Raw genomic sequence first — 72,089 nt, 5'->3', positions numbered from 1 at the left:
CTCCCTCTTGCGTCTCCCTCCCACCCTCCCTATCCCACCCCTCTAGGTGGTCACAAAGCACCAAGCTGACCTCCCTGTGCTATGCAGCTGCTTCCCACTAGCTATCTATTTTATATTTGGTAGTGTATATATGTCCACGCCACTCTCTCACTTTGTCACAGCTTACCATTCCCCCTCCCCGTGTCCTCAAGTCCATTCTCTACGTCTGCGTCTTTATTCCTGTCCTGTGCCTAAGTTCTTCAGAACCTTTTTTTTTTAGATTCCATATATATATATGTGTTAGCATATGGTATTTATTTTTCTCTTTCTGACTTACTTCACTCTGTATGACAGACTCTAGGTCCATCCACCTCACAACAAATAACTCAGTTTCGTTTCTTTTTATGGCTGAGTAATATTCCATTGTATATATGTGCCACATCTTCTTTATCCATTCATCTGTCGATAGACACTTAGGTTGCTTCCATGTCCTGGCTATTGTAAACAGAGCTGCAATGAACATTGTGGTACATGACTCTTTTTGAATTATGGTTTTCTCAGGGTATATGCCCAGTAGTGGGATTGCTGGGTCGTATGGTAGTTCTCTTTTTAGTTTTTTAAGGAACCTCCATACTGTTCTCCATAGTGGCTGTATCAATTTACATTCCCACAAACAGTGTATGGGGGTTCCCTTTTCTCTGCACCCTCTCCAGCATTTACTGTTTGTAGATTTTTTGATGATGGCCATTCTGACTGGTGTGAGATGATATCGCATTGTAGTTTTGATTTGCATTTCTCTAATGATTAATGATGTAGAGCATCCTTTCATGTGTTTGTTGGCAATCTGTATATCTTCTTTGGAGAAATGTCTATTTAGACCTTCTGCCCATTTTTGGATTGGGTTGTTTGTTTCTTTGATATTGAGCTGCATGAGCTGCTTGTATATTCTGGAGGTTAGTCCTTTGTCTGTTGCTTCATTTGCAAATATTTTCTCCCATTCTGAGGGTTGTATTTTCATCTTGTTTATGGTTTCCTTTGCTGTGCAAAAGCTTTTAAATTTCATTAGGTCCCATTTGTTTCTTTTTGTTTTTATTTCCATTTCTCTAGGAGGTGAGTCAAAAAGGATCTTCCTGTGATTTATGTCATAGAGTGGTCTGCCTATGTTTTCCTCTAAGAGTTTTATAGTATCTGGTCTTACATTTAGGTCTTTAATCCATTTTGAGTTTATTTTTGTATACAGTGTTAGGGAGTGTTCTAATTTCATTCTTTTACATGTAGCTGTCCAGTTTTCCCAGCACCACTTATTGAAGAGGCTGTCTTTTCTCCATTGTATATTCTTGCCTCCTTTATCAAAGATAAGGTGACCATATGTGTGTGGGTTTATCTCTGGGCTTTCTCTCCTGTTCCATTGATCTATATTTCTGTTTTTGTGTCAGTACCATACTGTCTTGATTACTTTAGCTTTGTAGTAGAGTCTGAAGTCAGGGAGCCTGATTCCTCCAGCTCCATTTTTCTTTCTCAAGATTGCTTTGGCTATTCGGGGTCTTTTTCTTTTTCTCACTTCTTACTGTGAAAATATTCAAACACATAATAGAATATATGCCGATCCATGTATCCCTCACTAAATTCAATACTGGTTAACATTTTGTCAAATATCATTTTGTGCGTGTGTGTGTGTAGGAACCATTTCAAAGTTACCTTTAAATATTTCAGGATGCACTTCTAAAAATAAATGAGAAATAAAAAGACATTCTTTTACACAGCCACCATGCCATTATCATATCTAACAATAATTTCCTATATCATCTAATATATAATCAGTCCATATTCATGATTCTTAGACTACCACCAGATTGTCTTACAATGATTTTCTTCACCAACCGAAATTCATACATTGAAAATGGTTCTGTCTCTTCAGTATCTTGCCTCTTTTCATCTTAAACATTCCCCCCCCACCTTTTCTTTTCATCATATTGACTTTTTGAAAACACTAAGCCACATTGGAATGTCCCACATCCTGGTGTTGTCTGATCATCTCCCTTGAGGTAGTGTTTTATCTCAGGTCACTAGAATAAATAGCTACATGAAAACTGTTTATTTACTGTAAAACAGTTGTGGGGACAGTACCTGGCATGACTCCAGCTCTTGATGTATGTTCCACTGTATGAGAAATTCTCACCAGGTTTTAGTACCAGGAAAGAGCTGTATCTCCCCCTACAAATGGCATTTATTTTCTTCTGATTAGAGCTATGAAACCTACTGTCTCTCTTTTTGTTTGGGAAGTGCAGAGTGAAATTTACAACTGAGGTATACTTTAGGGTTATGGCATCTGCTTCTCCTTTTTTCCCTCAATCCTGGGTTCTATTTTGTTAAGTCTTTAAGGCTATTGTGTGTCTTTCATTGTAAATTCAAATTCTTTTTTGTTTGTTTGCTTTAAAGATGTAGGATGTAAATAAATCCAGCTGATTTCCCCAAGGTCTTTCCTTAAGTCCAAGCTAAGAGAGGAAGAGCTTGCCCAAAGGTGCTTTGGAGACAACTCCCTTCAGGGAACCAGAGGATTGCAGAAAACTTCTGAAGACCGAGCCTCTCCCGCACACAGTGTGCTCGTCAAGGAAGTTACGATTTAACAGTGACCTTGTCTTCTGACCGTGAACAGGATGTCCGCTCCACTTGCTAATTTCTTAAGGTGATCCTGGCTCTCCCAGAGTAACTTCTGGCCCACATGTACCTGCCACCATTCAGTTGTTCACCAAGCTCTGTGCCAGGAATGAAGAGAAAGCTGAGAAAGCAGTTAGAGCTTCTGAACTATTGGGTTTAGGATGTATGGCTCTTTTATACTTCCTTGAGATCACAATAGCTCTTGATATTCAAGGACTACACACAGATTAACAGGGTTATTAATCTCAGTGGAAACTTGATAGCCAGAAATATAAATACCATGAGGTCTGGTATTAGTAGCTGCTTATTAAGTACTTATTATGTGCCAGGAATATAAGTGTTTTGCCTTACTTAATCCTCACAACAATTCTGTAATATAAACATTCGTGTCAACATTTTCTAAAACAGCAACCAGAGGTTCAGGGACTTCCCTGGTGGTCCAGTGGCTAAGACTCTGCTCTCCCAGTGCAGGGGGCCTGGGTTCTATCCCTGGTCAGGGAACTAGATCCCGCATGCTGCAACTAAAGATCCCGCATGGCCACAACTAAAGATCCCCCATGCCACAACGAAGATCCCCCATGCCAAGACTAAGACCCAGTGCAGCCAAATAAATATTAAAAAAAAAAAAAAAAAGGAAATCAGAGGTTCAGAGATGCTGAGTAACTTGTCTGAGTAAGTGGTGAAGCTAGGCTTTAAATCTACATCTGTCTCCTAAACATTATATATTTATAAACAGTATAAATATTTTTTAACATTATACCATATTGTCTGTGTTTTGTTCCTTGCATAGAAGAAAATTAGAGAGGAGAAAAACGCAGCTGCTAGACTCAAGAGTGAGAGGAAAGGGAACTATTTATTATGCCTTTGATCTTCTCCAATACACATGGGGCAGGACTGTTCCAGGATGGCAGTTAGGTTAATTCTGTTTGCTTTTTTTTCTTGGCCCCTAGGCTGGAAATGGCTTCTGACCACCCCAGCGGCCAGTGGCACCTGACAGTACGTGGGGCAGCAGCAACAGTATCTGGTCACACAGCCTTCCTCCAGAAGGCCTACCCACAGCCTGCTCCGCTTCACACAGGCAGAACGAAAGCATCAGCATTCCCAGACCATGACGCTTGCCAAGAACTCAAACGCTTATTCAACAGAACAAATATGGTTGAAGAGAGTTTATGACCTGATTATGTGTGTAGGCAGAGCAGCTGCCCCAGCACCCTTGATCTCTGCTAATGGGAAGAGTTGGGACCCGGTGTGACGCCCACACCACTTGCACTTGGAGGGGTTTTATTTGGCTCTGGAAGCGTGAGGTCAAGAAATGTTAACTTAGGGCTCCTCCTGGGCTTCAGGGAGTCCCTGAAATTCTGTGCAAACTTTATGTGTATATGGATGAGGGGCTTTAATTGTTGTCAGATTTTCAAAGGGGACCCTGACCCCCAAAGATTAAGAATCATTACTTTGAGACTCATTCAGATAATGCTTTGTTGATTTAATATTAACTGGAGCTAATTTAAAATTAGTTTACCTTTCTGTTTGGTTATCTAGGTGGTGGGAAAATGTTAAGTAGAGTGAAAAATGGGTCATTCATTAACCAGTGGTAGTTTAACCCAGCAGTGAAGAGCCCAGGGTCTGGAGCTTTGCTGTTTTCTAGCACACGGTCTTGGGCAAGGAATTTAAACTCTCTGAGCTTCAGTTTCGTCCTCTGTAGAATGGGTTGATAACTACAGTTCTACCTCATGATGCTATTATGAGGGTTAAGCAAGGTAATAAACACAAAATCTTTAGCCTAAGGTTAGCCATTATTATTATTTGTTCTATTATTTCTTATTTAACCAACTGGAGTCATGATTGGTGGCAGAGTCTTTGTGGCAAGAAGACGTGAAGGTTGTCCTTCCAATTCCCCCACATGCTCAGAACAGGCTGGGTCCTCCCACGTGATCCCTCCTTTCTCCTCCCAGATCATTTAAAGCTGGCATAGTCTTAAGGCCAGTTCAAGAAACACCTTCTCAATATCTCCCAGCACATTGCCTATTCCAGCCTGGTTTATCTCTTTCTTCTTTTTTTTTAAATTTTTAAAATTGAAGTGTAGTTGATGTACAGTATCATATACGTTACAGGTGTACGAAATAGTGATTCACAATTTTTAAAGATTATACTCCACTTATAGTTATTATAAACTATTGGCTATATTCCCTCTGTTGTACAAAATATACTTGTAGCTTATTTTATACATAATTGTTTTTACCTCTTACTCCTATACTGCCCGTCCCTCCTCTCTCTCCCCACTGGTAACCACTATATATCTCTCTATCTCCGAGTCTGCTTCCTTTTTTGTATATTCACTAGTTTGTTGTATTTTTTTAGATTCCACGTATAAGTGATATCATACAGTATGTCTTTCTCTGACTTATTTCATTAAGCATAATGCCCTCCAAGTCCATCCATGTTGCTGCAAATGGCAAAAATGCATCCTTTTTTATGGCCGAGTAGTATTCCATTGTATACATATACCACATCTTCTTTATCCATCCATCTGTTGACAGACACATAGGGTGTTTCCATGTCTTGGCAATTATAAATAATGCTGTTCTGAACACTGGGGTGCATGTATCTTTTTGAATTAGTGTTTTTGCTTTTTTTGGATATATACCCAGGAGTGGAATTGCTGGGTCATATGGTAGGTCTATTTTTAGTTTTTTGAGAAAACTCCATACTGTTTTCCACAGTCCATTTTAACCATTTTAAGTGTACGATTCAGTGGCATCAGGTACATTCTCATTGTTGTGCAACCATCATCACTATTTCATATCCAGAGCTTTTTCATCATTCCAGACTGATACTCTGTAACCATTAAACAATAACTCCCCTTTGCCCCCTTCCTCCAGCCCCTGGTAACCACCATTCTACTTTCTGTCTCTGTGAATTTGACTATTCCAGGTAACTCACATATTGCGGAATCAGACAACATTTATCCTTTTGTGTCTGAATTATTCCACTTAGCATAATGTTTCCAAGGTCATCCACATTGCAGCATGTATAAGAATTTCATTCCTTTTTAAGGCTGAATAGTGTTCCGTTAATGTATATATCTCATTTTGTTTATCCATGCATTTGCTGATGAATATTTGGGTTGTTTCCACCTTTTGGCTATTGTGAATAGTACAAAATCTGTTTGAGTCTCTGTTTTCAATTCTTTTAGGTATTTACCTAGAATTGCTGGATCATATAATAGTTCTAGTATCCAGAGACCTGACCTTGGGTCTTCATTGTGTCCAAAGATCTATTTGCTAATGGTATGGGACAGGGAGCTGTTCTTCTATCTCTGCATCCTCAGTGGCTATGCAAATTAGGCTGCCTGTGATCCACCAATATAATGGTACCTTGTATTTCCACTGAGCATTTACTTCGTGCTAACTTCTGTGCTGAGTATAGTGTCTTTTGCATGACTCTGCGAGGTAGATTTGATTATTTTCCCTCTTTTATAGATTAGGAAACTGAGGCATGGGGGTGTTTTAATTAATTTATTTATATTTTTGGCTGTGTTGGGTCTTCGTTGCTGCGTGCGGGCTTTTCTCTTGTTGTGGCGAGCGGGGGCTACTCTTTGTTGCGGTGCACGGGGCTTCTCATTGCGGTGGTTTCTCTTGTTGCCGAGCATAGGCTCCAGGCGTGCGGGCTTCAGTAGTTGTGGCACACAGGCTCAGTAGCTGTGGCTCGCGGGCTCTAGAGCGCAGGCTCAGTAGTTGTGGCGCACGGGCTTAGTTGCTCCGCGGCATGTGGGATCTTCCTGGACCAGGGATTGAACCCGTGTCCCCTGCATTGGCAGGCGGATTTCTAACCACTGTGCCACCAGGGAAGCCCATGGGGTGTTTTATAACTCTCCAAGGGCACACAGATTGCAGATTCTGAGCTAGGATTTGAACCTGGACAACATCATGGTAGCTCCCATATGTTTAACCTGTATGCAATTCTACTTTTTCAAATGGAGTGACCATTAAATTAGTCAGCCAGGACTGAATTTATTTGCCTAGAAGAAATAAACAGTTTATGTGGGATAATCACAATAAAAATCAAAGATATAAGTGAAAAAGCTAATGTAAGAAGCCTCTGTGGTTTCAAGGACCTCTGTTGGGAGCTCCCTTCTGTATCTGTGTTAAAATTTTTTTCTTAGCCTTTGTATATGAGAGGGGCCTTGTACACTGTGTAGAGGGGCTAGTTTGCTTTCTATTTGGAAGCATAAGTCCTCGATTCTACGAAGTTTTTTTTTTTTTTTTTTTTTTTGCGGTAGGCGGGCCTCTCACTGTTGTGGCCTCTCCCCTTGCGGAGCACAGGCTCCGGAGCACAGGCTCAGCGGCCATGGCTCACGGGCCTAGCCACTCTGCGGCATGTGGGATCTTCCCAGACCGGGGCACGAACCCGCGTCCCCTGCATCGGCAGGCGGACCCTCAACCACTGCGCCACCAGGGAAGCCCTCTACGAAGTTTTTAAGGGTAACCTAGCAGACCACCAAAACATACTCTAGGGTGTTGAAATTTGCAATGAAATGTATCACTAGATGGCAGTATAAATCAATTTTTAAAAATCCAACTGCTTTCTAACTCTGTAGAGTAAATTAAGCTCTAGGAAAGCACCATCATTTTTGACAAGATCAGGGCAACTGTATTTAATTCAAAATGGGTTTTAATCACCTAGAAGAGAATTCACAAGCTTTTTAAAGTTAAAAGACCTGAAAAGTGTAAAGGCTTTTATAAGGAAAGCTGCTTCTAAAGTTTTAGAAATTCCTGCTTTGGAGGAAGACAAAGTTTTAAGTAAATGTTTTGACTTGAGAAAGTGCATCAGCAAGGTAACATCACATCCACATACTTCTGGGATTCTTTTAGTCGGCCATCTTGGTTTGGATAAGAAGCAGCCTTTAGTCCATAATTGAAAATACAGCTGTCAATTTAGTCCTTGGGGAAGTTCCTTTCCGTTAATGCCAGAGAAAAAGCCAGTATTTAAGTAATTCAGGAAGCTAGAATTGACCCACAGGTTGGTTTGACATCTGAGCCCCTGGGCCTAGCGACTTGTGGTTGAGATAATGAAATAGATCTCACCCATTAGAAGGGAATGCCCAGCTTTTTACTTGAGAGAGTGCGTGGCAGGCAGTGAGAAGAGAGGTAAATGCATTTTCTCATCTCAGTTCACCAAGGTTTGGCTCTCACAGGATGAGAATTTAAGGATCTAACTGTTACCCTGCCTAGAAGAGAGAATTAATGTTTCATTTCAGAGAAGGCCTGGAGTCAAAATGGAAAACTAACTTAGAAATGGATTCTTTCTTTTTTTCTCTCCAGCTGTCCTATGTAAATTATAGTCTCTTTTAGAAAGTTCACAGGGAACCAGCATCAAAGAAGTGGAATCCAGCCAATCCCTCCAAGAAACTGAAATTTCAGGACATGCCTTTCGAAAGGCAAACACAGGCTGACTCCTGCCCACAGACCATCAATAGCCAGAGTGTATCTGAAAGCCATTGTCAAAACACGGAGTGAGGACACCCATGGTCAAGAACATCTTGTGACCTTACGGGCAAATCATTTAACCTCTCTGAGCCTCAGATTCCACATTTGTTAAATGGGCATAATAATAGCTCACAAGGGTGTGGTGAGGGCAAATGAGATAATGGATGTGAAAGCACTTGTAGGCTATATGGTGCCATCCATATATTGGCTATTATTGCTTTTGATATGTCAGCCCACCCAACCCCATTGTCACCCTTCCTCCCTTCCCCCGACACACACACACACACACACACACACACACACACACACACACACACACACACAATGTAGACTGAGCACTGTCTTTGTTTTCTAATGCCCCACACCCATCAATCTTCACCTCTTTCTCTCCATTTCCACAACCAGAAAAATCTGCTACATGGACTTTCTGCTTCTAACCTAGCCTTGCTTGACTCCATCCTGCTCACTGCTGAAGAAATAATCCTGTTAAAAACTCACTTTGATTATATATCTTTCCCCTATTCAAAAACTTTCAATGGTTTCCTATTGTCTGCAGAATAAAGTCCAAACTTCAAAGTAGCTGAAATGAAAAGCCATTGACAATCTGGCTCTCAGACCTAAATAACATCAATGAGAGGGCCACACGGAAATCAGGATGTAAGTGTCAGTGCTGATAAATGCTACATCGGAGGATAGGTGATTTGGCCACAAGCGTTTGCCAGCAATTTTTTCTTCTTCCCCCTTCAATCTTTTTTTTTTTTTTTTTTTTTTGCGGTACGCGGGCCTCTCACTGCTGTGGCCTCTCCCGTTGCGGAGCACAGGCTCCGGACGTGCAGGCTCAGCGGCCATGGCTCATGGGCCCAGCTGCTCCGCGGCATGTGGGATCTTCCCGGACCGGGGCACGAACCCGTGTCCCCTGCATCGGCAGGCGGACTCTCAACCACTGCGCCACCAGGGAAGCCCCTAGATGTATTTTTGATTCTCACAATGTCGGTCTGCACTGTGTTGAACAATGTACCAACTCACAGGACAATTGATATTATAAAAAATTCCATCTTATCTTGAGAAACTCAAAAAGCTAGCAACCAGTCCTAGTCTCTCAGATTCAAATGGCTATGACTGACTTCTTGTAAAAGTTGTCTATATTGCTGCCTCCACCTCCTCAATTTCAACTCTTTTCCCTAATTCACTGCTCATATTTTTATTTCTATTATTTCACAAAAAATGTTCTTGTCAATGACACGTTACCCCCATAATTTCCAAATCCAGTGGTCTCCTCTCTGCTTTGTCTTACCTGACCTTTCAGCAGCATTTGACACTTAATTACTCTTTGCTTCTTGAAATACTTTTTCCCCGGTACTTGGCTTCCATTATACCCTATGTCATGGGTTCCTCTTAGTCTTCTTTGCTGGCTCCTGTCCTCTGCCCCACTTCTTTTTTTTTTTTTTAAAGATGAGTTCAGTTTTGGGGCTTCCCTGATGGTGCAGTGGTTAAGAACCTACCTGCCAATTCAGGGGACATGGGTTCGAGCCCTGGTCCAGGAAGATCCCACGTGCCACGGAGCAACTAAGCCCGTGCGCCACAACTACTGAGCCTGTGCTCTACAGCCCGCGAGCCACAACTACTGAAGCCCACGCACCTAGAGCCCGTGCTCCACAACAAAAGAAGCCACTGCAATGAGAAGCCCATGCACCACGATAAAGAGTAGCCCCCGCTTGCCGCAACTAGAGAAAGCCTGTGCACAGCAACAAAGACCCAATGCAGCCAAAAATAAATATAAATAAATAAATAAAGTTAAAATGATACTTCAAAAAAATAAATTGACTTACAAAAACTAGTCTTTAAAAAAAAATGAGTTCAATTTTTTTAAAAAATAGTTATTTATTTATTTATTTTTGGCTGCATCAGGTCTTAGTTGTGGCATGCAGGATCTTTCACTGTGGCACACAGGCTCTTCGTTGCAGCATGCAGGCTTCTCTCTAGCTGTGGCACATGGGCTCCAGAGTGTGTGGTCTCTCTAGTTGTAGCATGTGGGCTCTCTAGTTGCGGTGTGCAGGCTCAGTAGTTGCGGCACGCGGGCTTGGTTGCCCCGCAGCATGTGGGATCTTAGTCCCCCACCCAGGGATCAAACCCACGTCCCCTGCATTGGAAGGTGGATTCTTAACCACTGGACCACCAGGGAAGTCCCTTTGCCCCACTTCTAAAGTCAGCGTGGTCTGGGCTTGGTCAGGGTCCTCTTCTCTATTTGTATATTCTTCCTAAATGATCATATCCAGTCTCAGAGCCTTAAAGGTCATCTATTTGCCATGTCTACTAAATTTTTTTTTTTTTCTACCCTGGACTTTTCCTTAGGAGTCCACATGTCTACATCTAACTGCCTATCCAACTTACCATCTCCTCTTGAATTTTTATAAGCATCTTGAACTTAAACATCACAGAAAAGAGTTTTTGGATTTCCATCTCCCAAACCTCTTCTTCCTCCTCTTCTTCCTGTGTCAGTGAATGGCACCACCATCTGCTCTCAGAGCAAAAAATCAGTAGCTCTCTTTCCTCAGCTTCCACATTCAATCCATCAGCAAGTCTCCTATTCCCCCAACACATATCTGTACCAGATGCTGGGACATGCCCCTCAGAAGGGACTAGGGGACTTATGCCCACAGCTGCTGGATGTGTTGCCAACTCACAGCTACTCTGCCCTCTCTGGAAATTGCCCTCACCTGAAGAGAGCCACCACACTCAAGGTCACACCCCTTTCCTGGGGGTAAGCAAACCATGTACAGTGACTGATGCATGAGGCCCGACTCCTAACACAGGACGACTCTGCTGAGGCCTTCACTGAGACTGCATCACAGCCCAGCTTCTCCTTCTGCCCAGCCTGCTCCCTTCCTTTTCCTTTATCTCCCTGTCAAGGGTGTTGATGCTAAGAGCCCTGATTAATACACTTATTTCACCCTGATCTTTCTCAGAGTCAGCTTCTCAGGAAACCCAATCTGCAACATCATCCCAAATTTATCCACCTCTTTCCATCTTCACTGCCTCTTCTAGTTGAAGCCACCACCTTCTCTTACCTTGACTACTGCAGTCACCTTCCCCCAATGCCCCCGCTTCTACAGTCTGTTTTCCTCACAACTGTCACGTTATCTTTTTAAATATTCAATTTGTTTTATCTTATTTCATTAGATAATATTTGATACAAAAATGTGATATATATGTATGTTTTGAACCTTTAATAAAAGTGAAAAATGAATGCAAAAAGAACACAATGCAGAAAACTTAGTATGAATGTTATTCTCACTAGATGTTCAAATCTGGTATAGCACAAGTTTTGTTTATACTATTTTGCATTTTTACAAACTTAAATCACTTCGGCTCATATACTTGCTATAAAGGGTTGGCAACAAAATTCTTCAGATTCATATTGTTTGGCTGCATTATTTCTAACAGATATAGATTTACTTCCAGTTTAAGAGAAAATAATATTTACTGTTGGTGCATGGTCAAGTATATTTTAAAGATTCAGTTAGCGCTTTCATCTAAAAACTTGTTTTTTCTTAAAATGCTGACATCTTCATTGAAATATATCTATATATATGCATGCATTCCCCTCAATTAAGATCTGGAACTATTGAAATTGCCTGTATACCTTTCCTTGATTATAATCCCTCCCAACTCTCCAGAAGTAATCACAATCATGAGATTCGTTTTTATCATTTCTGTACTTACAACTTTATAGTTTTACCATATAGATATTTATCACTAAACAAACAGTTTAGTTTTTCTTTGTTTTTGAGATTTATAAAAATAGAGCCATAGTGTATCTGCTGTTTTTTTCACACTCAAAAGTATATATCTAATATAATATAATCATTTATGTTGATATTTGTAACTTATGTTTATTCATTTCCATACTTATAGTAGTATTAATTAATCAATTTAATAAGTTAATTATCCACGTAAATAAATCCACAATTTATTTATCTATTCTCTGTTGATAAATATTTGTATTTTCCATTTTTGTACATGTTTTTTGGTGCTTATGGGCAAGAATTTCTCAAGCGTATATACTTAGAAATAGAATTGATGAATTTAGTATATGCAAATGCTCAATTTTACAAGATAATGTCAAATTATTTTTCAAAGTGATTATACCAAATTTTACTTTTACTAACAGTATAAGAAACCCTATTGCTGTAAATCATACTAGTGCTTTAAATTTATGCCAATAGAATGGACATTATCATTGTACAATTAATTTACATTTTTAAATTACTAATGAAGTTGAGTATCTTTTCATATGTCTGTCATTCGTTTCCTTTTCTATTAAATTCCTGTACATATCTTTTGTTTGTTTTTTCCTGTTTTTTTTGTGGGGGGGTGCTTTTAGGAAATTGATTTTCAAGAGTTCTTATATATTCTGTATTGTTATCCTTTACCACTAATAAAGTTAACAAATATTTTCTCCCAGTTTGTGGCTTTTAGCTTTCTTTATGGAATATTTTCATGAACAGAAGTCTTATATTTTAATCTAGTTGACTTTATTATTTCCTTTATGATTTCTGTGTTTTGTTCAATAAATCTTTCCCTTTTCTTAGGTTATATTTTCTTCTAAAAGTTAAATTTTTGCTTTTCACAGTTAAGTCCTTAATTCATATGGAGTAGATTTTTGTGTACAATGTAAGTAGGTATCTAATTTCTCTTTTTTTCCCAAGTGGTAAACTATGAGGAACTGTGAAGGGTCTGAGATTTATCCTACTTGCAAATGAATAAGCTAGCCTGCCACAGTCTCATTTATGCTGGCAGAACACACGAGACTCCTGGGTCACAGACGAAGGACGGGATCTATTACTCACAGCACAGCAAGCAGCGTGTTGATGTTGGTTCCCCTTGCCGTGTTTCCAGACAGAGGGCTATGAGAAGAGGGCTGGGTGGTAACTGCAGTCCAGTGGGTTATATTACAGGAGAGGACACTGAGCTTAGGGAACCTACATCTTTTATAATGGGCAATGAGTCAGCCTGATCTTTGCCCCAGAGGGAGACATTATCTTTTTAGAGAACAATGAAAAATCTACTCTCTTGCTCTGGAGGGAGACCCTGTCTCTATCCTCCCAGGCTGTTAGCTCTACAAAGTGTCTTGAAAAGATAGCTTGGAATAAAAGCAGTCAGTGTCTCTGCACACAAGACCTTCAGAAACACAAGAGGCTCATGTAGAATTGTCTCCCAACAACAACCAATTTGGGGAGAATCAGATCTTAATGCTAATGAGTTTTCCTATCAGTGAATATAGTATATCTCTATATTTAAAAATATTTTCTTTCAAGTCTTTCACTGAAGTTTTATTATTTTTTCCATAAAGGTTCTATACATATTTTGCTAGATGTATTTCTGGGTATCATGAGTTAATAATATATTTTTTTGAAATTATGTTTTCTAATTGCTTGCTGTGTGATAGAGAAATACAGCTTCTTAAAAGACTTTTAAAAACTTCCAAATTGTAAAGTAAAGCCTAGAAACAGAACACTAAATGAAACAAATGTAGAGCTTAGTGGATAACTATGAGATGGATACACTGTAGCCACTATCCAGGTCAAGAAACAACTTTTCCTGTCATCTCAGAAGTCCATCTATATGCCCCATACAGTTCACAGTCCCCTCTCTTCCCCCTAGATAACCACTACCCTGTCTTTCATAGCCATCTCTCCCTTGAATTTTTTTACGCTATAATTCAGTCTTGCCTGCTTTTTTTTTCTAAAAAACACCTTGTTATGTCTTTTAAGTCTCTTTTAATCTACAGATTCTCCCTCCATCCCTTCTTTCCCCTACACTTCATCTGTTGCAAACTCAGTCTGTTTGACACAGAGTTCTACAGTGTGGATTTTGCTGGTTGCACACACATGTTATAGTCCATCATGTTCCTGTGCCCTCTGTATTTCTTAGAAATTGGCAGCTTGATCCAGATGCTTCATCAGGCTCAGGTTTTATCCATTTATGTTCTTTTTTCAGGAAGTCTGGTTTTCACTCTTTTAAAAAAATATTAGCAGCCATTGATACGCAATGTTTAGACTCATTAATTCATTGTCAGTTGCAAAAAGATGATATTCTATTTCTACCATTTTGCTTTCATGTATTACTTTGAATAATTGTATGAGATGCTTCCCTTTGCCTACTAGTTCGTTATCCATGGAACAGTTTATACAGAAAAGGCAGAAAAAAATGCTTGAGTTTTTCCCTTTTACTTCCCCACTTTTTTTTTTTTTTTTTTAGAAATGTGATGTTTATATTTTGATCTTAAATCTAGTCATTTAATGAATTTCTTATAGATTCTAATAATTTTTACCTGTATCTTTTATGAGAGTAATTATAATCATAAAATGATGACAGTTTCATTTTTCTTTTCATATTCTATCCCTTTTACTTCTATTTCTTGTTTTACTCTGCTGGCAAAGATTATGTGGTATCAACAAAGGTACTGATGGTGGGCTTATCTGTCTTGTTCTTTATTTTAAGGGACTACTTTTTACCTGTCATAATTCCAAGTAAAAGTATATTGTTTGATAGAAATTGTTTCTTAGGTAAAGGAAATTGTCCTCATTTCTACTTTTGTAAAAATTCTTATTATCATAGACGGGTTTTAAGTTTTATCAAATGATTTTTTTTTGCATTTATCAGGCAATCATATGGTTTTTATCTTTTAGCCACTTAATGTGGTGATTTAAATAGATATATATTAGAATGCTGTTCCTATTAGGATACAGAGGGGCCTGTAGTTTTCCTTTTTCAAACTGTCCTCAGAATGAGCTGTAGGACCATTGCTTCTTTCTGTTCTCTGGATAATTGTGTACTAGATTTAAATAATCTGTTCATTGAAAGTTTGATAGTTATTTTCTTTGTGGGATATTAACATTTTAAAAAATTGAGGTGTAGCAAATAAGGAACTTTTTATTTTTAATTTTTCTGTGTCCTTATGCTTTATATGTCTCTTGTAAACAGCATATTGATGGGCTTTTAAAAATCCAATCTCAAAATCTCTCTTTTAACTAATTTTAATCTACTGCTGTTTATTATGTTATCTAATTTGGTTTTTTTTTTTCTATCTTACATTGTGCATTTTATTGGTTCTGCTTTTTCTACTTTTTTGTTGTTTTGTTTTTTGGGGAGGGCCTTCTTTTGTACTTATTTAGTGTTTTTTCCTTCTTATTCCACTTCCCCTCATTGTTTTGAAACTATATCTTTTACTGTTTACTTAAAATTTTTATCACTTATTTTTAACTTTCTAAAAACAGCGCAGAGAATACTATATAGTGTATCCATTTTAGAGTTATATTACCTGGGTTTGAACCCAGCTCTTTGCTTTCTAGCTGTGTGACCTTGGGTAAATTATTTAAACTCTGTGCCACTTCTTTTATCTGTAAACTGAGGATAACTATAGTATCTAACTCAGAAGGTTAGGTTGTTATGAGGGATAAGTGAGTTATTACATATGTCTGGTGCATTATAAACAATCAGTTGTGAGCTATTATTCATCTATATCTCAACTCTCTTCCCAATTAATACACAATTCTTAAACTCTGATTATCTCATCCTAATTTACGTGTTATTGTTACCCAGTATTTTAGTTGTCTTTTTTTATTCCACAAATTAATGTTTTATTATTAATTTGTACATTTGTTTAGATTTATTCACATGTCCCAAATTCTTTGCTCTCTATTCCTTTTTGAATCTCAAACCTTACTTCTTTTTTAAAAAATTAATTAATTAATTAATTTTATTTATTTATTTTTGGCTGCATTGGGTCTTTGCTGCTGCATGCAGTCTTTCTCTAGTTGCGGCGAGCGGGGGCTACTCTTCATTGCAGTGCGCAGGCTTCTCATTGCAGTGGCTTCTCTTGTTGTGGAGCACAGGCTCTAGGCACGTGGGCTTCAGTAGTTGTGGCTCATGGGCTCAGTCGTTGTGGCTCGCAGGCTCTAGAGCGCAGGCTCAACAGTTGTGGAGCACGGGCTTAGTTGCTCCGCGGCATATGGGATCTTCCCAGACCAGGGCTCGAGCCCATGTCCCCCGCATTGGCAGGCATATTCTTAACTACTGCGCCACCATACTTCTTGACTCATTTTCAGGAATTTTATTTGTGTTGGTCTATTGCTAGTAAATCCCCTTAGGTTTCGTTTATCTGAAAATGATTGTATTCCGTCTTTGGTCTTAAAAAAGAGTTTTACTATATAATATTGTATATCAACTATAATTTTTTAAAAAACAGTTAATTAGAAAAATGAGTTTTGCTGAAACACAGTTTCAGACTGACAATTATTTTACTTCAGCACTTTGAATATATTATGCTAATGTCTCTGGTATTTATTATCAGTCTAGAAATTGTTCTTTTGTAGGTGGTATACATTTCTCTTTGGTTACTTTTATGGTAGTTCCTCTAACTTTGGACTACACTTTTACTGTCATGCTTGAATTTATTTTTCATTTATCTTGCTTGATATCTATCATGCTTCCTATATGTGTGGATTCATATCTTTCATCATTTATGGAAATTTTTCAAACAACTTCTATTCAAATATTGTCTTTCCATTATTTTATTTCTCCTAGTGGAACTCTGATTAGACACATATATCTTCCCTGATTCTTAGCCTCTTTTCATTTTCCAACCCCTTGGCTTTCTGTATTTCATTCTGGGAAATTTCTTTAGATTTGTCTTCTAGTTTACAACTTTCCTCTTCAATTACACCTATTTTATATTTAATTTACAAATCATATTTTAAATTTCAGGGATCATACTTTTCAATTCTAAGCATTTTGCTTCAAATCTATCTGTTGTATCTAATGGATTCTTTATATTTTTATTTTTTAGGAATCACCTTTATTTCTTTTACATATAAAACATGATTATATATATTCTCTATCTAGTAATTCCAACATCTAAAATCTCTGGGACAATAAATCTGTTAATTATTTCTGATGATTCTGTCTCATGGTTTATTTGTGTGTTTAGTAATTTTAATATTGTGAGCACTTACTTTGTTGAACATAATTGGTGAGATCTGTGTGCCTGAGATCTGCCAACTACCAGTGCTCTAGCAAGTTCTTTGATTTCTTGGTTTGGAGTTTCTTAGATCATAAGGAGAGTGTAAGATTGAATTCCAGACTAGAGGGGGCCAGTTTCATGGGTTAAAAATTTCAGAGGTTGACTATTCCTCTTTTTCATTTTCACCCTATCTAGAATCAGTGTGGAGACAGACTTCTTGATAAGCTTCTTTGGTTTGCTAGCATGAATATTCTTCCTAGGCCACCCCTGTCTAAGGTTATGGCCATCTTCAAATGTCCTGGTCTAGGGTGAGATTCTCAAATTTAGCCCATCTACTTCAGTGGCCCAAGGCTTAGCCTCCTCCCATTCCCTACTCTGATATATGGATTTTGCATTTGCTTACACTGCATGCTACTTTTTACTTTTTCTTTTTTATGACTTTGGGATTTCTCTTACTTCCTTGCAAGCCAAGCTATGTATTAAAAATAAGCTCATTGTAACAAAAATAAACAAATGGGACGTAATTAAAGTTTAAAGTTTTTGTACAACAAAGGAAACCATAAACAAAACAGAAAGACAACCTAAGGAATGGGAGAAAATACTTGCAAATGAAGCAACCCACAGGGATTAATCTCCCAAACATACAAATAGCTCATGCAGCTCAATAGCCAAACAAGAACCAACCTGATCAAAAAATGGGTGGAAGGACTAAATAGACATTTCTCCAAAGAAGACATACAGATGGCCAACAGGCACATGAAAAGATGCTCAACATTGCTAAGTATTAGCGAAATGCAAATCAAAACTACAATGAGGTATCACCTCACACCAGTTAGAATGGGCATCATCAGAAAATCTACAAACAACAAATGCTGGAGAGGGTGTGGAGAAAAGGGAACCTTCTTGCGCTGTTGGTGGGAATGTAAACTGGTACAGCTACTATAGAGAGGAGTATGGAGATTCCTTAAAAAACTAAAAACAGAGCTACCATTTGATCCAGCAATTACACTGCTGGGCATGTATCTGGAGAAAACAGTAATTCAAAAAGATATGTACACCCCAATGTTCATTGCAGCACTATTTACAATAGCCAAGACATGGAAGCAACCTAAATGTCCATTGACAGATGAATGGATAAAGAAGATGTGGTACATATATACAATGGAATATTACTCAGTCATGAAAAAGAATGAAATAATGCCATTTGTAGCAACATGGTTAGACCTAGAGATTACCGTACTACGTGAAGTAAGTCAGACAGAGAAAGGCAAATGTCATATGATATCACTTATATGTGGAGTCTAAAAAAAATGATACAAATGAACTTATTTACAAAACAGAAACAGACTCACAGACTTAGAAAACAAACTATGGTTACCAAAGGGCAAAGTGGGGGGAGGGATAAACTAGGAGGTTGGGATTAACATACATACCCTACTATATATAAAATAACCAACAAGCACCTACTATATAGCACAGGGAACTCTACTCAATACTCTGCAATAACCTATACGGGAAAAGAATCTGAAAAAGAATAGGTATGTGAATATGTGTAACTAAATCACTTTGCTGTACACTCGAAACACAACAGTGTAAATCAACTATACTCCAATACAAAATAAAAAAAATTTTTTTTATTAGTTTCTGCTTTATAACAAAGTGAATCAGTTATACATATACATCTGTTCCCATATCCCTTCCCTCTTGTGTCTCCCTCCCTCCCACCCTCCCTATCCCACCCCTCCAGGTGGTCACAAAGCACCGAGCTGATCTCCCTGTGCTATGCGGCTGCTTCCCACTAGCTATCTACCTTACGTTTGGTAGTGTATATATGTCCATGCCTCTCTCTTGCTTTGTCACAGCTTACCCTTCCCCCTCCCCATCAAAATAAAAAAATTTTTTTTTTTTTTTTTTTTTTTTTTTTAAAGTGAATCAGTCATACATATACATCTGTTCCCACATCCCCTCCCTCATGCATCTCCCTCCCTCCCACCCTCCCCATCCCACCCCTCCAGGCGGTCACAAAGCACCGAGCTGATCTCCCTGTGCTCTGCGGCTGCTTCCCACTATCTATCTACCTTACGTTTGGTAGTGTATATATGTCCATGCCTCTCTCTTGCTTTGTCACAGCTTACCCTTCCCCCTCCCCATCAAAATAAAAAATTTTTAAAAATTAAAATAAGCTCATTGTAATTTATCCAAGACCTGGTAGAATAGTGTGAGGAAGGCTTTTTAGAGTACCTAGGTCATGCTGCTAGAAGCAGAAGCCAAGAGTAATCTTTCAAAAATGTAAGATGGTTTCCGTCTCTCTCCTATGAAGACCCTCAAATGGCTTTCTCTAACACTTAAAAAATGTACCATCCATTCTGGCCTACCAAACCGGAAGCTGGTTCCTGGCACAGCTCACACCCCCTCCCCGCCTCCCTGCTGCCCCTCACGAGTAGTGACCTTATTCCTGCCTTAGAGCCATTACACGAGTGGCGCCCCCTGGCTGGCTTGTTCTCATCATTCAGGTCTCATTCTAAATGCCACCTTTTCAGAGCGGTCTTCCTTGATTCACCTCCCTACTTCTGCATCTCATCACCACGTTTTAATTCCCTCTAGGGTACCTATTATCATTAACTGGCATTTTCCCGTTTATTATCTCTTTTCCTACTAGAACATGAGACCTACAAGAGCAGGGGCCTTGTTCGTCTGGTTTACCACTATCCTCCCAGGGTTTAGAACAGTTCCTGGCACACAGCAGCGACTCAGTGCATATTTGCTGAATGACTAGAGCTGAGTATTGGCAATGTCATCTCTTTAGACAAGACCTAGGCTCTCCAGTGCTCCACAGTGCCCACTACTTCCTATTATCTCCCCATCCCAGCTTGCTTTGCTCTGGTAATTTACTTATCTCCCTGGCTCCGGAAGGTACCGAGTTTTCAATCCTTACCCATAAATGTTACTCTAATTATCTTCGACATTCTGAGAGCAGAGGCTGTGTTTTACGTTTCTTTTCTTCTTCAATGTCTTGCCTGTAGTAGGAGGAAGGAATGAAAATTCTTTTAATATTTCCTACAAGTCAAGCACCAGCACAGCACTATACCTTAATTTATAGCCTCACAACAACACTATGGGGCCCAGGCATTACTATTTGTGTTCATTTAATAGGTGAGGACGCTGAGGCTTAGAGTTGTTTAGGGTCATACAGTAAATGAAGGATCTGGCATTGGGACCGACTCAGACAACACATACTCAATATGAACTACTGTGAAAGGGCTGCTCATGTCTGAGGAACAGGTGGCTGTTTACAATATGCAAAAGTCGAGATGGAGCAATTAATTGGATGTTTCAGAATATTTCATGTCAGGTTTTACTTAACAGTCTGGCTATTCATTTATCACTTTCATTTGACTGAGTCTATAAAGATTTAGCTTGAGGTGTATCTATACTTGGTGAGAAGAGGCTTTGAAGATGTTAATCGTGCTTTCCACATGATGAGGGTCCTGCACATCCAATAAGTTTCTGCTGTTGACAAATATTATGGAATCTGACAGGAAGGAGATTTTCCGAAGATAGTTATTTCAGTCAAATCATCACCTGTCACTGGATCACTGGACAAAGACAGATGCCGAATGTACCAAATGTGTGCCACACCACGAAACAATCTTTTAAATAACAAAATCTTATTTTTATTTTTTACAGAAATTCAGATATTCCAACAAATTTCTTTATATCCTGGACCTTAAAAAAATTACACACAACTTTTGGACGCAATACAACAGAACAGAATGAGAAAGGGAGTCACTTTTTTTTTTTAAAAAAGATAAAAACATACTTCATATACTTAACATTTAGTGATTTACATGTGTATTACCTATGTACAAATGGTACATTGTCAATGACCCATCTTCAGAGCACTATGGTATGCTAAATTACACTTAGGTTGTATGGAAAAAATTTCTTAAAAACATTTGCATGTGGGTAGGAAGCACTTTTTCATTTTCATAAACAGCACTATTAGTGTTGTAGGACTCCCAGTGGAATCTGTAATTTACATTGATTAGAGAAAGCCAATACCTTCTATTTTCATTATATATAAAGTAGAGAGGTACCTCCCTTTAAATCAAAAATGAATTCTTGAAAAGTTGTGTGTAATTGAATTTAGTAAGCAGGGTGTTTTGAATGCAGTGGGAGAGTTAATATTTAAAGCAACAAATAACTCCCAGAACGGCTAATACTTTAGAGATAATAAGTATTCCCCTAATTTGGTTCTTTAGAAAATCCATATCTTTGTGAATTGAGTTGCACATATTTGACTGTATCTGTAATATACGTTTTAGTCATTTGAAACATAATCTCATTTATGGTGAAAAGATGTAGTACCAGAAACATTTGGCAAAAGTAGGAGTGTGGTCCTAATAGAGACAGGGTAAGAGAAAACAACCATGATCTGTATCTTGCTTGATTCTTCTTGTATTATCCTCTGTCTGCTCTTCCAGTGATATATGCTAATTGGATCTTAATTTCGAGTCTAAAAACGAAGGCATTCTACATGTTCATGTTTTCTGCTCAGGTATAGCACATGGTTTGGCTTACACTGATTACCCCACACATACATTTTAGCTTGTTTTCATTCTCAAGCAATTGGCTACTTCAATATTAAATATTTTTCTGTTGTTGCATATTGGCAGGATATGTGGTGAGGGTGGTGGTGGGGGAAGCCTGGGAGCAAAAGATTGCTGAAGACAACTGATCATTTGTCACTACTTCTAAATGCCAACCAACTAAAAAAAAAATTGAGTTTTCTTGAAACCAACATTAGTAAACAAAAAGGCAACTTACTCCTATCAAGTTTCTTTGACCTGTATAAGTTTATATTCATTTATTTCTAAGGCTATTAAATTATTATTTATTTTGTTAGTACCACTCACTATCATTTAGAAATGGGTTTAATGGAATGGTGTTTTTTTAAAATAAAAATGAGTGCCTGTCAGTAAGGGAAAGAACGGATATGGATTTCTGATGTTATGTATGGCAAATAAATAGAAAAAAAGAAGGTATTTTAGATGTTATTTATAAAGTATATTAAATTCCTATGCATATATTAGGGGGAAATAGAAAAAGTGTTTATTTGATAGCAGCCTATACATTATATGTGAGCATCCAAGGTGAAAATGAGCTTTCTATATTTTTCAGAGTTCCTTGATGCTGTTTCCTGAAAGATAGGGAAATCTATGTTGCTCGGGAAACTATGACGTAAAGATGTACTTCCTGTAATATACAGCTTGATGGAGTAATAGTATATGTCAGAAACACTTTCTCAGTAATAAGTACAGACAGATTAAACTGAACACAGACTTGGTAAAAAGTTTGAAGCGTTACATCTCTTAACCGAGTGGTTTTAACTAATTACACAGTGACATAAATGAACGGCAGACATGGGAACCAAAGGTTATGGCTCCTATGAAAACATTCACAGGCATTTTCTAAGATGCTTCCTCCATAACTGATGCTTGGTCAGCTTCTTGGTTATTGAAATAGGAATAATTTAGAATGGACTGCCTTTTTAAAAATAATCTTTAAAGATTAAAGCTTTTTGTTTTCTGTTTGATTAAAAAAGGACAGTTTACAAACTTCGGTACATATATATTTTACATGTTAATTCTAGCACATTTATATTCCTTTTCCTTAAAATATTTCCTGAATGTGATTTCTCATGAATATTATCTGCTCTTATTCAGTGATAGTTTCCAGTGAGCTGGTGTTTAATCCGTGACCACATCTCCTTCCAGAAAATCACTCCCATCTCTGCCGATCTAGATTTAGAAGGTGCTTTGACAGTGGATGCTTCACTCTCGCCCATATCCATCTTGGTACTCTGATCTCTCCCAAGCGTCTTCCTTCTCGATGTTGATGTACAAAAGCTGTTATTCAATTTGTTTAGCTGTTATTTGATTTGTTTTGTGCTCATTCTAGAGAATATTGGCTTAGCAGAACTGCAGAAGGGGGTACGGGGTGGGGAAGAGAAAGACAAAAGAGAGAAAGAAGAAAGGCATCATTTTCTGTCCTCAAGATTTTTGTGCATATTTGTCACGGAAAAACCACACCAACAAATGGTTCAAATGCACTTTAGATTTGTTATCAAAAAAGACTCGAAAAGTTTGAGGTTTCTGGTCCATTAAACAAACAGCACAGTCTTCCTGGTGAGGGGATCCCCTGATAACCCAGCCATGCATATTCCCTACGTGTGGGTGAAGATTACAGGCTGCTTTGAAAGAGCAAGGGAGAATGCAAAATGATCCCAAGCGTCACTGATTTTTCTGCCTGGCATAGAAAATGTCTCCTTGAGTATTTTCCTTTTCCTTCCAAGTTTTACTTTATTATCCAAACAACATTATAACAGCTACAAAAGGAATGATTATAAAGATGAATCATCCATGATCCAATCACCTTGAGACACGAACGGTTTTCTTCCCATGTCTCTTTCTATTTCTAATCTAAAATGTGCACTTATTTGGTACAGTAGGAATCACAGTATAGATGACATTTTTAACATTATTATTAAAAACATTATATTGCCTGCGTTTCCACTCTGCATCATCAGCATCAGTTTCTCATGACTGCGTAATATTCCATTCCATTCTCATTCCTCTCCAGTCCACGCTCAATATTACATTCTCAATGATTTCACAAATGTCAGATATGAAGGTAGGCTTCTGTTTCTTTTGTTATTATAAGTAATGAATATCTTTGCATATAAAACTATTTGTTCTCTTAAATTCTTTCTTTAGGACAAATGCTCAGGGGATGGCTGCTTTTTCTTTTCTCCAACATATTAGGGACTGTGCCTATATTGATAGAGACCACAAACAGTATGATTGACTCCATTCTTTGGATGATTTTCATAGACTTCGGCACTGTTGACCAGGGCTTAACGGCACGTTATATATTGTGAAGATGGGTCAGTGCACCTAGTTGGCCAGATTGGGGCTGAAAGAAAAGAGCCTGTTGGGTTTTGCATCACAGAGCACTTAGAAACACAAATTATAATAAAACAATTGGCCCATTATTCAGTTTTAGTCCTCGTTTCACATCTCGAGATAAGATTATGCTTTTTGAATAAGTGCTAGGGAAACCTCTGAAAGATTCTGTCCTAGAATTTATCCCCTTGTTGTTTTCCAACAATGCTTTAAAAAATTTTAATGCACTTTATGATTTTTAACGAACTTCTCTCAGTGAGAGAAGTTGCTTTAATGTACCCTGACTACACAGGGGATAATTGAAATATGATCATGTCATAATGATGATTAGTCTGTAATGATTCTTTGAGCTTGAATCATGCTGGCAGAGTGATTTCTTCAGATAAGCAACATAAGCAAGCCATCCATGGATTTTACATAGTGCTACAGGCACTTCTGAACTTTGTGTGGTCTCTGTTGCCATGTCATGGAGGTGCTCTTGCTCGATGGAATCCAAAGTTGGGCTTGTGGGTCCATGATTCCACTACTCCAGCATAATTCACTCACTCTGCATAACTTTCTATTTAAAATCAACAAAGCTGCATGCCTGGGCTTTCGAGTAAGATTTGTGAAAGGTGCTAGTGAGGGAGGGGGGAGGAGGAGTGGGGTTGTAAGTGTAGGAAGGAGAACAGGGAAATGGGCGATGAAAAGGGGCCGTGCGTGTGGAAGAGAAGGTGGTCCCGGGAAGTGCACTTCTCAGGACTATACCTGTGTGATGTAGGGCAAGTGGGAGGCGAGAGGGAGTCCCCACTGTCTTAGGTTTGCAAATGAATACACCCCTGATTTCATGACAGAAAAGCCTGACGTGGTGTGAACCATTTGTTACCATCTCGGAAACAGAGACTCCCGCTTTCTCTTTCCCCAGCTCTGAGCTGCCTGATTTGGCTTTGTAACATCCCACTGAGCTGGGAAGAGAGCAAACAGGGGTTGGAAGGGCTTTAGATCAGGGCTTTAGTTCTGACACCCAAGCCTGGGGAGAAGGGAGCTTCCTACAGGGTACGCACCTCCCTGAGAAGATCCTGAGCCTTCTTGTAGGGAGGGAACCTCTGTGGCCAGTCTCACAGGGCTTCCTGTTTACGCCCCACCATCTGGGCCCATGGCGGAGGGGCAGACCAGGACAAGTCATTCATCACCATCCCTTCCTGGATCTGCTTTGGTCTTGGGTCACGGTAGCCTCCGTGTAGCCAAACGCCTCACTGGATCCCTTGCTGTAATCTCACTGTCGACTACTCAGCCCTTCCTTCTTAAAGTTCTCTTTTTTTTTTTTTTTTGCGGTACGCGGGCCTCTCACTGCTGTGGCCTCTCCCGTGGCGGAGCACAGGCTCCGGATGCGCAGGCTCAGCGGCCATGGCTCACGGACCCAGCCGCTCCGCGGCATGTGGGATCTTCCCGGACCGGGGCACGAACCCGTGTCCCCTGCATCGGCAGGCGGACTCTCAACCACTGCACCACCAGGGAAGCCCAAAGTTCTCTTCTTTGTTGACCACTGTCCACATTGGGACTATACCCCCCACCCCCAGTACTAACCTTGGGTGGGGAGGTGAGGAGTGAACGGGAAAAGAGAGAGTGAAGTCTGCAAGCCAGGCCTGGACTAGGGGAGGCAAGTGGGGCTCCTCGGGTACGAGATTTAAGGAGGCGCTCACTCTCAGGGTCGTGCAAATGCAGGGCGAGAGCCTCCTTAAATTTTGCGTGTCCAGGCTCCTCATTTGCCTCACCCTAGTCCCAGTCCTGCTATGAGCACAGGCTGCGTTGTCAGGAGGCCTCCTGGGAGAGCTGGCTGGGCTGGGGTTACTCAGACAGGGCTCCCACTGTGTGTTCTTTCTTCCTAGTGTGCGACGCCCCCATGCAACAGGAACCCTGGGGCGTGCGAGAATTCTGCAGCCTGTGCCAGGCTAAAAGAACCAGCACCTGTGCTCCAGGGTTGATCAGAACACCAACACTCCTTATACAATACCAGGACAACACTTTGCCAAAGGAGTGCAATTAGAATTCTACAGCAATCACTTAAATGGCCTGTACAAAGAATTTTCCACCTGAAAACTTGGAAGGGGCTAGCCCTTCAAACAGACGTGTGAAGCCAGCAGGTGGAACAGGACAAAGGGCAGGGTTTCCCTCTCCAGATGTTACTGTCACTCCTCCTGCCTAATGATTCTGAGACACCAGGGTCACCTGCAGAATTTAGTGGCAGCATTAGCATGGTTACACTGTGATCTTCGCTTTGTAAAACATTCTGCTTTTTTCAAAACTTTTGCTAACATTTCCCACGCACCATGGAGGTTGCAAAGCTCAGGGGAGGCGATTTAAAAGCTGTCATCTTCTCCCAGGTTTGTACAGAGCAGGGCTGAATAAATAAGTCATTCAGTGCTGCTGTGGATCTTTGTTCAGCCGGGTTTGTCCTTGTAACACGTCATGGGCTCCGAGTCGCCCGTGTTCCATTTCCAAAGGGCTCTTTGCAAACCCTTTACGAAGCTGTCATTTGAATCGCTGTTCACGAGAGCAGCGTTTAGAACGGCCACATTGTCCAGGCTGTCTAAATGCTGTGGTGTCGCTGAATTTTCTATGTGTTTGCCGGCTTTGAAAGGTCTCCTGTGATCTGCTTCTGTGTATTGTTCCTGCCCGACCTATTCAGCTAGGGCTTGGAGCTCCCACTGTCAGGATAGCTGAGGGGCAGGCACTGTCTAAGTGAGAAAAATGCTTCGTGGGGGTGGTCAGGCTTTCAGCAGAATAGCTGGCTGAAGCTTTGTTGTGAAAATGAGTAAGGGCGGAATTCCAGGCCATTTTTTCTCATCGGCTATACAAGCTTAGTCATTTTCTCTCGCTCTATTGTTTCACACTGTGCTCACCTCTGAGCGTGCCTTCTGACACCCTTCATCTCTGGGAGGTTGAGTACAGTCCCCTGGAAATAACATCTCACCACCTACACCCTCAGGTGGTGTAGACAGGATCTGCCCCACAGCGGGTGTGGCAGGGTAGAGCTGGCTGCAGATTCTCTGCCTTTCCTCTCCTTGAGAGATGGGGTCTAGGTTCCCCTCCCCTTCCATCTGGGCTTTAAGAGTACCGGTGGTTTATTTTTTAACGTGGTAAAAGAAAAACACATAAAATACAATTTACCATCTCAACCATTTTGAAGTGTACAGTCCAGTAGTGTTCAGTATAGTCACACTGCTGTCAAACAGATCTCCAGGACTTCCCATCCTGCAAATCTGAAATTCCATACCCATCACACAACATCCCCCTTTCTCTTAGTAACATACCCCCATCCCTTAGTAACCACCATGCTGCTTTCTGTTTCTATGAATTTGATGCCTTTAGATAGCTCCTTTAAGTGGAGTCATGCAGTATTTGTCTTTTTGCAACTGGTATATTTTACTTAGTGTAATGTCCTCAAGGTTCATCCCTATTGTAGCCTGTGACAGGATTGCCTTCCTTTTTAAGGTGGAATAATATTCCATTATATGTATGTACCACACTGAGTTTATCCATTCATCTGTTGATGGACATTTGGGTTGCTTCCACCTCTTGGGTATTGTGCATAGTGCTGCTATGACATGGGTGTGCAAATACCTCCTCAGGACCCTGCTTTCAATTCTTCTGGATATATACCCAGAAGTGGGATTGCTGAATCATATGGTAGTTCTGTTTTGAATTTTTTGAGGAACCTCCATACTGTTTTCTATTGCACCATTTTACAGTCCCACCTACAGTGCACAAAGGTTCCAATTTCTTCACATCTCTCTGACACTTGTTATTTTCTGCTTTTTTGAGACTAGCCATCCTAATGGGTGTGAGGTGATATCTCATTGTGGTTTTGATTTGCATTTCTCTGATGATTAGTGATGCTGAGAATCTTTAGAGAACTGGCAGTTTCTGATTCCCCTGCTGGAGTGACCACATAGAGAGGCCTTGGTAGTATGTGGAGAGGGAGAATGGCCTGGCTGAGCCCACCTTCCCAGCCATTCCTGCAAGGGCCCCACCCTATGCATGAAGCCTTCTTGGACCCTCCATACTACTGATCTACCTGCCAAATGCCACAAAGTGACCCTAGCTGATGCTACATGGAGCAGAAGAACTGCTCAGCTAAACCCTTTCCGAATTCCTGATCCACACAATTGTGAGATATAATAAAACTGGTTGGGCTTCCCTGGTAGCGCAGTGGTTGAGAATCCGCCTGCCAGTGCAGGGGACACGGGTTCGAGCCCTGGTCTGGGAGGATCCCACATGCCGCGGAGCAACTAAGCACGCGCGCCACAACTACTGAGCCTGCGTGCTGCAACTACCGAAGCCCGCGCACTGAGAGCCTGCGCTCCGCAACAAGAGAAGCCATCGCAGTGAGCAGCCTGTGCACCTCAATGAAGAGCAGCCCCTGCTCAACGCAACTAGAGAAAGCGTGTGTGCAGCAACGAAGACCCAATGCAGCCAAAAATAAATAAATAAAATAAATAAATTTATTTAAAAAAAACAAAACAAAACTGGTTGTTAGTAGCCATCCTAATGGGTGTGAGTTTTTTCAACAAAACTTTGACAAAGTTTTAAGCCACTAAGTTTTGGGATAGTTTGTCATGCAGCAAGAGATAAGTGGAACAGTGGGCAGATGCCCTTTCTCTGCCTGTGGTTTCGATTTGCCGCATTAAATATACTGTAAATGACATGAACAGCTGGAAAGCTGGCACAATGCTCACAGGTCAGGAAGAGGGCGCCACCTTTGACGTGTGCGTTCCTTCCTGACACATAATTTCTAGAGGAGCAATACCTGAAACCCTGTCCTCCACCTACTGGTCTATCCATAGCCTCTCTCTGGGCAATCCCTGGTTTGCCCCTCAGGTGGTCTAACTGTAGGGCATTAGGATCTGTGCTGAAAATAAATGCATGCTCCCAACATACTTCTGGGCTGAACTAAGGCCTAATACTGATTTTGTTGCAGGTTGATTAACACCAGCGCTATAGGTGATGAGAAGGTCTGAATTTGCTGTGATTGCACGTATCGATATACGCCCATTGCTCATCTTTACTTGCAGGCCACCCTCCCACTCATCAATCCCCATCAGCACACTCTCTGGCCCGTGACTGCAGTGATGCAAGAAAACAGTGAGATAGGAAGCTACACACCAGTTACCAGCCCTTCGATATTCTCTAATGCCTTTTTACCCCAACCAAAAAGGTTAACACCAGTACTTCTTTCTGGGCTTTATAATACAGCTTGCATCCAAATTCTTAGTTGCTTGCAGCCTGGACTTTTCAATGGGCCTGGCTGTGACTGTACATGCTAGGTGGCTTCTATAGTTTCAGGGCTGGTGCCAGAGGCAGAGGGATGGGGGGTGGGGAGAAAAGGAAAGGAGGATGAAGTATTATAACCTTTGGCTCTTTTCACGGAGGACCAGTGACAATGTTTCCATGTTTAGAACAGAAAGCAAGATACAAAATAGAAATGACTTACTCCTCAAGGCTTCCACCACCCTACCTGTCATAGTTCATTTTGGTTTCTTTCTATCGTATTTCAGTTTATTTGCTTCATAGCACTACGCATGATCTGTAACCATCTCATGTATTTTCTTCTTTTCTGCCTTTCTCCCCCATGAGAATGTGAGCTCCAGGCTGTCAGCACCTCCTTTGTCTTGCTGAATCAATGGAAGAATTGAGAAACAGAAGAGTATCTCCCTCTCCCCTGCCAATAATCTACTAGGTCAGCGCTTCTCAGACTTCAATATGTTTAAGAATTGCCCAGGTAGCTTGTTAAATATGCAGATTTTGATTCAGCAAGTCGGGGTGAAGCCTGGGAATTTGCATTTCTAACCATCTCCCAGGTGAGGCTGCTGCTGGTCCCACACTCTAAGATGCAAGGCCCTGGAATGAGCTCCCTGAAGAGAGACTGTGTCCTATTCATCTTTACACTCTCAGGTCAGTGATGTGCTTGGTATATAATAAGTGCTCAGGAGTTGTTTGTTGAATGAATAGCTGAAACCAACCAGTCACAGGAATCTATGAAAAACCCAGCAAAGCAAATCTTGAGAGACTGGTGGAGGTACTCAGTGACCTGAAACCTCAATGTGGACTTTTGGGGGCTTTCAATTCCTTCCACCTCCATTAAAGGGCTGGGCAGAGGGAGCCGAGGAGGGGGAGGGGTTCTCCTATCCTGAACCTACAAATAGAGATTTTAGCACTTGGTTGTCGCAATAATTTTTAAAAAAAATATAAATACATAGAGAGGTAGCTAAGAAATGAAAAATGTACAACCTGAGACAGACCTAGTACATTTTCTTTTTCCTTTCTTCACCTAGCTTCTCCTATTTTTTAGCCTTTATATTCTCTGCCTTTCTTTATCTCTCTTTTTCTTTCTGTCTCTTCCAACTTCATTTCCATCGGACATACTATTTCGAACACAGGAGAGTTGGAAGATAACTGCTCAAACTGGTTTTCTGACTCCTCATGCAAATCTTCTTTGCTGAGACGCGGCAGAAAATGGCCTAAGGATCAGGTCCTGGTGACCTTGCACTATTCCTGTGTGCAAGGGACAATTCACCCTTGACATCAGGCACAACACTATCTCATACAACTTTTCCTAGAAAATAAATAATCCATGAGGAGGAATTTCGATCGTTAATTCATGAACATCTCTTTTCTCTTCTTCCTCCCCTTGTCCTAGGAATACTGTAGAATCTATTAAAAGCAGGAAAACAGGCACAATTACTTGGTAGGCTTCCCCCAGCATGTTGAGAATAGAATGTGGGTGCTGACTTATCAATCCTAACAATATTCACTGTCCAGTTTTAACAGGAAGCCATTCCGTACTTTACACAGCTTGAAAGGCTTTTAATAATGAAGTCCAGGGCTTCCCTGGTGGCACAGTGGTTGAGAGTCCGCCTGCTGATGCAGGGGACACGGGTTTGTGCCCTGGTCCGGGAGGATCCCATATGCCGCGGAGCGGCTGGGCCTGTGAACCATGGCCACTGAGCTTGCGCGTCCGGAGCCTGTGCTCTGCAGCGGGAGAGGCCACAGCAGTGAGAGGCCCGCGTACGGAAAAAAAAAAAAAAAAAAAAATAATGAAGTCCAAAGACACGCCCGTCGGAGGGGGAGAGTGTAGCACCCTCATTCTTAGTGTATTTCACGAGAACTCATGGATTGGGTGTCAATCTTACTGTAGCATTCCTGCCTTAGTGACTTCTAAGCACTCTTCTGTGCATAGAAATTACACATTTTTCATAGTTGTGTTGCCTTTGCATTTCATGAACTATCCTGAAAATATGTGTGTAATGGGTTATATCTGCTCGGCCCTCCAAAAATGTGTAACTTCATTTTGTCTTTGCAGATTGACTGTGATGTGCACCACATTCTGGTTTAATGCTTATTCAATAATAAAACTCTTTTCCTTTTCTACTGCTTTTATGGAGAGATTTTCTGGGTTGGGGGAAGATTTTGTTTTTAATCATATTACCCAGACAATGTATATCGATATATCTCTATTTGTGCACCTAAATGCCTGTCCTCTTTTAGGACAGAATTTACAATAAGGAAGGAAATGTCTTTTGAAAATTTCTCAGAGAGTGCTAGAATCAGTTTTATTAAAAAGGGCTTTACTAACAATTACCTATTAAAGCCCAAATGATGCTCCCCTTTCTTCTTTCTAACTACTGTACAAGCTTCTATGAAATTATGGTAAGGCACAACTCTTTAAAATCATAAACTCAACATCTCCTTCAGGAAGTAGTGAGCCTTTTGTTTCTTAGGATGTGGACCTATGGCCTTGAGTGAGTCTTTAGCAGACAGAGTTCAAGATCATGAGGCTTCACATGTGCCTATTACCACAAATTTAACAGTCTTGATCCTAATTATCCATATGGGTGTTGGTTGTAATGAAATAAGACATTCAACTATGATGTATGCTTCCTCTCTAGACCAAAGGGAAGTAGACCACAGAGTCCATAAGGCAATTTATAATCAAGATCTAATTCACACACACACACACACACACACACACACACACACACAAACACACACACACACACACACAGTAGCCCCTGTCAGAGGAGAAATCAAGAACTAATGCATTTGCAACATGGATGGATGTTGTGGAGGGCATTATGTTAAGTGAAATAAGTCAGATAGAGAAAGACAAATACTGTACGATATCACTTATATGTGGAACCTAAAAAATACAACAAACTAGTGAATATAACAAAAAAGAAGCAGACTCGCAGACACAGGGAACAAGCTAGTGGTTGCCAGTGGGTGGAGGTGGTGCCATATAGGGGTGGAGGAGTGGGAGGTACAATCTACTGGGTGTAAGACAGGCTCAAGGATGTGTTGTACAACACAGGGAATATAGCCAATATTTTGTAATAACTGTAAATGGAAAGTAACCTTTAGAAATTGTATGTATATATATAAAAAAAGACCTAATGCGTTTAGCAAATGTGTAATCCATCACTGATTGGCTGACATCAGTTAGCCACAAATGACATAGAGGTACAGGAGGGACAGAGAACAGCTGAATTGCAGAACATTAGAGCTTTTTAAAATGCAGAAAGGAGTGGACTATTCTTCAGCATAGAACTTTTTAGAGGTGACCCTTTGCTGTCAGATAAATCCATGTGCTCAGCACTGCCCAGGAGGCCTCCCGTGGCCTCACCACCACAGCCTCTCCTCATGGGTTCCCCACTTCAGACTGTGCTCTGGCCTCCTGAATGTGACCTGCGGGTCTCGGAAGGAACCCTCCAGGCCTTTCCCCTTCTGCCGAAATGCCCTTCCTCCAGTTCTCTAAGTGCTGAACCCCTCTCATGTCTCACATCTCATCTCAAGACACTAGTCCTATAGGATTAGGGCCCCACCCTTATGACCTCATTTAACCTTAAGTACCTCCTGAAAGGCCATATCTCCAAATACAGTCATACTGGGGGTTAAGGCTTCCACGTATGAATTTGGGGGGATACAAGTCAGTCCATAACAATGCCTAAGGCTCCTTTCAAGAAACATCTGAGGTTTGTTGAGCATCTGCTGTGCACTGGGTGCTTGGGACACAGAGGACTATCAGAAGCAGCCCTTGCACTCACAGAGCGCACTGTCTAGCAGCACTAGGCAGGCTGGGTTAATGGATGACTGGTGCAAAATGGGGACCAAAAGAGAGAAGGGACGGGTCAGAAAATGCCAGGAGAAAGAAAAGAAAGTGACACCAGGGTTGTGCATGCATGTAAAAAATGCCATGTGAGGACACAGAAAGAAGACGGCCATCTGCAAGTCAAGGCGAGAGGCTTCAGGAGAAATCAAACCAGCCCACATCTTGATCTTGGACTTCCAGCCTCCAGAACTGTGAGAAAATATACTTTTGTTTAAGCCACCCAGTCTGTGGTATTTTGTTATGGCAGTCCTAACAGACTAAGACAGGTGTCAACAAGGCTAACCTCCACCCCTCCCCACCCCTTTTTTTTTTTTTTTTTTGCAGGTAAGCACTCTGAGACCTAGAGAGATGAAATTGCCCAAAGTCATCCAGCTAGTTAGCTGAAGACTTGAATTAGCCTTCTTCTGACCTAGAGTGATGTTCTTTCTTCACTAGTGTTTCATTCTTTTCCCCCAGTGAAACACTTTCTTCAAGTGAATCTTTTAGGAATTCCAGTTCTACACATGAGACAGAACTCACTGCAGCTGCCCCGATCAAGGGCCCAGAACCCCACTCTGCCCAGTCTTTCCCCTCTTCCCCTGTCCCTCTCCTATATCACACCTCTGCAGATCTCCAAGGATTCATGGAATCTAGTGTGAAAAGTACTGCTGTACCCCACGCTGCCTCCTCCATAGGATATCACACATCTCTCAATGTGCCATGCTCTCTCACTGATGTAAGGCATTAGAAACCTGTTCTGAAGTAGGAAAGCCAACTGGGTCAGTAGAAGACAAGACAAGGCAGCCAGAGGATGGATGACTGGGATTTCTGAGATGGAAAGGTCACTACAGTTGATTTGGCTCTGTCCTGGGGAGATGGTAAAGACCTCAACAAGTACAGTAGAATCTTTCAGAAACCAGGTGTGCCCCTACCCTGGTCTGGGACTCATTTTCTAAGCAGGCAAATATCCAAAACATACACATGGCTTCGCTTCATTCCAACGTGTACTGATGTTACAGTAAAGGCACTTGGCTGATGACGGGGGTAGAAAATCCCATGGCCTTGGGGATCCCTGCCGCAGAAACCGGGCTTTGTGAATGCTCTATGGCCAAGGGCAGTGCCTCCTCTGGACCTTGTTGGATCTCAGTCACCTGGGTATTTGTGAATATGCAGATTCTAGAATCCCAGGTGGACCTACTGAGGCCATATCAAGCCCCCCACGTGTACGTTCAAATTTAAGATGGTTAGCACCTGGGCTTTGGAATCAGAGGAAAGTTTGAATCCCGGGTCGTCCACTTCCTAGATGTGGCCAAGTCATTTTACTTGCTATAGCTTTGGCTTTCTCATCTGTAAAGTGGACGTAATACCTATTTTACAAGTTTGTTTTGAGAAATCAAGGTCAGCATGAAACCCTCATCCTCCCCGGGGGAGAGAGAGAGAAGAGAGGAAATAGAGTCAAATTGAGAAAAGCAGTTTCTAAGACTTCCCTGTGAAGTTTCTCCTATTTTGACAAATAATAAAATAAGAAATCCACATAGTGTCTTAGTGCTTATTTGGAATTCAGCCCTTTAAAATAACCCTCAAGGGTTTTATAGGCACTAAGGATCCAAGTGCTGGAAATACAACTTCACTGGGGTAAGCATTTGGCTGGAAGGAGGAGGGAAGGAGGCAACAGACTTAGCCCCCGGAGAGGTCTGTGTGCTATTTTAGGGACATGGTCATAACCTGAGTCATACCCCAGTCAGAACATCTCCCCGAAAAGCTGAGAAATCAGCTGTGGTCCTCGTTCTCTGTAAGACCATTGGCTGGGATTTTAAGGTTTCTCTATGATGATAAAAGCTACCTTTATTGAACACTAACTGTAGGCCAGGCATGTACTAAGTGCTTTACATCCATTATGCTGTTCAATCCCCACAAATACCCCTGTGGCAGGTAATATCATTCATTCCATTTTACCAGTAAGAAAACGAATGCAACGGTTATGACTTTGAGTCGTATATACCAGTCAAGATAACAAAGAGCAAAGGCACACAAGACCCAGCTCTGTTCTCTCGACCAGTCGACTCTGATATTCCTTCCCCAGACACGTCGGAGACTTGAGACAGTCTTGCCTGTCACTCTGCTCCTGTCTCTCATCTGCACAGATGAGACTGGGGTCTCAGTGAATACCAGGTTGTGAGTGTGAAGTCCAGTGAATGGCACTTAATAAATGTTTGGAAAAAGTGCTCGGAATATACTATTATAACAGCAGAACAAAGTTGTACACATAAGCTTGTTTATTATGGCAAAACATTGAAAGTAAGTGTAATGCCACGATAGGAGAATGGATAAATAAATTGTGGTGCTTTCCTACAACCATTTAAAGTGAATGTATTGAGAATGGACTTGAGGATATGGGGGGGGGAAGGGTAAGCTGTGACAAAGCGAGAGAGAGGCATGGACATGTATACACTACCAAACGTAAGGTAGATAGCTAGTGGGAAGCAGCCGCAGAGCACAGGGAGATCAGCTCGGTGCTTTGTGACCGCCTGGAGGGGTGGGATGGGGAGGGTGGGAGGGAGGGAGACGCAAGAGGGAAGGGATATGGGAACAGATGTATATGTATGACTGATTCACTTTGTTATAAAGCAGAAACTAATAATAAAAAATAAATAAATAAATAAAGTGAATGTAGACTGACAAAGCAATCTTGAGAAAGAACAGAGCTGGAAGTATCATGTGCCCTTACTTCAGACTACACTACAAAGCTACAGTAATCAAACAGCATGGTACTGGTACAAAATCAGAAATATAGATCAATGGTACAGGATGAAAGTCCAGATATAAACCCATGCACTTATGGTCAATTAATCTACAACCAAGGAGGCAAGAATATACAATGGGGAAAAGACAATTTCTTCAACAAGTGGTGCTGGGAAAACTGGACAGCTACATGTAAAAGAATAAAATTAGAACATTTCCTCACACCATATACAAAAATAAACTCAGAATGGGTTAAGGGCCTAAATAGAAGACTGGAAACCATAAAACTCCTAGAAGAAAACGTAGGCAGAACACTTTTCCACATAAACTGTAGCAATATTTTTTTGGATCTGTCACCTAAGGCAAAGGAAACAAAAGCAAATATAAACAAATGGAACCAAATTAAACTTAAAAGCTTTTGCACAGCAAAGGAAACCACTGACAAAGTGAAAGACAACCTATTGAATGGGAGAAAATAATTGCAAATGATGTGACCAATAAGGAGTTAATATCCAACATATATAAAGAGCTCATACAACTCAATACCCAGAAAACAAACCACTCGATTAAAAGATACGCAGAAGTCTTGAATAGACAGTTTTCCAAAGAAGACATGACGAGCAGGCACATGAAAAGATGCCCCAAATCACGAAGCATCAGAGAAATGCAAATCAAAACCACAATGAGATATCACCTCACACCTGCCAGAAATGGCTATCATCAAAAAGACCACAGATAACTAATGTTGGTAAGGATGTGGAGAAAAGGGAACTCTTGTGTATTGTTGGTAGGAATGTAAATTGGTGTAGTCACTATGAAAAACAGTATGGAAGTTCCTCAAGAAACTAAAAATAGAACTACCATATGATCTAGCAATTCCACTCCTAGGTATGTATCTGAAGAAAATGAAAACACTAATTCAAAAAGATACATACACCTCAATGTTTATAGCAGCATTATTTACAGTAGCTAAGATATGGAAGCACCCTAAGTGTCCATCAATAGATGAGTGGATAAAGAAGAAGTGGCATACACATACAATGGAATACTACTCCCCCATAAGAAGAATGAAATGTTGCCATTTGCAACACCATGGATGGACCTGGAGGGTATTATGTTAAGTGAAATGAGTCAGACAGAGAAAGACAAATACTCTATGTTATCACTTATATGTGGAATCTAAAAAATAAAACAAACTAGTGAATATAACAGAAAAGAAGCAGACTCATAGAAATAGAGAACAAACTAGTGGTTGCCTGTGGAGAGAGGGAAGGGAGGAGGAACAAGATAGGGATAGGGGAGTAAGAGGTACAAACTACTGTGAATAAAATAAGTAAGCTACAAGGATATACTGTACAACACAGGGAATACAGCCAATATTTTATAATAACTTTCAATGGAGTATAATCTGTAAAAAGTTTGAATCATTATATTGTACACCTGAAATTAATACAATATTACAAATCAACGATGCCTCAATTAAAAAATTTTAAAAGTAAAATAAATGTAGATCTATATTAAATGAGTGATATCCATGACATATTAAATGAAAAAAGCAGGTTATTAAATAGCATGTATACTGTGATTCCATTTGTGAAAATAAAACACATTGATATGTGCATAGGAAAAAAAACATGGAAGGATCTACCCCATAATGTGCTAATTAAGCTCTGAATGACAGATTTATGGTGTTTTTCACTTTCCGTATTGTCTGTTTTGTTTTGTTTTCTTACAGTGAGCTGAGCATGCATTACTTTTATAATTAGAAAAAAATGTGGTATTATCATTTTGGAAATTAAATGCCTTGAAAAGAAAAGGAAAACGAACATTCTACCATCTTCATAGTCTTCATGAATTTGTGTTTGTTTCTTCAAGAGGGAGATTAGGAGATGGTCTGAAACTCTGAGCACACCACAGGGATAGCTATGTTTGTATTTCTAAGCATCCCTTTTGCTACCTCCACATATACTCAATATATTTTTCAATATGTCACTCAATACATTCTTGCTGAATGAATGAGCACTGGAAAGAAAATCTGTGATCGATATGCAAAGTATTGCCAAAGAAGCACAATTTCATAAGGACTGGAAGAAGCCATAACAATGGAAAAGAATAACTTTCCATTTCTTTTTCTTAGATTCCTGGTAGCAGGATTAACTTGTGTTCAAAGTAATTCCATGAATGATTCTACATCCTAGAATCAAGGCAGACCAGGGTGGTAATTGTTTAAGTCACTGTAAGAGCTGCTCCCAACAGACGTTTCCCATCAACCTGTCTATACTACATCTCTCTTCCTCGTTATTGCTGCCTTTGGGGGATGCCACAGATACGAGGGCTGCCATGCCATTTCTCCTTTGTCCAGTGCATGTTCACTATAATAGAACATTCTTCTTTCACAGATGGGGAACAGATTTCTGGTTCTTAGAAAGGCTTCTCAACCTCCAAACAGACTTTGATGATTTTATTTGTGATGCAGGGGAATGGGTCTTGGTCAATACAAAAGAATACCAATTCAGTGACCATTCAAAACAGACTCAATTTGGCAATTAGATGTCCCTGATGTGAGAGGAAAGTTGAGGTGTAAGTAGGCAGGGCACCAGATCAGCAGAAAGGCTCAAGAGATTAACCCTGACAGTTGCAACAGGTGCTACAGTAGCCGAAGTAGAAATAAATTATCTACTGTGTCACATAAAAAGACTAAACATTCAGTGGCCACCCACTCCGGTCTGTGGCAGGCATGATGCAAGGTGAACAGGGGCATGGCTGGTAAGCTTCCTCACCCCTTGTCCTGTCTGTTCTCATCAGCCTTTGAGGCAGGGAAGCACAAGCAGTACCCTCACAGGCTTTCCTGGGGGCCAAAGTCAATCTCTACCTCAGACAAAGGAACAAAGTGCAAAGGTGGTCCTCACTGCCCACCTAAACCTGCTCAGCTGCTGAAGGCGGTTTGGGCAGAGCCTGGGTTCCCTCCTGGTCCTTCCGGGCCTCCGGCCTGAAATCTTTTCCTTCCTGCTAGCAGTTTATCTCAGCACTGGGCACTGAGGTTTGCACCAGCAAGTGTTCAGAGCCCACTGAGGGGGAGGGGCTGTCAGTTACAAAGGGACAAACATACACCCCATTTAGCCACTTAGTTGCAGCCCCTCCATATGGACATCAAGCCAGGAGCTCTGGGGCAGGGTTACTGCTCCAGGCAGTGACTGGACAGTTTTTCCTGAGTTCTACAGGGAGTTGTAATGTGGGGAAGGGAGAGGATGGAGCCCAGATTAAGATGAACAGCTCTGACGGCCTGGCGATGACTTAGAGCCTTCCTCAGGGTCTCTTCTGCTCTGCAGGGAAGGGCATAAGAAGGCCCCCAGCATTATTCTGCTGAGCTGTAAAACATCCTTCTTAGATGTTTCCTGCTTCCAAGGACTGAATGAGGAGAGAAGACAAGGAAAGAACACCTCTAGGAAACAGAATTAGAATTGCTCCTTAATAAGAAAAACGGATTGAACTTACTTAATTTTGAGATGGGTACAATATACCAGGTAGAGTGTAGCAGCTTGAAGTTTTAAATTTCTATTTTATCAAGGCAATATGTGCACATTGCTACAAAAGTCAAACCATACAAGTGATCTTGTGATGAAAGAGTCACCTGCCTCATCCCTTCTCATACCCAGTCTTACTCCCCCAAGACAATCTCCTTTAATAGTTTGCAGTTATACTATAGTAGTTACTTTGGTAGTCAAAATCATATGCTAATATTCCCCTATTTATTTTTATTTTTTTTATTACTATTTTTTTTTTTGCAGTATGCGGGCCTCTCACCGCCGTGGCCTCTCCCGTCGCGGAGCACAGGCTCCGGACGCGCAGGCTCAGCGGCCACGGCCCACGGGCCCAGCCGCTCCGCGGCACATGGGATCCCCCCGGACCGGGGCACGAACCTGTGCCCCCTGCATCGGCAGGCGGACTCTCAGCCACTGCGCCACCAGGGAAGCCGCCCTCCCCTATTTATTAATATATCAATTTTGGATAATACCTGTTGAATAGCCTTTAGAAAAGTGAGGATTTGCCTCCACTACTCCTCACCTTCTCTCTCTCCCAATTTTGAGTTGGTTGCCTTAAATACTATGTATACCTTTACCTCTTTTTCTTGTTCTCTTTTTTTCTTTTAATTGAAGCACAGCTGATTTACAATGTTGTGTTAGTTTCAAGTGTATAGTGAAGTGATTCAGTTGTATATTTATATATATAAATATTCTTTTCCAGATTCTTTTCCATTATAAGTCATTACAAGATATCGAATATACTTCCCAGTAGGTCTTTGTTGTTTATTTTTTATATAGTAGTGTGTATCTGTTAATCCAAAACTCCTAATTTACCCCTCCACCCCTTTTCCTCTTTGGTAACCATAAGTTTGTTTTCTATGTCTGTGAATCTATTTTCTGTTTTGTAAATAAGTTTATTTGCATCATTTTTTTTAGATTCCACATATAAGTGATATCATATGATATTTGTCCTTATCTGACTTGCCTCACTTACTATGATCATCTCTAGGTTCATCCATGTTGTTGCAAATGGCATTATTGCATTCTTTTTTATGGCTAAGTAATATTCCATTGTATATATGTACCACATCTTCTTTATCCATTCATCTATCGATGGACATTTAGGTTGCTAACACGTCTTGGCTATTGTAAATAGTGCTGCTAGCTATGAACATTAGGGTACATGTGTCTTTTCGAATTACAGTTTTCATCTTTTCCAGATATATGCCCAGGAGTGGGGTTGCTGGATCATATGGTAGCTCTAGTTTTAGTTTTTTAAGGAACCTCCATACTGTTCTCCATAGCGGCTGTATCAATTTACATTCCCACCAACAGTGTAGGAGGGTTCCCTTTTCTCCACACCCTCTCCAGCATTATTTATAGATCTTGTTCCTTTTCTGGCTTTAGTCAGACTCATCTCTATTTGAGATGAAGCTATCATGTGACTGTTCCTTTTCCTTCTACCTTTTTACCTCTGACTTTCTGACATAAGCTTGACTTTTCGAAAGTCAACTGGGGATTTTCAGTACGTTAATCAACGAAAACAACTTAGAGAGGAACCTCCCCTCTGCCTTATCAAGGGTAGTTTAAGGCCTCGGCTTTTTACATGTCTACATGATTGTTCGTGCCTTGTTCACACATATAGTGATGGCTGCATTGTATTGTCATGGATCTATCTGCAAGGGTATCTTCCTCACTGGCATTATGTGAGCCTGGATGATAAGAATTGAGCATTTGACCTCTGTATTCTCATGACCTAGTAGAATGCCTGGTGCATGGTAGGCCCTCAATGTCTGTTTGCTGTGGAATGTATGTACTTCTCTCTATTTTTATATAACTAGACTATTGAATGGTTGAAGGGGTGCGGTAACTTAAAAATATGTTTGAATATGGAAAAATTCATCAATGCTGTGTCTCAACTATCATGGTCTCCCAAGTGAGCATGTGTGTATGTGTACATGTATCTGAGGTTCTTGGTCTTGGAAAGAGTGGTCAGAGTGGCTCTGTAAAGGGGCAGCCCTGAGCAGGTGGCTGCCTTTCTGACAGCAATCCCAGAGGAAGTGCCGGCAGCTTCCAGAATGAAAGGCAGGGCTGGTTTCCCCAGTAAGGCACACCAGATCTTTTCTTTGTAACTTGTTCTGACTCTCAAGCTGTTGAGAGTTGTCACAAGCAAAACCCAACCCCAACACAGAAAGTGCCAGTCCACTCAACCTGAACTACAATAACCTGCTTCTGAACATATCTCCAAGATTTCAGTTCTACTGAAAACTTTCCAGAGTTCTCCTGTTCAGCTTTGTTCATACACAAGATGACTTCATGGGAGAACATCCATTTTTTAGGAAATATTTTTTGCAAAAGTCAATATTCATAACAAAGGCTGTCGATTCTCTGCTGCTTTCCCCTTGGGCTTTACCATTTCACTATCCACTGGAACAGTGTCCAACTGCCCACCTCAGCATCTTTCTGCCTGAGGACTTTCTCTGGACACAAGAGCCCTCTCTGCTTATGCATGGGGCAGACCAGAATTGCCAGGGAATTAAGTCCCCTCCCCTCAGCAGTCCTCAGCCGATGACTGGTGAGAATTGTTGTATACATACTACCTCCTTTGCCCCTGGACTCCCAGGCTTCTCCGGTGGGACTGAGCTCCAGTTACCCGAGAAGTGACTTGAGGCTTCCCTCCTTTTCATGTCTCCCCTTCTCATGTCCTACCAGTGTTTCCTGGGATTGCTTCCCCAACAAACCACTTACACTCGGTTCCTGGTTTCAGGGACTGCCTATGGGAGAACTCGAACTAAGATCGTATTCTTTTTTTTTTTTTTTTTTTTCCGGTACGTGGGCCTCTCACTGTTGTGGCCTCTCCCGTTGTGGAGCACAGGCTACGGACGCGCAGGCTCAGCGGCCATGGCTCACGGGCCCAGCCGCTCCGCGGCATGTGGGATCTTCTCGGACTGGGGCACGAACCCGTGTCCCCTGCATCGGCCAGCGGACTCTCAACCACTGCGCCCCCAGGGAAGCCCTAAGATCGTATTCTTACAGAATATGTTAGTCACCTTCCCTTCACTCCAGCTGTTTCCTACAAAGGAATCAGTTTTGCTTTTTCCTCTGCTCTGTGGAGCTGATGCTGACGTGCCCCTAGTGGAAGTTGATACCCATCTTTGTGGGAAAGTTTATGGGGAAATAGCTGCCAGCATAACAAGCTTTGGCATGAAAAGAGAAAATGCCATGGATTCCTTTAAGACATAGCAAGAAACTCACACAGCAGATTCTCCATCCATAGTTAGATGTCGACAGTAGTGAGCTCTTTCGTGAAGTTACATCAGGCTTCCCTTCCATTGACCCCTGACACCCAGGGAGGCCTGCAAGAGTTTTAATGTGATTTCTGGAATGTGCTTAACTTTCAGAGAGGGAATAGTTTAGCCCCCGGGAGAATTCCATTAGTATAATTTTGCAATAGAAAAGCTTCCTATTGCCTAATCTTATTAGCTGTTTATGGACAGTAAGTGGGTAAAAGCTGAGTTTGTGACTTGGTAATTGTGAGTACATATTTTTTGAGTGCTTAGAATGTGGACTAAAGAAGGGATTATTTATGTGTACAGAGAGGAGGTACAGAACTCCAGAAATGACCACTATTGAAATAGGGGGCACGTTGTATCCAAGTAGCCACCATAAAATAACACAAGGAAGGAAAAAAAGAGGAACTAGTTACTCCAATTTTTCTCCAGCTCTCCTAATAAATAAGACCTTCGATGTAACCTTGAAACCACTCGTCAGTAGCCATCCTTACTTACATTTGTACTTTTGCTTAGTTTCATATCATTCACTCAACAAATATTAATTGAGCATATATGATGCACCAGGCACAGTTCTAGGCACTAGGGACATACTGGTGGACAGAAGAGAATAAGTCCCAGCACTCACAGACCTTACACTCAAATGGGGAGGTAGACAATAAACAAATAAACATACACTATAATATATCAGGTCATTTTAAGTGCTATGAAGAAAAAGAAATCAGGGTAAGAAAAGAGTTGCTATTTGGGGGCAGGAGGTCAGGGAGGGCTTCTCTGCATGAAGTGAGGGAACAGACATCTGGGGGTCTCCATCTTCTGGGTGGAGGCATTGGCAAAGAAAAAGGCAGGAGGAAGAGCAGGGAAACCAGGGTAGCTGGAGACAGGAGGTGGGTCAGCGAAGTGGATGGGCAAGTCCTGTGGAATGCTCGGACCATGGTAAGGCATCTGATTTTATTTTACTATTATTATTTTTTTTGCGGTACGCGGGCCTCTCACTGTTGTGGCCTCTCCCGTCGCGGAGCACAGGCTCCGGACGCGCAGGCTCAGCGGCCATGGCTCACGGGCCCAGCCGCCCCGCGGCACGTGGGATCTTCCCGGACCGGGGCACGAACCCGTGTCCCCTGCATCGGCAGGCGGACTCCCAACCACTGCGCCACCAGGGAAGCCCTGATTTTATTTTTAAAGTGCTGGGAAGTCATCGGAGGGTAGGGAGGCAATGATAATTATGTTATAAAAAGTTCAACTGTGGCTCTTTGTGGCAACCAGACTGTAGGGGTAAGAGTGGAAGCAGGGAGGACAGTTAGGAGGCAACGAAGCAGCCTGGGTGAGAATGGCTCGGACTAGGCTGGTAGAGGTGGAGGTAGTAAGAGGCAGAGCCAGCGGGGTTTGGTGATAGGTTGGACAGTGTGTGTGTGTGTGTGTGTGTGAGAGAGAGAGAGAGAGAGAGAGAGAGAGAGAGAGAGAGAGAGAGACTGACTCATGGATGACTCTGAAGTTTCTGATCCAATCCATTTGGGTGAGTGAGATGCTATTTACTGGGATGGGGAACACTGGGGGAGAAACAGATTATTTGAGGAAAAACCAGAAGTTTAGTTTGCATGTGTTAGTTTGAGCCACCTATTAGACATCTAGGGGGAAGCATAGAGGAGACAGACACACGGATCTCATCAGCAAGGGAGAGGCTGGGACTGGAGATACATATTTAGGAAACATCACTTGTACAGATGGTATTTAAAACCATGAGCTAGGAAGAATTCACTTAGGGGCTGTAAGAGAGAACGGGGGAAGCCCAAGCATTGGGGCCTGTGCCGTATCCCCCTCTAGAGGGAGAAGAAGTGGTCTGGGAGGAACAAAGAGAAGCAAGGGGCTATTACCCTCTTGCAGCTTTATATTAGACTGGGCAACTGGGCAGCTTCATATTAAAAAATCAAACTGAGTAGCAAATAAAATAGAAGCCTCAGTTGTGATTTTCTCTGGGATAGAGTGAAAGGATAGCATCTGGGTTCATTTTCCAGCAGTACATTCTGCACTTGGATGAGCTTGAAGCACTGAATGCTGTGAGGGTATTTGGGAGGATTTTTCTCCCTGTCCACCCATCCCCCAACTCCTCTGTTAACCTCTCCTCCATCTCCCATTCTTCCTCCTTCGCCTTCTACTTCTCTTCCTCCTCTCCACCAGTCAGTAAACTTGGGACTGAATTTCAGGTGGTTCTAGGGCATAGGAAGTCTTCCCCGAGGTGTGGGTCACGGGCAACGTCGTTTTTCTTTAAACATCCATCTCAGACGTTTCACTAATTGGAAATTCATTAAGGTTTGCAAAATGTCAGAATGCAAATCCTCCTGAAAGGAGAGTTTATTTGTTCTTCACAGTTCAGCATGAATTACTTTAATCCGATAATCAGCTAATTTCTCTCCTAGCAGCTGGTTGAGATCAATCTGTACTACATTCTCTATTTGAAAAAAAAAAAAAAAATCTCACTAGAAATACGGCAGAGATTCTCAAGCTTTATCACGCATTAGATTGACTTTGGAAGCTCATTAATATGCAGAGTCCTAGATTCCATCCCCAGAAACTCCCACTTCCTGGGTCCAGATGATTCTGATGCAGGTGGCTTTTGACCCACATGGGGAAATACTAGGGTAGAGAGGATTGAACAGAACTTTGGGGATTGTAGAGTATTTCTGTGGAGAACATACTTGGCAAACTGTCAGAATGAAGACTTCTGAACAGACCAAGAATGAAGTAGGTCTCAGGGGGTCCCTGAGGAAGGAGAGAGGAGTGGGGGAAAGATTGCAGAATGGAAGGGAACAGAAGGACGCTAACGCCTTCTCTGTGGTGTCGTTAGCTCCCGAACCCACCTTTGGCTTCCAGGGTGTACTACGGGCCTAAACATTTATGACGCAATGGGCACGGGATTAGGTATTAAGCACTTTCCAGACACTGTCTCATTTCATTCTTATCACCTGCCTCTGAGGGAGGTACTTTATAATCCCTGTTTGCGGACTAAAGAAGCTGCAAAGGTTTTAAGCGGGACAGATCTGAAACCCTTGTCTGGCTGACTGCAAATGCACGCGCTCACCCACTGGGTCGCACTGCTGAAAGGCGCGCTCCAGGCTTGGAAGCTCAAAGGGTCGTCTGTGATGATCACCCAGGAGTGTCAATGACTCAGGGACGAGCACAACGTTCCTCCGGGATGGGCTTGCTTTGGTGCCCCCTTGTGGCCACTAACCTGTAGTGCTGAGAAGTGGCGGGGAGAACCATCACTGAGCTGAGTCCTGGCCTCCAAGGACGCAAATTCGATTATTAAAATACCGCTCCTCTCACCTGATAAAACACGCAGGCCCTTGACTCCCTGTACCTGAGCATTGCCGGGGAACTTGCGTTAGAGCTACGTCCCTCATATTCTGCCTCAGTGACACATGACACACTAATTTCCAAATTACAAGCCACAGCCTTTTAACCTGATCACACAGCGGCACACACCTTCCCTCCAACCATTTGGGCTCAGAGAACCGGCTTCATTTTCATTCATCAGTAAGGAAAAGCACCCCGGCTTCCCTACTCTACAAGGCCTGCTTCTATTTTTTAACAGCTGTCTGCCAAAGCACTAGTGTGCTAAAAATACTTACTTATAATACAATTCATCATGTACTCAGCTGCCAGGAGGAAGCTTAGTTTTAAGCTTCATCCAAGAGGAAACACTTCTATGAAACACATTATTTCATATAACTATTTATTAATATCATTTTTAAAGAGTTCTCCGATATGAACCCTTTGCCATAGACCTTGGAAATGAGAGAACTTGAGGCAGAAGTTTGTGAAAAGAGATTTCTGCAGAACTATTTGGTCACAGTCTTGGCCAAGGTTATAAAATACTTTGGGAGCTCTTTTCCTTAACTTCAAACTCTATTTGTATCTCTTTGATTTTTTAACCTTAATTCTAGATCTCTGCTTCCACTTGATCTAGGTGAACTGGATCACCTTGTGAAACTAGAGTTGCCAGGTTTAGCAAATAAATATAGGATGCCTAGTTAAATTTCAGATAAACATTCAACAGTTTTTTAGTGTAAGTATGTCCCAAATAGCCCTGAAACTTCTGTGTTTGGGAACACCCTCAGTCCCAGGCAAATGAGGACAGTTAGGTATCCTAAACACAACATAAGCTATACACTCCTCTTGAGGACTTACCACCCACTGAAAAGTCCTGTGGAAGAGAAACTCTTTCTTTTTTGTTACAGCTTTGAGATATAATCCACATACCATAAAACACCTTGTAAAGTGTACAATTCATTGATTTTTTGTATATTCATAGAGTTGTGCAACCAGCACTACTAACTAATTGTAGAGCATTTTCATCACCACAAAAACCCAACACTTCTCCATTGTCTCGTCTCTCTGGCCTTTGGAAACACTCATCTACCTTCTGTCTCTATAGATTTACCTACTCAGGGCATTTCCTATAAATGTATATGCGATCCTTTGTGACTGGCTTCTTTCACCTAGCTAATGTTTTCAGGGTTCATCCGTGTTATAGCACAACTCAGTATGTCCTTCCTTTTTATTGCCAAACAGTATTCCATTGTATGCATATACCACACTTTGTTTATTCATTCTTCAGCTGATAGTTATTTGTTCCTACTTTTTGGCTATTATGAATAATGCTGCTCTAAACCTTCTTGTACAAGTTTTCACATGGATGTATGTTTTCACTTCTCTTAGGTATATATATATATACACCTAGGAGTAGAATTCCTGGGTTATATGGTAACTGTTTAAATTTCTGAGGAATATCCATACTGTTTTCCAAAGCGTCTGCAACATTTTACATTCCCATCAGCAGTATATGAGGGTTTCAATTTCTCCATATCTTTGCTAACACTTTTTGTCTATCTTTTTGATAACAGGCATCCTAGTGGGTGGGAAATGGTATGTCATTGTGGTTTTGATTTGTATTACCCTAATGACTAATGATGTTGAGTAACTTTTCATGTGCTTATTGGTCATCTGTATATCTTGTGTATATCATTTGGAGGAATTACTAAAATCCTTTGTCCAGTTTTTTTTTTTTTTTGCGGTACGCAGGCCTCTCACTGCTGTGGCCTCTCCCATTGCGGAGCACAGGTTCCGGATGTGCAGGCTCAGCAGCCATGGCTCACGGGCCCAGCCGCTCCGCAGCATGTGGGATCTTCCCGGACCGGGGCACGAACCTGTGTCCCCTGCATCGGCAGGCGGACTCTCAACCACTGCGCCACCAGGGAAGCCCTGTCCAGTTTTTAAATGGGGTTACGTGTCTTTTTTGTGTGTGGAGTTTTAAGAGTTATTATATATTTTGAAACATTAATGAAGGAAATTAAAGATGATTCAAAGAAATGGCAAGATATCCTATGCTCCTGGATTGGAAGAATTAATATTGTTAAAATGGCCATACTACCCAAAGCAATATACAGATTTTATGTGATCCCTATCACATTACCCATGGCATTTTTCACAGAACTAGAATAATCCTAAAATTTATATGGAACCATAAAAGACCCAGAATTGCCAAAGCAATCCTGAGGAAAAAGAACAAAGCAGGAGGCAAAACCCTCCCAGACTTCAGACAATACTACAAAGCTACAGTAATCAAAACAGTATGGTATTGGCACAAAAAACAGACATATGGATCAATGGACCAGAATAGAGAGCCCAGAAATAAACCCACACATCTATGGTCAATTAATCTTCAACAAACGAGGCAAGAATATATAATGGGAAAAAGTCTCTTCAGCAAGTGGTGCTGGGAAAGTTGGATAGCCGCATGTAAATCAGTGAAGTTAGAACACACCCTCACACCATGCACAAAAATAAACTCAAAATGGCTTAAAGACTTAAATGTAAGACAAAACACCATAAAACTCCTAGAAGAAAACACAGGCAAAACATTCTCTGACATAAATTATACCAGTGTTTTCTTAGGTCAGTCTCCCAAGGCAATAGAAATAAACAAATAGGACCTAATCAAACTTACAAGCTTTTGAACAGCAAAGGAAACCATAAACAAAATGAAAAGACAACCTATGGAATGGGAGAAAATATTTGCAAATGATGCAGCTGACAAGGGCCTAATTTCTAAAATATACAAACAGCTCATACAACTCAACAACGACAAAACAAACAATCCAATCAAAAACTGGGCAGAAGACCTAAATAGACATTTCTCCAAAGAACTCATAGAGATGGCCAATAGGCACATGAAAAGATGCTCAGCATCACTAATCATTAGAGAAATGCAAATCAAAACTACAATGAGGTACCACCTCACACCGGTCAGAATGGCCATCATTAAAAAGTCCACAAACAATAAATTCTGGAGGGGGTGTGGAGAAAAGGGAACCCTCTTGCACTGTTGGTGGGAATGTAAGTTGGTGCAGCCACTGTGGAAAACAGTATGGAGGTTCCTCAGAAAACTAAAAATAGAATTACCATATGATCCGGCAATCCCACTCGTGGGCATATAGCCAGACAAAACTATAATTCAAAAAGATACATGTACCCCTATGTTCATAGCAGCACTAGTCACAATAGCCAAGACATGGAAACAACCTAAATGTCCATCAACAGATGAATGGATAAAGATGTGGTACATATATACAATGGGATAGTACTCAGCCATAAAAAAAGAATGAAATAATGTCATTTGCAGCAACATGGATGTACCTAGAGATTATCATATTAAGTGAAGGAAGTCAGGAAGAGAAAGACAAATACCATATGATATCACTTATATGTGGAATCTAAAATATGACACAAATGAACCTATCTACGAAGCAGAAACAGACTCATAGACATAGAGAACAGACTTGTGGTTGCCAAAAGGGAGGGGGGTGGGGGAGGGATGGACTGGGAGTTTGGTGTTAGTCATGAAAACTATTACATATAGAATGGATGGACAACAAAGTCCTACTTATAGCACAGGGAACTATATCTAATGTCCTGGGATACACCATAATGGAAAAGAATATAAAAAAGAATGAATATATACGTATAACTGAGTCACTCTGCTGTATAGAAATCAACGTAACATTGTAAATCAACTATACTTCAATAAAAAAATAGTAAAAAAAAAAAAAGAAAAAAAGAGAGTTCTTATATATTTGGATACAAGTCCCTTATCAGGTATATAATTTGCAAATATATTCCCCCCTCTGAAGTTTGTCTAAGAAATCTCTTTTTAACCCAGTGTTCCCCAAATGGAACACTGAAATTCTGTATTCCAACCATCTATTAAATATTGAGTTTACACTGTGTGCCAGGCCTTGAGGTTCCCAGGATGAAGAGGAGCTGTCAGGAGGAGTTCACAGTCTTGGGTGTGGGGGGAAAAGCACACCAGCAAATGACTTTGGGGAGAGCGGGGAGAGGAAAAGTTTTGTAAATACAGAGTATCTTCATCTATCTCTAGTATTTGGTGCAATGTGGGACACACAGAAGTGACTGATAAATATTTAAAATAAAGATTAAATCAGTAGCTAAATAAACTGGGGACCCTCCTGCCTCTCTTTTTTGTGGGTGCCGAGTTGTGATGTTTTTTATTATATTTGTCACACAATTTAAAGAATTCTAAAAGGCTTGATGAGGTCTGAAAAATCTCTATCTGCTACGAACAAGTAACACTTCCATCACCATTAAACACCCCTAAGGCTTTGAAGGTCTTGGTTAAAATGAAGCTATGTTATCTGGGATTATCTGGGAGCTATTATCAGTCAGGTAACAGATCTAATGATCTGCAGAAGTCAGGACTGGTAAATTTTGAAGGAAGCACAGAGCTGGTTTAGCTCCGGTGAGCTGGAGGGAGGGTGGCAGGAGGTGTGAGGATCTGAGGGTAGGCAAAGGAGGCATTGACAAGGTTCGGGTGGACAAAGAAAGGAACATGGAAGAGCATCAAAGATGAATTTTTTTTTTTTTTTTTTGCGATACGCGGGCCTCTCACTGCTGTGGCCTCTCCCATTGCGGAGCACAGGCTCCGGACACGCAGGCTCAGCAGCCATGGCTCATGGGCCCAGCCGCTCCACGGCATGTGGGATCTTCCCGGACCAGGGCACGAACCCACATCCCCTACACCGGCAGGCGGACTCTCAACCACTGTGCCACCAGGGAAGCCCCAAAGATGAATTCTGACTGCGCAATTGTGCTTGGGACCTGCCCTATTTATGGGGAATGAGCATTTCACCTTATAAACGGAAAGGATAATTCATGTAATATTATTCTCTGCAAGAAGCATCAAACTGCAGAGTTTTAATGTTGTCGGATTAGGGGTGATGAATTAGCGTGACTTAACATGTATGTATTATGACTCTGAGAGCCTCTTGAAACCCAACTCTTTTGAATATAAGAAAGAATACCTTAAGGTAAAAAGGCTTCCTTTTAGGCACTAAAACACTGTCAGTAGAAAGACACTCTTGAAAAATCTCTCCCATGTCTTATTATATAAGTCAAATATTAATTAAAGCAAATAAATTAGGTTGCAATTATGTGCAACTGTAGATTGTAGTATTAAGAGGCAATGCTCTTAAGTTCAGTTAATTGGCATCAATTGTGATTTATTCAAATTAATTTAATGTCCAGAGTGAGGTTAATGTTTTGAACATTCTAATAATAAAAAGAATTAGAGAAATGAGATTAGAGCAGCTGCCAGCTATAGATAGATGACATTTCTTGGGAGTCCTATCACATTTCTGGGGCTTCCTTCTACTCACCCACCCCAACATCAGTGAGGGAAGACCCCATAGGCCAGTTTTCATTAGGGATCTCCAAGAGCTTGGGAAGCCACTCATCCCTCCCTCCTCTCTGCCATCTCCCCCACAAAAGCACTGTCAGACTTTCCCGGGACATTCTGAGAATGACCAAGACTAGCTTCATAAAATGGGTGCAATTAAAAGTCTCGCCAGGGGCCGTGCCTCCCGTGCTGAGATCTCCCACTCTATGAAGGCAAACGGTGGGCAAAGGCAGTTTGCTGGCAGTACCCAGAATCCCCTTGGAAATGTGCAGGAGAAAACGTAAAATGTGCGCATGGGAGTGTATGAGCACATTTCATATATTGTTAAAAATCAGAATTTAAAAAATTAACAAACTGGTTTCAGGTTTTTTTTTTTTTTCCTTAACAGGATCGTCTGTCACTGTTTTTCTTTGAAAATAATGTTAGTAACAACATATTTACTTGACACATAATCCTTTGGGGAAGATGAGTTGAAGACCAAATAAACATGAGAGAAATATTCATGTACACACACACACACACACACACACCCCTACTTTGCCTTCTTTTGAAAAGTTTAAGCAGCCCAGTGCTTCAACCTGCACTGGCTATTAATAGGATCAGAACATCCCTGTCAAGTATTTGGGCAGCTAGGGGGACCTTGGCCAGCAAGGCTGACCCTCAGTCCAGTGCTGTTACTTGTTCCCGCCCCACCCTGAACTAGAGAACGAGGACCTCTCAGAACTGGTACATCTCCACTGTCCATGTAGTACCCCCTGGCCTCACTTTTTGGTGAGAAAAAGACATCACAGTTGAGATCCCTTTTTCCTCTTTGGAGGGTTTTTGAGGACGCATTTTTCACACAGGAAGGTGGGGATGGCCGAGTCCTCCAGACACCCAGGTTCTACGTTCCAGTTTGGATATATCTTAGGGTGGCCAGCCTGGAGGAAGCCAGACTCCTTAAGGAAACCTCTCCGAGCTTCTTTCCTCGATACACAAACCGGGCCATCAGTCTATGGTGAAGTTCCCGCTGTCCCAATCCCCCTGCTTTAGGGCTGGTAGAATTTTCTACTCAGGCTTTTCCACCCAGCTGAAAGTTTCATGAAGTCAGGTTCTTGGACCTGGGACAGTGCCTATGATGACGTTAGCAGTTGCCATTTATTTTGCTTTTGCCATGAGTGAGGCAGGCTCTGTGCCAAGAGCCTTCATACATTTTCACCTGTAGCCCTTGCCCTGTGAGACAGGGATCACTATTCCCATTTCACAGACGCGCAAGTAGGCTTACGGGAGGGAAGCAGCTTGCTAGGGGTCACAGGGTTGGTAAGCGGCCAAGCTGGGATTTGCACTTGATCTGTGTGATACCAAATGCCATGCCCTTAGCTATTAGTGCTTGTTGCTTCTTGGTTTCAGAGCTGTTTCCTGCACAGAACGTCTGCATAGAGGGGGCCCCTAAATGTTTGTCGACTGAGTGAAGAAGAAGAAGAAGAGTTAACAGTTATATACTGCTAACTTTGTACCAGGCAATGATCTGGGCACTTTATGAACATATACATCCCAACAATTCCAAGAGGCAGGTACTACTGATATCCCCATTTTATAGATGGAGAAGGGGAGGTGTGGAGAGGTAATATAACTTGTCCAAGGTCCTATAGCCAGCAGGTGGTAGAGCTGGGATGTTATTGTAGGCAGTTTGGCTGCTCCAGAGTCTGGGATCCTGAACATTTACACATATTCTCTCTTCTGAATGAGCATAAGCACATCCAAAAAGTGGCTGTGACACATTTCTTCTGTTGGTGTGAGGGTGGGTTATCCTGGATGAGGAAACTACTCTTGGAAGCTTTCCTGGCCCCTGTAGGCCTGTTCAGCTACTTCCCCCTCTGTGTTCTGGGAGCATCTGGTGCGTAATGGTTTTCTTGTCTGTCTCTCCTTGGTATGTAGTAGGTGATTCGGTACATTTTAAGTGAATAATCAGCTAAATGCAACCTCCTCCACCTATTTCTTGACTGGGCAAGAAGTTAGCTAAGAGGAAAAAAGGGAAGTTGAGGAATGATTGTGGAAATGAGAAGGAGAATGATAAAAGCTGGGGAGAAAGATAAAGGTGGGATTGTGAGAAAAAGAATAGTAGGACCTAAACTAACAATAACACTAAGTTAAAAAGTGGAGATTTTTTTTTCCCCCAGAGAAATACATGTGTCTGCATCAGGAGGAGACTTGCTCAGCAAAATATGAGAAACTTCTTCTCCAGGGCTGCTTGCCTATCATGAATGACTGACCCCAGTTTCATGGAGTTCAGTGCCTGGTTCCCCCAGAAGTGAAGCGGTGTGAGGAGCATGGCAGAAGCAAGAGACAATGGACTTTGTAACCAGAGAGAACTGGGTTCAAATCCCGACCCAGCTAGTGACTCACTGTGTGAGCTTGAGCAAGTAACCCAATGTCTCTGGGCCTGTGCTGTCACCTCTCCAATGAGGACAATAAACCTTACCTATCCCATAGGGTTATGTTAGAACTAAATGATGATAATTGAATGAAAGTGCCTAGCATGCAGTAGTTATTCAGTAAAAATGTCATCTACCTTTTCAGCTGCACCCTGCCATCCTGACTACAAGCTGCCCTGAGGCAGCTCAGGGCTTTTGCCACACAGATCCCAACTGAAGCGGAACTGGTATGAGTGAGAAGACCCTAAAGACACAGTGCTTGCATTTTGGATAGTCTTTGATGTCACTGAAGCAAATGCAGAGGTCGTAACTGTGCTGATGTGTAATTGGTTAGTGACCACAGCTGTTGGCAGATGTGCCTTGAAAACAGAGGCGGGGGAGTCAATTTTGTTTGGCCAGAATGGAATTCGATACACTCATAAGAATAAATTGAAATGTTTCCAACTGGGAAATCAACCTTCTACCCATCAGTTTTGCATTGTTCACTTTATAGGATTTTTGAGATGAAGAGAGAGAAGTTAAATGGAGGTCAAGGAAAACAAGGAAAAATATGATCTGGAATCAATAACACAAATCAATAAAATCTTAGTTTCTTTTGGGGGAGGTCAGGGGCTCTAATTAGAAAAACCCACTAAGCCAAACATGAGGGGCAATTAACAGAGCATCATGCAGCTCTGCGTAACTGGGCTTTGCTGTCCACCTCTGAGATGGCGAAGCTTGTTTACAGACACTCAGTTTTTTTAACTGTACAACATCTTTCCTCACGTGCTGTTCTGGGACTTTGCAGGGATGGGGGCAGTTGGACCCGGTAATCAGTCGGGGACGTGGGACCCCGGGCAAGACCAGCAGCTCATACACAGGCAGGTAGACCTGCCCTTCGTCAAATCACAGAGGCCGGAGCATCAGGCCTTCTGCTGCCTGGAGGGGAGTGGCGGTGTGATCCTGTGCTTGCGGTCAGAGAAAGCTGGGCTGCAATGCAGCCCTATCAGTGTGTGACCCTGGGCAATTGCTCACCATCTCAGAACCTCATTTCCTCCTCTGAAAAATAAATGGAAGATAATACCAGCTAACTGAAAGGTAAGTAGTGAACAGAGGTAATGTTTTAAAGTGCCTGGCGCCTGGAGGTGGCAGTATGTGGCAGCTCCTATATCAGTTCCTTTCAAGTCCACCCCTGAAGTTCATTTTCATCTCATTTCACCTGTATTAAAAGTTAGGGGATGGGGATTCTGACTAGCCCTGGTCTGTAACTCCCAGCAAAAGGTGAGAGGCTGATTCTTCCAGCTGGCAGACTGTATGGCATTTTGGGGAAGTGGTACTGGAGGCTTAAACTCGAAGGAGGTGAAATTTGGAGACTATTTTCTAACCCTGAGTTGATTTGTCTCCTCTTACGCCCTGATAGTAGAAAACAAAGGGCTGGACGATGGTGGAAGAGAGGCACCGCTGAGTCACTTCCCAGAGCGGGTTCTGACCTGCTGCCTGTCGGGACCCCGTGTCTCCATGAATGAGAAGTCACAATGCTATCATAACAGATTGTCAGCCCAGCCTGATCACCTGCTGATATGTCCACCAAAGTCCGTGAATCCTGTCAGTCTGCACTGTTGGACCCTAGCACTCCCTGTAGACCTTGATGGAGAGAATAACCTCCAGATACCTGTGCTGATCAAAAGCCTGCCTGACAGAAACGCTACTTGGAAGATCATCTCAAAGGGAAGGACTATCTCCCCTCTTCCCTTATGTTCTCTCATGTCTACAACTGAGCATGTTAGAACACCAGGAGGCTCCACACTTGGACCATCACCTTAGCTTCTCCCAGAATCACCTTTGCTCAGATGTGTTTTTATGCCTTGATTTCAAGAACTAAGCCATGGAAAACACTCCTTTTTATCACACAGTTACCAAGCTGTTGTCAAGGACACTGTCCATTATGCCACTCAGTGTCTCACATAAAAATAAATTCCTTCCATAAGAAACTATAGAATTTTTTAAAAGGAACATTTCCCTTTTTTCCGCCCTGAGAAAACAGTATGTTGCTTCTTTCCTGCTGAGAGATGTGCTTACTGATGCCAAGAAGCTCAGAATCAAATGTGATGCTCAGCCGCAGCAACTAGAGTAACTTTTGTGATTAGCATATCTGAATTTTGTTCCATCCTTGGTTCTGATTTTTCTTTCTCTTTTAGTAATATATGTATCTTTTGTTGTATATATATATCCTTTATTATAAATAATATATAGAAATATATGCATGTATACTCTGCACACATACTTTATTTTAGATGGAGTCAGATACTTTTTTGGAGATGCAATTTGCTGCCCAGTAGAAGTGGCCGGGTGATGATAAAGTTTAAGATTCATTCGTTTACTCAAAGAGTTCATCTTCAAATAACCTTTTTTAACATCTATCTCTCTGGGACATCTAACAAATCTAATAAATTTGGGTTATAGCCTTAGACCCTCTGTGATCTTTGAAAAGTTATTTGACCTCAAGCCTCAGTATAAAACCACTGCCCCATTTACTGAATAAAGTGCTACAGCGATCAAATAAAATCACAAATCCCTTTGAGCTGAGGCTTTTTTAAAAAGGTAAAAGAGTGGCTCAACAATTCTCAATGTACAGATCAGTGTAGCTTGATGAGGAAAATGCAACTGGGGGGGAGTGAAGAAGAAGAAGAAAGTATATTAGGCACTTTGCTTGGTATTTTCTGGTTGCTCCTTCAGCTCCCTTCTCCTCCACCCAGCCCTACATCCCAGGAGGCTGACCCCTTTAGACTGCATCAATTGGCCTCTTTTGCCCTCTTGGCTGCAGCTAATAGGAAACACTGGCAGGAGGTTGGAGGACAGAAGAGAGGTTGGAGGTTTTTCTCTCCTAAGGATCACAGGTTGGGTGGCAGCATCCTTCTACTGAAGGCCACAGCTCCTGGGAGGGGGCCTCTCCCACAGCCAGCTACTGAGAGAGCTGTGGCTACATTTCTCTCCAGCTGTTTGTAACCACTCCCTATGTAATGGCTACCTTTGCTGGTAACCTGGGAATGCCTCACCATCCCTCTCCGCTCTCTTTAGTCCTGCCCACATCTTTGTAAATAGTTGCTTCAATAAACCCTCCTAATTACCCTGATTGAGGGTGCCATCTGTTTCAGTTCGGGATCTATTTGTGTCCCCTCAGAGGCACAATCCTCACAAACCTCCTTGAGGTAGATAGGATTGCTCATTTTATAGATGAGAAAAAGATATGGTTAAATAAATTTCCCAAGGTCATGTAAATTGTAAGCTGTAGAGCTCAGTATCAAACCCATATCTCTGTCTTACGCCCTTTCTATCCATCTTATGTTCTCATACGTGGGTAAAGTGTTTTTGATGCTATATTACAATCTCCAGCATAATGCTTAATGGTAGTGGTGCTCAAGGCATCTTGTTCTTGACCTTAAAGGGAGGACTTCCAATGTTTCACAATTAAGAATGATGCTTGCTGGGCTTCGCTGGTGGCGCAGTGGTTAAGAATCCGCCTGCCAATGCAGGGGACACGGGTTCAAGCCCTGGTCAGGGAAGATCCCACATGCTGCAGAGCAACGAAGCCCATGCACAACTACTGAGCCTGTGCTCTAAAGCCTGCAAGCCAAAACTACTGAAGTCCACGCACCTAGAGCCCATGCTCTGCAACGAGAAGCCACTGCAATGAGAAGCCCGCGCACTGCAACGAAGAGTAGCTCCAGCTCGCCGCAACTAGAGAAAGTCTGCGCGCAGCAACGAAGACCCAACACAGCCAAAAATAATAAATTAATTAAAAAAAAAAGTTGAAAAGAAACCAGTAATTTTTGGGAGTCAAAACGTATATGACAGGCTTCCCTGGTGGTGCAGTGGTTGAGAGTCTGCCTGCCAATGCAGGGGACACGGGTTCGTGCCCCAGTCCAGGAAGATCCCACATGCCGCGGAGCGGCTAGGCCAGTGAGCCATGGCCACTGAGCCTGTGCGTCCAGAGCCTGTGCTCCGCAAAGGGAGACGCCACAACAGTGAGAGGCCCGTGTACCGCAAAAAACAAAAACAAAAACGTATATGACTATAAAAAAAAAAAGAAAAGAATGATGCTTACCATTGTTTTTTAGTGGATACCCTATAATGAGTCAAGGAAGTTGTCCTGTATTACAAATTTTCTGAATTTTAAACTTTTTTTAAGTCACTGAATACTTTCTTTTCCTGTGGCTATAAGAATGTTGGATGTTCATTACAGCACTCTTTATAATAGCCAGGACATGGAAGCAACCTAAGTTTCCATCGACAGATGAATGGATAAAGAAGATGTGGCACATATATACAATGGAATATTACTCAGCCATAAGAAGAAACGAAATTGAACTATTTGTAGTGAGGTGGATGGACCTAGAGACTGTCATACAGAGTGAAGTAAGTCAGAAAGAGAAAAACAAATACCGTATGCTAACACATATATATGGAATCTAAAAAAAAAAATTGTTCTGATGAACCTAGGGGCAGGACAGGAATAAAGACGCAGACATAGAAAATGGACTTGAGGACACAGGGAGGGGGAAGGGTAAGCTGGGACGAAGTGAGAGAGTGGCATGGACATATAAACACTACCAAATGTAAAATAGATAGCTAGTGGGAAGCAGCTGCATAGCACAGGGAGATCAGCTCTGTGTTTTGTGACCATCTAGAGGGGTGGGATAGGGAGGGTAGGAGGGAGATGAAAGAAGGAGGGGATATGGGGATATATGTACACGTAGAGCTGATTCACTTTGTTATACAGCAGAAACTAACACAACATTGTAAAGCAATTATACTCCAATAAAGATGTTAGAAAAAGAAAAGAATGAATGTTGGCTTTTCAACTTTAATGTGATATATGATGTGCTTAGTTCTAGGCAGATAGAAATAATCAAGGATCTTGGTGGTGGAAGATACATGAAGAGAGGAAGCTGACATTTCCATCTCAATATCCACTGAACAAAACAAAACAAAAAATATCCACTGAACTTGGAAACTTCCCCTAATTATCTCCCAAAAGTTCTTTCCATGTTCTGCAGCTCAGAGAGTTGGAGAGTTCCTCACTGGCCTGGGATGAACCAGTATTCTGTAGGGCCTCCTCCTGGTATCGTATAACATAGCTACAAAGAACCTGTCTAATCTCTCTTCCTCTGGATAGCCCTTAGCACACAGCCAGAGGACCTGTTTTAGGTATTTTTGTCATCCCATTTATTCCTTTCTGAACGCCCACCAAGTGTTCTATACCCTTGCTTTAAATGTGGTGTCCAGAGCTAAAAGCAGCACTGCAGGCCTGAATCAAATACTGTTAAATGGAGAACATGCCCTTCCTTGCTCTAGACATTTTATCTTTCACAGCCTGAGATTCCATTAGCTTTTTCACAGTATTGGTGCCCAATGACCTTGCCATTTAACTAAATCCCTTGTGCCTTTCCTCCATACAGCCCCTGACTTGTGGCCTCTCTGTTTGTGTGGCTGGGTGTTGAGAACCAAGGTCAGGTCCTTATTGTTTGAACATTGTTGAATTTCACATTATTAGGTCCAACCTGTCAAAATCTTTTGGATCCATATTCTGTTACCCAGCTGTATGGTACCTCACACAGCTTTGTGTCCTGATACTTAGTCAAAATCATAGAGACAAAGAATAGAATGGTGGTTCCCAGGGGCTGGGGGGGCGGTGAGGGGGAATGAGCAGTTATGAAAAGAAAAAGAACTCAGGAGGAAGAGTAGTCTCTGGGACAGAGACAGGACAGATTCAGTGGTGAGGGAATAACAAAAGTGTGAAAATAAAGAGTTGAGATGGACAGGAAGGGATCTGAAGCTGTTATTGGATGAGCATCGCTCCGGCAGAGGGGCTGGCCGGGGTCCACCGAGGGTGGAGGTGTATTTCGAACGTGAGCAAAGAGGAGGAAGTTTGGAGCCCCTTCTGGAAGGGAGGCGTGAAGGACCAACGAGAACGGATGAAGGAGGTACCCAGTGGCAACGCGCGCTCAACAGAGGTGAGCTGTGGGGTCTTTCTCCAGCTGTGCTCGGCTACCTAGGAGCAGAGGTCGGGAAAGCACACGGTGCTGGTGGTGATCCTGGATGCGGGGTTCTCAAGGTGGGGGAAGCAGCTTGGGGTGCTTACAAAGTCTGAGCAGGGCAGAGAAAGGCACCCTCTCTGTCTATAGTTATGTTTGGGAGGAGGGTCTCTGAATGTAGCTTTGCTTTTGGGGACCAAATTGTGAGCGGGCAGAGAGGCTTGTGAATTGTAGTTTGCTGTAAGATCTGAGCCTGCCCCAGGTCCCACAGCCTGTAACTGAGCCCCTAGGAAGCCCCCATAGGAACACCTGTAATATAAGAGGGGTGAGGAAAAGTCTTACATATTGACTGGTTTGGGGTGAAAGACATCTGCAGTGCTAGTTTTCAGGGCAAGTCTAAAGGGTCTTCAAGATATTTTTACACAGTTTTCCTATTGACAGTGAGATATTCTGGTCTCTATTCAGCCTTCATAGCAGGCTAGGACACGGCTAGAATTTACCAACTTATTTTAACTAGACTTTAACTGTCACAGAAGCTGCTACGCAGTAATGATTTCAAACCACATGCCCCACTTCTCCTGCAGAACCTTCAGCTAGAAACCTCCCTGCTGTTCTCGGGCATAGCTTCGCTCTTTATTATCAGGGATGACACTGAGGGGGCCGGTTTTGGGAGCCCAGTAACTTTTATCAGCATTCAGGAAGGAGGAAAAAGATGGACTTTAACACACTGAAAGATGTTAAAAATTATAGTTCCCCAGATTGCATGACAAAGAGGCTTCAGTTCCAAATTAACTGCCCCCAGGAGTGTTTTTCTTTTTTTTTTCGGTACGCGGGCCTCTCACTGTTGTGGCCTCTCCCATTGCGGAGCACAGGCTCCAGGCGCACAGGCTCAGCGGCCATGGCTCACAGGCCCAGTCGCTCCGCGGCATGTGGGATCTTCCCGGACCGGGGCACGAACCCATGTCCCCTGCATAGGCCGGCGGACTCTCAACCACTGCGCCACCAGGGAAGCCCCAGGAGTGGTTTTGCTTGAGTAAGAACAGCCAAACCGGCAGTTATTCTGACATCACACTAATTCAAGGGAGTTGGAGGCTCCTTCCCCTGACAGAATTTTAGGAAGGCAGGCCACGCAGCTAAATGGCTCAAAATTGCTCAAGGAAGTTGGGGGTGCTGAGTTTTAATTCTGGACTTTCCATGTGACCCAACATTTTAGAAACTGGGAGCTTCTTGACACATATTGATTCTTTTTGTACCCCCAGAGTCTGCAGTGCATGTGTGCTTCATGGATTTAACACACAACGAATCACCATTGTAACAGAAATTGGGTGGACACATGGCAGCACAAAATATTCACATTTCATTGCATCACCTCCTAGTTTCTGCCTTATAAGGGAAAGGAAAACTACCATGATGGTTGGAACAGTGTCGAATAAGAGCCTGAATTCTGGAAGCAGACTGCTGAGAGTGAATCCCTGCTTCATTGCTGACTGGTCGAACAGCCCTGCTGAGCTACAGTGTCCTCGTCTGTAAAATGGGACAATATACTCAACCCTACTTCACAGATGATTGTGAGGAAGAAATGAGACAATACAGGCAAAGCCCCTGGCATACGGCAAAATCACAAGGATGCAAGCGAGTTGGGAGTCTCTTAGCCATTACCACGATTACCTTTTTCTCTAATCCTCCTGAAGATTCACTTCTCAGCACTTGCTTCCACCCTGAGGTTTTCCTAAGTACACCAAACACTCAGGGTATCCCTGCTCAGAGAGAAGCCATGAGGATCAGTTAGCTCACAGAAGCCAGCACAGCGCCCAGGTCATAGTACCTCCTCAATACGTGCTTACTAGGAGGGTGAATGCTGAAAGAAATCTGCTCTCAACCTCTGGGAATTACAAAACATACATATTAGCCTTACTAAGCAAGAGATTTAAAGATTCTCATGCATACAGTAGAATCACTGGATCATTAGGCTTTGAAAATACAATAATTCACTGAAATTAATGAGTTGTTTGGAGGTCAGTAGTTCTCAAATTTTACTACCTAAGAGTGTCCTAGTAACTAAAAAATTCCCAAACAACCACAATCGGTAGATCTGGGCAGAATGCAGGTTACAGCATTTTAAACCAATCCCCCAAGTGGTTCTGATGCAACATTTTAGGGCAGCTTCAAGGCCTCCATTGAGAAACCCTAGGGGTTACTTAAAAATGTGATGGGTGCTGATGTTCTTTTACTTTTAGGTTTCCTTCTTTGTTCAGTGGGTGAAAGAGTAATAGGACTGAAATTACCTTCAGTCACAGATTGGGCTGGGAAAATCTCGGCCCAAGCAAGTTCTGGTATTGTACAAGCACGAGCATGCTTAAAGGATTTGCCACAATGATCTAGAGTTATTTGGACATCCTCTATGCCTGGAAAACATCCAGAAGGGCTATTCTTTCGATTGTTAAGCTAGGAGCCTATCTGTTTCTCAGTCTGACATTTCAGGAGGGCTGTATTTTCTCTTTCAGGATTAAAGGAAGAAATACTCTGCAATGCCTTATAAATAATTCAAAATCCAAGAGGGCTTAATGTGAACCACAAGACTATGACCTGCAGTCACACTCCAAGTCCAAGAAGAATGTGTCTAGATCACCAATAAATGTATATTACTAGGAAATAAATGCTAGGCCCATCAGTCTGCAGGGGAGAAGTGTCTGTGTATTTCTGTGACTTTTCTAAGGAATTAAACTTCCCCAGAGTCTGGACTCTACCTTTAACACCTCCAGTTGAGGTCACCAGTCTGTTCTATCACGACATGGTGCTACGTGGCTTCACTCTCCCTTCCCCACTAATCTGTTGTTGTAAATGTTGCCTTGAAAGGGTCTTAAGATTCAATTATTAATCAGAACTAATTTAACAGACTGTTGATGCCAGGAATGAATTTTTTTCAATTTGCAAAGCTGGGATTAGCTGATCAAGGAGAATGGTATGATTTCACAGGAAACACATTAAGCTTCCCACGCCAGCCTAAAGAGCTTACTGGGATTCACAGGAGTGCAGAGAAAGGTGTGTTTGGGTGGATACATTACTGGTCCATGGAGAGTAATTAGGACGGATTTGCAAACCATAGCAGGCCTCAGTTTAGACAAAATTTTCTTACCCTGGAAGGGTCACAATGCTATACTCTCTTTTAAAAATCTCATTTAAAATGTAGCCCCACAAATTTTACTTTGACAAATGGTGCTCCAGAAATATTTTCTGCACTGTAATCTGCTTTATTTCCTTTTTTCATACTAAAGTGATGAGAAGTTACAAGCTTCTTAATTATCTTTGGAGGCACCAGACTTCAGACAGGAGGCTGATAAATGACCTAAACCATTTGCAATATACTGGAAATACAGACAATCTGTGTTGAGTGTGAGAAGCTATAGTTCTTGAAGACGTTTTCTCATAAATTAATGAACTGACCTCACCCCGGAACTCTCACACTGCCCTGTGCGTATCTGAGGTCATCTAGAAATGTGATGGGTGCTCATCTAAATGCAAGAATCTCTTTTATCTTTTTTTCATTCAAGAATCTCTCTTTTATTTTCTTTTTCATTCTTAGGTTTCTTCCTTTTTTTCTCCTGTAGATGAATGGATACTAAGGTTGAAATTACCTTTAGTCATAAATTGGGATCTTTTCCCCCCACAGGATTAGGATTTCCTCTGAAACACTGTGTAAGATTGAATTTGATCATCTCCAAGTCAGCAAGGATTATGAGCTGCACCATTTGCAGGCTCAGCGTTAAATGAAAATCATTCAAAAAGCAGGCTTTTCCCTTCTTTCACGTGGTCTCTCTCTCTAGCCTTGTCATGATGCTTGTTTGTTTTCATTCTTTTTTCTTTTTTCTTACTGTGGTAACATACACATAAAACTCGCCACTTAGACTTTTTTTACATTTACACATTACATGTACATCTTAAGCGTACAGTTCAGTGGTATTAAATACACTCCCATTGTTGTGCAACTACCACCAGTCATGGTGTTTCTTGTTTCCTATTTAATGTCATTCTAAGTAAATAAAAATTAAAAATTGAGATGGTCAGCATGAATTTACCATGCATTTTTACATCATGCAATGCCAGCTTTAAGTGCAAATGTTAAGAGCATTTAACTCATTTGTGCAATTATTGAAATCACACAAATGTATTTTGTCCCTGGAGGATGCCTTGAGCTGGCCAGAAAAAACAAACACAGACAGATTCAGGAAGACTCGGAAGGAAGAGAGTGTCCCCCAGGCACAGAATGGGCTCGAGAGAGTGGCTGGGGGTGCGCCTCTGGCTCAGGGATACTTCAGAGCCTCATAGGCGCCCAGAAGCCCTGCCCTGTGTGACCTCTCAGGTCTGACGGCTGCTGGTGTTCCCCCTCCCACCAGCTGATGGACCGACACATTGTTCCCTGGCTTGGGGCAGGCCTTGGGGGATCTCTCCTTCCCATGAGGGGATATATGGGTGGTACCCCCAGCCCACGGCAGATGGGTGACCCCCCAGAGTACTGCAACCTCTGTACTAGGTACATGGATCAGGGGTGGGCAAGAGGTTCTTCCGTCCTTGAGTTGCGACCTCCTACCAGACACGTTGCAGCCCTGCTAGTCCTGGGTGGGAAGGCCACTGCTGTGCCCGGCCCCAAGATGCTGCAGGACAGGTGCACCCAACCATGACCTTCCCCACCCGCACCTGGGCCCTTGCTGGGGCACAAGGCGGGGAGGCTGAGCGGGGCCCAGGTTCCAGGGCGCCGACAACTGGGCTGAGAACCCATCCCCAGGGAGCCGGGGACGGGGCGGGGCAGGGAGAGGAAGGGGGGAGGGGGAGGCAGCAGGAGGCAGGGCACCGTGACCAGCCTCCCAGCCTCCCCACCCCCTGCACGCTCCAATGTGCCATCGCCCCGTCAGACGTCACTGCCAAAACACAGTTTCAAGACTGGGGCTGCAGAGCATTACCCCCAAGCGCGGGGCCCTTCTGAGCTTGGGACCCTGTGGACTACACTGGTCGTGCACTCATGGTGCCCTGGGTGCAGGAACAAAGAACAAGGAAGCGAGAGGAAACTCAGTGCTGCCCACCAGCAAGGCCGGCCCCGCCCACTCCCAACTCCCAGAGGGAGTCCTTCCTGACCCAGGCACATCCCTGGGAAGAGGGGATTTATGCTCTGGACAGAAGCCATCTCCTCTCTTTCCTGCTGCCCTATTTTCAACATTGCCCTCTTTTCTTGCTCTTCTCTTTCCTGCTGACTCAGGAATTGAAGCCTGCCGCTTTGACCTGACCCCCAGTGCTGTGGACAGTGTGGGCTGCACTTCGTCTGGACACAGAGTTTAACATTCGACCCTGTTTGTGGCCTCTTCTCGGATTTTCCTTTGCTGCTCTTCCCTTCCTTGCGTCTCCCACTGTCTGAACGAGGGGAGATCTGTCTTTTAATTATGCTTCCCGGTAAATGAAGGTGACATTCCCTGCCTGGCAGGATGCCTGTAGCCTCTGCAGTTAGCGCTGGTGAGGCTCTTGGAGTTCACGGGGTGGGGTGGAGGCTGCTTTTCAGGACTGTGGGAGGCCCGGTGAGACGAGAGAAGAGGGGAGGAAAAGCTGGAGAAATTCACAGAAGCAGAGGAAAACATGGGAAAGGGAGCATGGGAAAATGGGTAAGGGGAAGCCGATGGAAGGAAGGCAGCAACGAACAGCGGGAGGAAGGCAGGAGGGAAGGGGGCCAGCATTTTGCCTGCTCTACGCACACGATTTTAAAGACTAGCGTCTTGACCTGCTAAAGCTGCTGCCCCCAAGCAGACAATACCCAATACTCGTGCACACAGGCGCCTGCACAAGGACTGAGAACCCTAGGTGGCGACAAGGAGCGCCAGCACCATGTCTCTTGCTTTGCTCCCATCAGATCCTTGAAACACGTGACTCTGCTTACGTGTCTTCCCAGAGCACAGCCCAACGGATTAGTGCCCCATGAAAGTTTAGGTGCTCCGGCGAGAACTGGGGGAGGTGTTTAAACGGGAATGTTACATGGCACAGAAGAAGGAAGAGGGAAAATCCCCCCTGGAGCTCCCAGGAGGGCCCGGGGCTGTGTTGAGAAGAGCTGGGACTTTTCATTCACAAGAATCTTCACAAAAAGTGAACTCTATTTTTCCAGGGTGATCAATGCAGAGGCTGTATAAGCCAAGTGTACTCATAACCTCCAGTCTTGAAAACTCCTTCCTCCTAGCAGTATTATAATAAACCAATGTCTTGGGTCTTGTTGAGAAAGTACCACTAAATCTCGAATTGTTCGAGAAGGGAGAATAAAGGGCAACTTTCTATCTGATGGACTCACAGCCCAAAGATGACACACAGCTTCTCAGTCGAGCCTGACATACCACCCAGAGATCCAGGCTCACAAGAAGCCACAGGCCTCCCGTTCTTTCTGTTCCCTCAGGAATTATTATCTCTTTCCAGAGGAAGATTTCACTTTTGGATTGTGATATGGGCTCTACTGAGGTTTTCCTCACAGCAGCAGCAAAACCTCATTTGCTGAGGGAAAATATGACCTGCTTCAAAGACCTGGAGTATCTGATATGTTTACTGACGTCTCTCTCGTGACCAGTGAGATATAAGAACAATATTTATTGCTAATTCAAGAGAGGAAGCAAAACTGTTGTGGTGAAGATGGCCCTGTTCCTTTAAGAACAGACTTTTTCAAAACGGTGGTCTGTGGATCTCTTGCATCAGAATTACATGGAATGATGATTTAAGAATCAGATTTCTGCATCCCCACTGCAGAACTACTAAATCTCTGTAGGTGAGGGGTCAGCACCCACATTTCAATAAGCTAAGAGTTTGTCATCACTTATATACTGACGTTTCTGAATCAATGCTTGGAGCGGGGGGCCTCAAACTAGGGCGAGCCTCACCGTTGTCTGGAAGCCTCAGAAACACAGGCGGCTGGGTCCCACTTGCAGAATTTCTGATTCAGTAGGTCTGGGGCGGGGCCTGACCATCTGCATTTCTAACAAGTTCCTGGGTGATGCTGAGGCTGCTGGTCTGGGGACCCCACTTTGAAAACCACTGGGTTGGAACAATGAAAACAATCCAGGCTTGTGTCAGTCAGGTGTACCCTACTTAACTGTGCTCGGGAAGCCCCGAGGATCAGGGTGTGGGTGGTGGTGGCAGTGGTGGCCTGGTGTTCTGTCGCTCCGGGAGGTGAACGCCTGGGGAAGCAGTGCACAGCCACCTGGGCTTCAAGCCAGGCCAGTCTACACAGGGCCCCTGGGGGCAGATGTGGGTTGGTACATGCGTCTGTCAGATAACCAGGCTGCTGGTGGCTGGCTCTTCAGACTCGAGGGAGCTCAGTTTGGTTTCAGGTAACAATGGGGTTATAGGTATATCTTAGGGCAAGTCAGGAAGGGTCCAGCAGATCCCAGAACTAAGCTGGTATAACAGGAGGTAGAGTCCTCCTCACCGTGACTAACGGCCAGCTGAGCATGCTCCCATGACGACAGACCACTAGGCCTCCAGGCTGATATTTCAGGGGCCTCAGGCCTCTGATACACCCTTTCCTCTATCTAGAAAGTACTTCAGGCTGACCTAGGACATGCTTGGCTGTGTTCTGGGGCAGCCCACAGTGTCTGACTTCCTCCCCTCCGGCCTCAGACGCCTGTAGTGACCAGTAATGGCCACTAGAGGTCTCAGCAGGACAATTATTACCCTAGGAAGGGGCCAGGAAGGACCTGGGAGAAGGCGGAAAAGCGCGTCTTCCCACCACCCCAGGGATCTCCGGCAGAGGGAAAAGTAAGGTGAGGGGCTCATGACCTCTGCCTGCCTGTCCAGCATCCTCAGCATGACAACTGGTCTTGTGTGGCTGCCCAAGGATGTCATTTTCCTCTTCATACGGCACAACAGTCACCATGGGAGAAGGAATGGTAACACCAGGGCAATGATGGTTGCCAAGAAGGGGCCTTAATTTCCAACAGCTGCTCCCTCCCCATGACACAGTCGATTGGCATTGTTCAATTTTATGTTAAGTGCCACGCAAATGCAGCTTTAAGAGTCCTCGAGCACAGCCCCTCCAGCCAGATTTGCTGCTGCCTGCAAAGCCCTTATACCACCAAAATCCTGAAGCTGAAATTCTGTCCCAGTAATATTTTCCAGGGTCGCAGCTCTTTGCAGTTCTCCATTGTGTCCAGCAGCGCTAGAACCTGAGACACACACAGGGAGCTTATCCACCTCTGTATTCATTCCCCCTCCCTGTCCTGCTCTTCCCACCAGATCCAGGGGAGACGGCTGCAGACCTGATGGGCTATCTTAGAAAAAGTTGCATGTTAAGCCAAACTTGATCTGTGGACAACAAAAGGGGCCAAATGTTAAATCAGTGATGATTCTTTGCTTTATAAAAAAGATTGATCATGAACATGCCATGGATTTACCATGGAAAAAGAAAGCTCTGTTAAAATGACATTGCACATTTGGTTAATCTCTGTATTTCTGTAATTTTACATAAACAAGGAGCGTATCTCAAAACTCTGCTGCAAGCTAGCACGTGTGGGTCTCTACTCTTGCCTTAATTGGCTTTCAAATTATTCTCGAACTGCCTCACTGACTTCCCTGGCCCTGTTAGCTCAGTAAGCAATGCATCGAAAGGAGAAAACGGGACTTAGTTCACCCACTGAGCCTCCCTAAGTTCCAGAGCTCTAATCAGTGGTGTCTTGGAAAGGAGAGACGTGGATATCAGCCAGATAACCTCAGACTGCAGAAATCAGCTTATCTGAGATGATCACACCTGGAGTCGGCCATGTCCACCTCCGCGTGGCAGGTCCGTGTAAGGGGGGCAGGCCATGTCCACCTCCGCGTGGCAGGTCCGTGTAAGGGGGTCAGGCTTCTTGTCTCTCACCTGCACTTTTCCCTCCTGCCCTTGTCTTTCCTCAGTTAATAACAGAGACTCACAGCGCTCTTGCTCCTGTAGGCTGTCCCCATTTACACAGCCTGACTGTAACTTTTCCCATAATCCTACGGTTAGAAATGAATACTGCTGGGAGGAAGCTGCATGAAAACAGCCCGAGGTTAGGAGCAAACTTAGCATCGTGTACTTTTTGAAATTAGCTGTTGTCAAAGTCGTTTTACAGATGAGGAGCCCAAGGTCCAGAAGGGGAGAGTAACTTTCCCAGGTTCATGCAGATATGTAGTGGCAGAGCCAGGAATGGGAACCGGGGTCCCTTCCTGGGATGTAGACTCCTTCACTTTCCTTCACTTCCTGGTTGTGTACGTGGTTCTCTCCCAGAGAAAAATGAGCTGGGTCAGCACAATGGTAAGATGCTTTGGTGGAAAGAGAACTGAGTTATAATCCAGGCTCGGCCCCATTTGGGCAAGTTACTTTCCCTCTGGAGGCCTCAGTCATCTGCGAATTAAGGGGTTTGGAGTGAAGAATCCATCTCTAAGGACCTGTAAGCTCCAGCATCCTGTGTATGTCTAAACGACAGGCTCGAGTCCCAACACTGCAGGGCACTAAGCGCTCCGTCACATCTCATGAGAGAGCCCCTGCACTTTTAAATTCTTGTCATCTCTGACAACTAACTTGGAAAGTTTCCTCCTCACTCCCTTTCGACATGCGCTCGAAACTTCTGGGAGACTGAGGACAAGAGGAAGTTCCAACCCTGAAATCACAGTCAGGTGGGGAAAGCCGTACAGTAAGACAGGATACTTTTTGTCAGGCACAAATTCCTTCTCCCCAATTTATTACTCTGTAAATCTAGTTTATCACATATTGAATTTGTGTGTGTGTGTGTGTGTGTGTGTGTGTATGGGTGTGTACAATGCAGGGTCAATATAACTCATATTTGGCTTAGAAACCATTATCCTTTCTCATTGATAATCACAGGTTTGTTCAATATATGTATATGTGTCCATCATATACACAGGTACAGAGAAAACAATAAACAAATGAGAAGATGACCACTTTTCTCCATGGCTCATTTTAGCCCTGTTGCATGGTATTTATTCTCACAGAGCATTCACTCCTGCAAAGGCTCACAGAACAATAATCCGTTTAGGCTCGTGGTCCCAGAAGAACACTGCACAGCAAAGATGCAATGGGTGCCACAGCCTGCATGAGGGGCTTACACACGTTTCTGCTCTGTGGAGTAGAATGTTGCTGTGAGAACGTGGACACCAGCCCAGAATCCTAAAATCTGACAATACGAGGGTTCACTGTCAGAGAACAATAACAAAATGCATTCCCCAGGTGTCCCCAGCTCCTTCCCGGGGAGGTGCCAGGCAGACAGCGGCAAGTTCTCTAGGGATTATGGGAGAGAGAAATACAAATACAAAGTCAGGAACAAAGACATAAGCTCTACGGCTTAAGAGCGACGATTCATGCGGCCCCAGGGGCAAGCGGAGAAAGCGGGAATCGGAACAGCGGAGGAAACATGCGGGGATGGTAGGCGGAAGCGCACAAAACACAGCCGGGCCCAGAGGAGCCATGCTCACACTTACATGGTGTGGTCTCACACTACCTTAGTGTGCTTTAAGCATTTCCATCATCTGAGAGTTTAGGAGGGAAAAACAGAATAGTTAAAGGTACAATAAGTTAAGAGCTTGCACTTTACTTTTAAAGGTTAATAATAACGGAGTTATTCCTGGCCATCCGATTCCTAGTGTGAAGAGCAATACGTGTGACAATTCATAGTGGTGAGAAGCACAGTTCTGAGAGCCAGACCCTGGTTTCTTATCTTGGTTCTGCCACGTGTAGCTGTGTGACTCTGTGTAAGTGTCTTACCTTTCTATGCCTCAGTTTCCTCATCTGTAAAATGGGTCTAATAGTACCACTTACCTCATCATAAGACTGTGGTGAGGATGGAATAAATTAATACATGTAAAATACTTGAACAGTCCTATTCAAGACTAAGCATCATCTAAGTATTGGTTATCACTGTTGTTATTTTGACCTTTAGCTTCCTCAGGCAGTACCACCCAGAGTGGATGATCAAAAGTTTACAGAAAGCTAAGGACTTGGTGAGAAATTTAGATGCTCAATAAGAAAAACAACCGAAGAAATCAAACACTCAGGAGAAAAACAGACAAAGTTCGAAACGCACGGGTTGAGCAATAGTTTCTGTGTTGTTATAAGTCTTTGAGGGTGTCATTTCAAATTCCAAAGCAATTCAGAGTAGCTTTTTAAGAAAGATAAATAAAAATCAATGGCACACACACAGATCGATTAGAACCCTGAGGCCTGGTTCGTGTTGGACAATTCCAGGCTGTGTACACATCATCAGGTGTTAACCTTTGGACTGATGGCACCTAACATGTTCTAACTTGCTTCTGCCCAGTGCCTCACACAGTAAGCGAATTGCTAAAAGGTGCCAGCGCAAGGATTCTGGGTCAGGAGTACCAAGTCATACAGAAGGACAGACTCCTCTATTCTCTCCCAGAACCATTCTGTCAGCTTTGACTTCACTTGGCAGGATACTGTGGTCAAGGAAAATAGGGGACTTTAGCCTGAAAGGAACCTGCAAGTAAAGGGCTCTGAGGATAACCTGGGCTGAGGCTGCCTTTGCTGATTACACTCTGAGTTCCTGGGTGGCCAGGACCAGCGCCCTGCTAGTGCTTTACTTGCCCCCAGAGTGAATCCCCTACCCCACTTCCATCTCCTACTGGTGCATCTGCACACGGAGACAGGTCTTATTTAAAAACATGTGGCAGATGGACAAGAGGCACATGAAAAGATGCTCAACATCGCTAACTATTGGAGAAAGGCAAATCAAAACTACAGTGAGGTACCACCTCACACCAGTCAGAATGGTCATCATTAAAAAGTCTACAAACAGTAAATGCTGGAGAGGGTGTGGAGAAAAGGGAGCCCTCTTGCACTGTTGGTGGGAATGTAAATTGATACAACCACTACGGAGAACAGTATGGAGGTGGCTTAAAGAACTAAAACTAGAGCTACCATATGACCCAGCAATCCCACTACTGGGCATATACCCTGAGAAAACCATAATTCAAAAAGAGTCATGTACCACAATGTTCATAGCAGCGCTGTTCACAACAGCCAAGACATGGAAGCAACCTAAATGTTCACTGACAGATGAATGGATAAAGAAGATGTAGTAAATATATACAATGGAATATTA

This window comes from Hyperoodon ampullatus, assembly GCF_949752795.1.
Source record: "Hyperoodon ampullatus genome assembly, chromosome: 9".
Lineage (NCBI taxonomy): Eukaryota > Metazoa > Chordata > Mammalia > Artiodactyla > Ziphiidae > Hyperoodon > Hyperoodon ampullatus.
Note: the sequence above shows the minus strand (reverse complement) of the source record.